Consider the following 63,434-nt stretch of genomic DNA (forward strand, 5'->3'; position numbering starts at 1 on the left):
CTGAGATATATTCTTGACTTTTAGCAAGGTAGGTTAACAATCCAGAGTTCTCCTTTAATTTCCCCAGGCTGGATACTCGGGATTGGAGTTTGAATCCCCAGCCCTTGACTTTCTCACACTGAGACATTCAGAGTTCAGCACTGCTCTGTGTGCACTATCCAACCTGTAATTGTTTGTGCTTCTCTCTTCAATTAATCGATTCCTCCATCTCTAAGGAATGACATGCCCACCCACACCAGCACTACTGTCAGGATTTCACTACTCCTCTGTAGTATCGTACAGGACATGAAAAATTCATTAGCCGCCTGGCAACCAAGCAAGGTGAGCCTACACTATGAGCTGTTACCAGGCAAGAGAAAAAGTGAGAGAAAGAGTGGGAGTAAGAGAGAAAAGGAGAAGATAGAGGAAATCTAGATGAGCGGAGATGGTTAAGCATACATAATTTCTTGGCTTAATTGCCTCATTATCTTTCCTGTCCCTTAGTATAATGTTGAAATGATACATGGAAATTGCAAGGGGTGGAGGCCGCTGATGATAGTCAGACACCAAAATTTAAAGGGACTACTTTCTCTGTTGCCATGAGAAAGATACATGGAGGTAATGAGAAACTGTATACAGCTAAAAGCTACCATACAGTGGCTGAAAATGTAGCAGCTCACTTAAAATGATATTTTCCCCCCAGTTTACTTAATTAAAAACAATAACAACTATTTTCCATCTTATTTTGGATAATGCTATTTTACATCTGCCACTCAACATAGTGTATGCTATCACTGCACTAGCTGATCTACTGAGGACAAGTGAATTATTTTGCTGTCAGTTTTCTCATCAGAAAAGTTTTTTACAGCAGGAGACAGAGCACTTAGGTGCCATCTTTGAAACACCCCGTGATAGGCAAGTAGACCAGACTTCTATTTCTATGAATGTGGAGTTGCCTAACATTCTGGCACATGTAATGAAGTGCTAAAATGTGTTACGGAAGATACTAGTGCCTCAGAAAAATGATATTCTCACTCATATCACTGAAGCTTGCACCTATGCTCTATCAAGCAGCAAGATTAACAAACTCTGCTTTGCAGTGCCTCTTGTTGTCACCATGTTACCTGTGCAGTCATGTCAGAAACATAACTGAGCAAGAAAGATTATTTTACACAAGCATAAATTAGATTTTTACCTGAATCAATTCCACAGCGTCAAGAAAGCGAAATTTCTTGGGACTGTCTGGGCTTGCAGTGTGGTTGTTCGTTAACCTGTATACTCGTACTTAATATCAAAGTTGTGGAGCTATTCAAAATATGAGATTCTCATTGGCTGATAGTGTGTTTATATTAACAATGTCCCCATCTTTAGCATTTCAGATTTCCCCACTGTAATCAGATGGAGTGTCCCGTCTCCTATTATAAAAAAAAAAAAAAAAATGTCTCTGGTTCCCATTACTACAAGGGTAAATTAACCAACAGTTTAATCTCCCCAAAACCTGGCGGATTCACGTAAGGTTTTAGCCTTCAGAATGAGAATCACATAAGGATATAGAGTATTTTTGATACATTGATTTCTCACCACATTCTGTTGAAAAAAAAAAAATCAATAACTGAAATATTCACCCTCTGGAGCTGACATATTAGCTGGTATAACAGATCACATCTGTCATAATGTTACTAATTAACACCTCTACACATTGAGTATTTTATCATGTTCCTTCACAGATGTACACACTATCATCATGTCCTTGAGAAAAAAAAAAAAAAAAAAAAAAGCCTTAGGTGTACCTCTGTTCCTCATTTTAAACAGAGGTGTGAAAACACACCAAACCTTACAAAGGGACTTTTAAGTTGTACTGGATGGGTGATGTTGCAGCCTATTTGCTGTGTTTTCACACATGATTTGTTTCAGTCTGTTACTCAATCTCAGAACACTTTACCCGAGTTCAGGGGCAATAATAAATAGATGAAAGGAATGGAATGAACCATAATTGAAAATTATTCAAACGTAACCCATGATGTACCTGTATATGAACTGTGTGGAAAATGGCACAAACACTATCAGGGCCCTCCATTCCCTCTCACGCCACCATATCAGAGAGTTACACCCTTACATTATCCTGTGGTGCTTTGGACAAAAGTGCTCACCAATTGATATTCAGTCTGCATTCCCGACGTTTCTGTAAGTATTGTTGCAAAGTAAATTGTGACAACCATCTCATATTCTTTAGTCTCTGTGAACTGCTTTCTGCCAGCTATCATCATTCTGTTATTTCCCTTTTCCACCACTTGATGCATAAATGACCGAGATAGAGGAGGCTTTTTTTTTTTTTTTTTTTGCATATTCTGTGGAAAACTGAGGCCGTAAGCTACCAAATGGAAATAAATCAAAGTGTGAAATGGATAATTCATCCACAGTAATAGTGGTGATGCTTTTTTTTTTTTAAGGCTTGATCCAAAAAGAAGAAGAAGAAAAAAGACAGAGCAAATTCTGTGCTCTTGCTGCTGTAAGACAAACAGTGAACAACAGCAGTTGATATTAATGTAATATTTCATTAATAGTATGGATTTTCAGAGACCTGAGAAAAAAGTCACAATTCTGACTTTAATCTCAGACTTCTGATATTTCCTCAGAAGTCAGAACTTTTTTATGGCCCTAATCCTCTTTGGATGTTTCCATTTTTTTTTTTTTAATTTAAATATTAAGTGAAATTAATTTAGCTCTGATGTCCAGTCCTCTTAAACCACTCCTTCACAGACCAAACTCTTTGAAGAAGATCTCCTGAATTTGGATACTGCGTGGGTATACACTGGCTGTGGCCCTGTAGCCATAGAATAAAAAGAATCATTTTGTATTCTGCTGTAGTTTGTTATAGATACAGCTCATACAATTAACTGTAACAGACACCTTTCAGCAAATGAGTGCTGATTATTTTTGAACATGTGGCATAATCATCGCTTAATCAGATATTTGCTGGCACCGCTATGTTTTAGCTTCTATTTGGATTAATTGTTTTGTTCTTTAAAATATTACATAATATGCAAAATATGCAGCATGTTATGTAATCACACTGGAGACAAACCAAATGGTACAGCGAGCAGCAGGATTAAAGTTTAATTACAAAAGTCCTTCTAAAGTTTCTACTTTGTTTTGACTGTGGAAAGTGAAGATAATGAGAATCAACATTGCGTGAGAAATCGGTGGTGGTGTCAGGCGTGGGCATCCGGGGCTCAAGCCTCACATGTTTTTAATGCCAACACCAAATGTTTCCTTCATCTGGAAAAAGTTGCCATTTTAATGTAGCAGAGTAGAACTTTACTCTGGCACTTTGGAGAAAGGGGGGGGGGGGGGGGGGGGGGGGGGGGGGGGGCGTCATCCACAAAACAGCAAAACAAACACTCTGGCATGCAAAGTGAAAGGAATTTTCACTGACTTACATTCATTCTCTACAGCTGTCCCCTAATGTTTGCCATAATCAACTTGTGCCTAACCTTTCTTTTTCTTTTTTTTTTCACATTTCTGCTTTATTTGACAGTGACAGTAGAGAGACAGGAAAGGCAGGTGAGAGAAAGAGGACGACAGGCAGCAAAGGGCCCGAGCTTGGATTTGAACCCCGGCCGCCGTGGTGAGGACTTGATAGGTGGTATGTGCTCTACTGGCCTGCCAGGGCACCCTTGCTTAACCCTAACCTTAACCCTAACCTTAACTGATAAGCCAAATTTTTTAAAAATCCATTCACTGGAAAAAAAAAAAAAAATCACTGCTTTCACAGACCACAGACTAGCTTCAGGAATTAAAAACTAGGAAGCATATCCTAAACAAACTTTCTGAAAAGAGCTGATTGTTCATCAAATCTCTTTCTCTGTACACAGTACATAGATATGTCCTTGTGTGTGTGTGTGTGTGTGTGTGTGTGTGTGTGTGTGTGTGTGTGTGTGGGTGTGGGTGTGTGTGTGTGTTTGTGTGAATGTCAGATTGTGAAGCAGGGCTTTGCTGAAAATGTGCATCAGTGCATCAGCGCGAGTCTACCCAGTGTACATAAAAGATGAAATTACCAATCAATGACTGACATGAATGATTAAACAAATTGTGCACAGTTTTAACCAAAAGAGAGGCAAAATTACAGAAATAGATTTTTTTTATCTTCATGTTATCTTCATATTTATAAACATGATACCCCATTTTAATTATAAAATTGTATTCCATCCACAGAGTAGTCAGCTGAGCCAGTGGATCAGGGACATAGTGTGGGTTGTGTGTGTGTGTGTTTGTGTGTGTGTGTGTGTGTGTGTGCGCCAATCCAAAGCCTTTTAGTAAATAATAGGCTACATATTCTGCTTCTGAAAGAGCCGTATGTTTCTATTTGCTGTGATACGCCTGGCATAGTAGAGCATTTCACACATCTTATTTAATTATAAAGGTTTGAATTTTCTCCATGATGTAGAATATTGTGAATAAAAATAGAATAATTAAATTTTTGAAAAGGAAATCCATATATAGACCCAGTTGTTGTTTTTTAGTAGAATGAACAATGTATAAGCCCAGTAAATGCTACTTAAATATTTGACTAACATTCTGTTTTTCATATATATACTACTCTCTCTCCTGCTGCACAGTGTCTGTTTCACTGATTCCTGGTGTGACATTAATAAATTGTGAGTTGTGATCAGCACCTCTCCTAATGAAGCGCCAAAGCCATACAAAGGCTGATTGGCAACTCCGCTCATTATGGGTTACTTCAGTAAACAGATCCACTGCTAGCTGTGGGAAGTAACTTGGAACACATAGTGCATTTCAAAGGGAAATCTTCTAGCTACCATGCAGAATAAGCTTGTGCATGCAGTTTAAACTACACCATTTGGACAAATTAGACCAACAACAGTCAATAGATATTACAGCAGGACGAGGTTGTTGGCAAGACCCAGTGATTCACTAAGCCCCTGATATCCTCAGATCCCCGCAATATGTCCCTGTGTTGGCTGCCCCCCAGAGAGACAGGAGCTCCACAGTGTGTGGCTGTGGTTACACTTGACATTTTGACATAATTCTTAACACCTGATTGTAATGATATGGTTTTATAGAACACATATCTGTACTGCATGTCAGCACTTGGTCTGAAAATAGCTGTGATGTGTCTCTGGTGGTTGCAAGATTTAGATGTGTCTTCATCGCTCTCCATCTCTTTGCGTCGCTTCTGTTCACATTGTGGCTGGACTGGGTCCAGACCATGTAGGCTGTGTGATCACAGTTGTGGGCCTGACCACTTCCATTTCTGGTTTTGAAGATTCCATAGCAAATTTACAAAATCCAATTTTAGCGCATCCAGGCTTGTCACTTAATGTGTCTTGGCGTGAGTGGATGAGAAGAGCTGCACTGAAATGAAAAGTGTAACACTAGCCGACGAATTAGATAGTCCTTTTAAAGGGCTTCTGTATGGTAAATAGCTGGCATGTTCATCAGTGTTCTCCACTGTGTAGCATCACATGAGCAATCTATTATGTGGTAGGTCGACTCCAGTGATTATCTGTACAATGACAGGAGCAATTATTGTGGGCTTGCAGCTGTGTGAGCCATAAGTGGGCCTGGCATGCTTGCAGTTCATCATCTTGAGGCAGGTCAGAACAAAAGGCCAAGTGAAGAGATTATTGAATTGTCTCATGTTTTCAATGCCATTTCTATAGGTTGCTTTATTCCTTCTTTTAATTCAGCTGTGACTGACTTAATGCAGTGCCACACACACACCTCTATGTGTGTGTGTGTGTGTGTGTACACTCAGTGGCCACTTTATCAAGTCCATATTGAGAGGTGTTTCTAATTTGTTGGCCTCCCTATTTATATACATGAGGGGGGCAGAATATTGGAAACACCTCTCAATAAAATGCAGTCCAGTCCAACAGCAGGAGCTCAATGCCAAACATAAAATTGAAAGAACACCTCTATTACTGTGACAAAAGGAAAACCTGAGCGTTATAGGCAGCAGAAAAGGGAAGTTTATGGCAGAACATTTGCATGGGATTGTATTAGACTGGGCGAGATTGATTGTGTGTGGAGGACATGTGTCGTGTGAGGAGACTGTGGAGGAGATGTCTGGGAGCCAAACAACTAATTTCTTATCAACAAAATGGTTTCATTTAGTTAGATAGTTAGATAGTTAGATAATGCGCATTCGCAAGATGTGGCGATCAATGGAATATTATTCAATATCATACTTACTGTACAATGTGGAGTCAAAATAAAGGAAAAACACGCGTGAAGCATGAAGCTATGACATTGTGGATAGTACCACTTAGGCAGTCCTCTTGCATACTTATGAACCTGGTGGAAACTGTCACAGTCCCATTCACTTTGCATCATATGTGATCGGTGGGCAAGCCAGGGCATATGCAAAATGCCCTTATCATACTGTTTGAATCATTGAGTGGCCACTTTTTCCCTTTTGCTTGATAGTGGCACTACAGTCCTGGATGATGCCACTTGTAGTAAGGGGGAAAAAACATCAATGCATAGTTACAGCACAAAAGTGGTTATTTTATTTCTTTTTCTTTTTTTCTTTTCTCACTGCTGTTATTGCTGGACAAAAACCATGTAAGAACATGGAACCTACAGCCACCAGAACTATAGAGGGACTTTCTGTGTGTGTTATTTTGTCTAAATAAGATAATTACCTTCACACAAATTTCAAAACAAGTGCAATTAAGTCCCATGGCACATTTTATGACAATATTATAGACCTTATTTTAATGTGTCTATATGTGTCTATAATATGTTAGTTCTCTGGCTATGACTGTAGTTCATCATCAATACTATAATTTTAGTAAGCATGACTTACAGCACATTACATGTATAAATAGTTGGTTTATTAAAAATACCAGAGTGTGTCTTTTCTTAAAATAATGAGGTAATCTAAATGATTTACCTATATCTTCCTGTAGGCATCATTATATCACTGATATCATTAAGGCCATGTCACTGAAACCAACTGGCATACGAGGAGAATTATGGTTGAATAAAGTCTCAATCAAAGCAGGAAGATTTAGTTAATGTTAAATTTCAAACATATCACATCATGATGAAGTTTTTTAGCGCCCTGCTACGGAGGAGTTGAGCTTCTATCATTTGCCTTGGCAGCTGAATTTTCCTCATGAAAATTATGGTACCATGGCAAAAAGAAAAAGTGTCAAAAGAGTCAATATGGGCCTTCAGACTGCTCTGTCAGGCAGTCAAGTCACTCAGTGGATGTTCACATTAATGCTGCATAAGCTACAGGCACGTGAACGCGGTCTCCAGAAATTTCACAAAATTACCATGATGCCGTAGAATGCAAATTCATTCTCAGTGCACTCCGTCTACCACGGTTCAAATTTGGACTCGTGCTAAAGAGTTTTCTGCTATGAATGTGCACTCACACACACAGTACTCTTACTTTTTGCCCTGTGGTTGTGCTCTTCACCAGAGGTTTTGTTTTTAGCATAACCAAAACATAAACCGAAACCAAACCTAAAACCAAAGCTAAATCATTTACCTAAACCTCACTGTTTTCAGTTTGAGCTCATCTCGTGAAATGCTATGAGGGAAAGTTGAGCACACTGACAGAGAGAGTGGGTAAGTCTTGGCACAGTGGGGCATGGAGGAAACAGGAACGATATACATGAGAAAGGAAACAGCTTGTGGAATGTAAATGGGTTCTGGTAGTCGACCGCCCAGAACCACTGAACTATCCTGTAGAGCAGGCTGTTCAATTACAAATTCAGTTGGGCCACATTTTAAAACCAGCAAATGTAGATGGCCCACACATTTCCAGCAGCCTATTTAAAACCTTTTTTTACCTTTTGGTACTGACAAATTTCAAATGAATGCAAATGAATGTTTTTTTTTTTTTTAAAATAGCAATAAAATAGCAGTGTGTATTGTTTCTAATTTGGTCACATTTGGTGTTTGGCGATGGCAGTAAAATAACCAAGTATTTGACAGTCCAGGCAGGGTTAGACCAATGGTTGTCAACTTTATGTTTCACATTGTACTGAAACATATTTTGTTTTGCACACTTGCCTACTGTCAATAACCAGATGTCCTGAAAAGCTACTAGCTGTGGTCAGAATTGTGTCATGTAAAAAAAGATTTGTGCGAAAATGTTGATTTGTGGTGGAATATGTTTCTCATGCTGGTTTTGCTTCCTGAATTCTTACAGATTTTAGACCATGGTCGCAGTGTTGTAACTATTTAGGCTACACAATAACAAATATCTTTTTACAAAATAATATTAAAATTAAAATTGCTTTTAAATTGCTGTTAAATTAGCCTATTTAATTCAAGCTTGCTGGGCCACTAGTGCGTAGGCTGTATGCCTAACATTGCATTGCAGTATTATTATTATACAAGGATAGGCTAACCTGGCCCAGTATAGGTAGCATTGTGCAGTTCTAATCACTATTGTCAGTGGATGTTAGTTTTCTGAGATGCAACATATCATTTCTTTGATTTATTACAATTTGGTAGGGCTTTTTTTCCCCTATTTGCCTCAAGTGAAGGTTTCTGCTTTACCTCTGATAAGTAGAAACACTAGCAATCTTATCAGCCCCCCATCCCGAAACAAGATGTGTTTCATGTTTGATGTATGCACTCGTGCAGCCGAGGGTTTTCTGGTGACGTAACTCACCATCTGGCAGCCATACTGGAAGTCCTCAGCTCTTTGGCATAAGCAGCAGAGAACCTCTGATTGTTTCTCTAAACATGCAGACTGGATGTCTCGGCAGACCTGAATGGACATGATTAATTTCTGCGCTGTTTCTGACAAGGAACCTGATCTTCCACCCACTGACTGTGTTTGGATAAGGTCAGCTCCGCAGCGAGCTATAGAGCAAATCATCAGCGAATCATTACTTCCTTGTTATGAACATCTAATTTGCACACTAGCCTAGGTTAACATAAAAAGAGCTTTGTTAACTTTTTGAAACCCGAGTGGATTTGCTTGATTTTTTCTTTCTTTGAAAAAAGGTGAGGAGCAAATGAGCAAAGGATTAACTGAAAATTATTAACAAAAAAGCTGTAAAATATTGCACAAAAATTACAGTGAAATTACTGTAAAAAACCCAATATTTTAACAAAAAAGCAATAAAAATGTTGCAAAATTACCAAACAGTTTTGTACATGAAAATTAAAATATACACAATTTAACCCCCCTCAAAAAAAAAAGTGAAACATTATAAGGCAATTACAAGAAAATTGCCCCGAAAATGAATACATAAATAAAGCAATACAATTCCCAAAAAAGTGCTGATTATTTCTGTCTTTTTAAAAAATAACATAACAAAGGAAACAAAAAATAGCAAAAAATGACAATAACATATACAAGATACACATACAAGAAACTTCCCAAAACTCACGTAATAAAATAAAAAAAAAAAAAAAAAAAAAAAAAGCGATAAAGTGAGTTTTGTTCCGAGGGTGAAATGAGACCTTTTGAAATAAAAGCTTGCCCATGGGCTCCATGGAGAGCTGGCTATTCAGCAAAAGCAAATGACAAGTTTATTTCTTGTACATGAACAAACACCTCATCAAACCATTCGCTCTCATTTAGAATATTACTGAATGGATCTACAGCCACATCACAGCAATCTTTTCATCTGTGAGATAGCTTTCTTTTTTCTCGCTCTCTTGTTATCTAGCCATTTTTTGAGCACAGTCAATTCTCCAGTGGACCTCTGTGAAGACACCAGACGTTGTTGCTTGGAGATTTTGATGCAACTGCAAAGCCTGCATTCTTAGTAAATGTGGCAATTTAGGCAATGTTTCTGGAGGAAAATTGGACAGCATCTGACCCTGCAGTGAAATACATTTTTGTAGAATTATGAATGCATCCATTTACTCTGTGATTTACGGATCTGTTCCCACGGAGATGTTTTTATGACACAGTTTAGTCCCAAATAAAAATGCTGAACTGTTATATCATGCCTCTGAACTGCTGTTGCTCAGGCAATAGTGTAGTTTACCAAGTCATATTTCTTAATTTATAACATTGATTACTCCTTTCTGTGGACGAGTAAGCGCAGCCCTGGCTGTATGTCGATCATCATTTATTTTTGCTAAAATTGTCCTTGAATTTTGTTGTATGACAGATGGGTGCTATTGTATTGGCAGCATGACCCAAATAACTCAATATTTTCCAGCAGATAAGTGAGTGAAGGAGAGCTGGAGAGAGAAAGAGGAGGGGAAAAACGAGTGAACATAGGAAATGAAAGGCAATGCTCTGAAATGTGAATTAATTGGGAAAAGTCTGGCAAATAACAGCCATGGCTTGAGATCAGAGAATTTTCAAATCAATAAAGCATGAGATAAATCCCCACTGTCATGTTATGCTATATATCCATACTGTATTTTATGTTATATTTTCCTTATATAAGATATATTCCAACTGTTTCTCAGGGCATGTGCACATGGGTTTGTGTGTGTGTGTGTGTGTGTGTGTGTGTGTGTGTGTGTGTGTGTGTGTGTGTGTGTGTGTGCGCGTGTGTGTGCGTGTGTGTTTGAGGGAGCATATGCACAGTCGACATGTCAGTAGAGCTAGTGGGTGAGTGCTCCTACTGGTAAGGCCGTGCTATTTTGTATGAAAATCACGTTCTCATACAACTGAACTGCATTCTCAATTACATTTCGAGGGGAATGTATTTTGTCGCAGATTGCGTTTGTTTGTATTGTATCATAAGAACATTTGTATTCCTTTAGTCTGAAGTCTGTACAAACAGACAAACGGAGTGGCTGATGGGTCCAGCTTCCACCCAGGTGACCTGCATTTTGCTATGTTACCTTAACCAAGTGGTTTTTATGCCTAAACCTTATCTTTCCCTAACCTTAACCAAGTAGTTCTGTTGTCTCAACGTAACCCTTACCTAACCTCAACCGAGTAATTTTGTTGTCTAAATGTAACCTTAACCCTAACCTTAACCAAGTGGTTTTTATGCTTAAACCTAACCCTTCCCCAACCCTAACCGAGTAGTTTTACAGCCTTAACCTAACCTTTCCCTAACCTTAACTGAGTAGTTTTGTTGTCTAAACCTACCCTAACCTAACCTACAAGACATTTTCCTTAGAAACACATTTGTGCTATATCAGAAACAACCATTATCTGCGATGACAAAAATACATGTCCTTCAAAACGTAGTTGAGGATGCAGTTTAGTTATATGGGAACGGAATTTGTAGGAGACAGGGTTGGAAGCAACATTCATGATTCATGTTTTACAGGTTAGGTGCTTTACTGACACTCTCATCCAGAGCAACAATTGTGTAGCCTACTATAAGTGCAGCCATTTGTGACTCCCATACAAAAGGTAGACAATGCAATGATTATAACCAAAGACAGAGTGATAACAAAGTGTAGTGGCAGTGATAACAAAGTGTAGTGTTACACTAAGCATAGATAATGAGGGGGAGAGGGTTGGGGTGTAGTTCATCCTGCAGAGGTGTGCATGCATTTTAAGCATTTCAAGTACAGGGTAGTTACAGGAAAGATCCAGCAACATTGACTCTGATGTAACTACCCCCTATATTCCTGGTGCAAGAGGATATCAGTATTCCCCCCTCACATCCTGTCCTCTTGCTAAACTCAAGAATAGACTCCTAACTTTAGATAAAACCCGTTAAACGTGATTCCCTTGCTAGAACAGAGTGTACCTATTCATCTGGCAAAGTCATCATGACAGTGAGTTTGGGCTTGGAATGAACTACAGAATAACTTTTCCTCTATTGCTCTGTACACATCAAAGTGCAATACCCATCTAATTAGATTCGTAACAATTAGGGTCCACTAATAGTCCTTAACATATCCGTGTCTTGGCAATTTTGGCCTGTCTCTTTTGCGTCATTTATTTTGCCTCAAGTTCCTGTCTCATCCACATGAGATACATATGAGTCAAATCTAATCAAAGATTAACCGCCACCTTACGTTCATTTGTTCCCTTATTACCCTCCTATCACCTCTCCCCAATTGTTTTACAGCACTCAAGACAATTATGGCAGGATATGAACATAGCTGTGACTAATTACTTTTATGGTCTGGCAGAAAAGTTGTTTCCTCTCTGAATCAGGGATGCAAAGAAAGTAGAAATTGCAAAAGGGACACAACTCACACCTCAGTATCTCTTAAGTTCTCCAAAATACCCAAACTGTGTTTTCATACCCGGAGAAATGGAGAAATGCAATATTGGAAATAAGATCTACACTCATATGTGCCACCAAGCCGTCACCCCTGACTGGATGAGATGTGATGCTCGTCCCAAGCGTGTCGTCCCTGACTAGAAGCCAGTCCATGCAGTGCATGCGTAAGGAGAGCAACATATTTTGCATTAATTCTCTGTCCTCTGGGTGTCTCCATGGGGTAGTTTGATCTGATTCCACTCCTTCATCAAGCCTCTCTTTTCAGCTGTCACTGTCTCACTAAAAGCAGAAATGGGGAGCCAAATTGGTCCAATCATGGCAGATAATGCGCTTAGATCAGCTTGTGGGTGTAAAGGCAGTCCACTTGGGTCTCAGCTCCTCACTTCAAAGCTTGCAAATTTTCCCTGACTCTCCTCATTAGCTCTGAAGTATACTACAAATTCTGCTTTCAGTCATTAATCAATCACATAATTAAAGTTTTAACACATTCCTATGCCCTTGGACAGCCTGATCAGTATTTAGTGTATGTGCTGCTACAAAGAGGATCAAGACTTTAATCTGTGTTAACATGTATTGATGCTACTCCAGTGGCAAAGACTAGGACACTGACTTTGAGGATTTATTAAATAAATCTGAACTTTTGCATCCCAAAATCTCACACTGTAGATGAAATCAGGATCATGTAAATTATCCCCTTGAAAGTTATTCTGGGCATTGTCACAGCCACCTAGTTCATATTTTCCCAGTCATGGTCTGTGGAGCTGCATATCACCGGGGCATCATATCACAGTTATTTATAACAGTTACTCTCTCTTGTGTCTGGCTATTAGAGCCGGCAGCGGATGTTCACTAATACAGACCAAACTGTCCTAGTGTAAAAGAATATAGTATTTCTTATGTGGAAGTCACTGATTTTCTTTATGTCTCTGATGCATTTGTGAGTATCCCAAATATTAAATAAAATAAAGGGGGTAGTGGTAGCCCAAGGGTTGCTTGCGGTGCTCTTGAGCATGGCACTTAACACTGAACTGCTCCAGTGGAGCTTTTCAGTCAGCAACAGAAGCAGATTGCAGTTGTACTGGGCAGCTCCCAGGAGTGAAAGCGTGCAACCGTGTGAATATAAATGTTATTTTCTGCAAAAAGAGCATTGTACTTGCTCGACCTGTCCTGAATAAATAAAGCTTAAAAACCTGTCCACTCCACCTGGGTGATAGTAAATTCAGTCCGAAAATTCTGAGTCATGTTTCCACGCATCTCATTTGCATTTTGCAGAATTTGTCAAGTGCAAAGTGTGTGAATGAATCATCGTTTTTGCCATTCTCTTACTTGGCATGGGTTTTACCTGGCTGTGAAAGATGTTACATCAGTAATAACGCTGAAGTCCCTAGACACAGATTATGGCAATTCAAGTGCAACTCTATTTCTTCACTTTTACTGAAGCTGTGTCAACATACCTCTTGGTTTCTGATACTGTCTTTGATAAAGGAGGCAGAAAAGTTAGTCTTGAGACAAGAAAATAATCCCAATGATTATCCCAACTGGAAACAAACAACAAGTGTGGCTGGCGAGTTCTATGAAACACAGAGTGGGTGAAAAACAAAGTCAGGTATCTTCAATGACAGGGCAAAGACAGCACTGAATGGACAGACACAGACGGGACGAGAGATTTGACTGTCCAGAGGCGGGCTGGAGATGAGATAATGGCGTATGTGAGTGTGACTGTGTGTGTGTGTGTGTGTGTGTTTGGAGGAGCGGTAGTATGATCGATGAAACATTCCGTTTATTAGAGGGAAAAGGCATTTATCACTCCTAGATTCCCAGAGGCCATAGCATAAGGAGGCAACTGAGGCGCCCCAAGCTTTGATCAGAGGTGTGTGTGAGTTCATGCGTGTAGGTGTTGCACTCTTGGGTGTATTTTCCATGCTGGACATTTGAAGCAGCTAGCGTGATTGTAAAAAAAAAAAATGTGTTGAATGACTTCTACTGGACCTCAAGGGCATACGGTGGCAGGCAGGGACAAAGTCAGAATCAGTTTAAGTGCAATGAATGTACAGAAATTGTGCTTTAGTGCAGGGACATACAGCTGATTATAGATTTAGTCATACAAGCAGCAGCTTACTCAGAGGCAGAGAAATGATCTCACTGGTTGAATTCATTGGGCAGAGCCAATGAGCCACAGTTTGTCTGGCTAAATTACATTTGAGACTGAAGCCTGGTGAAAAAGCCAAGGGCTAAGAGAAGTGGGAGCTAAGATTATGAAGCCTAGCACTTTTTGCAATGTTGCCACAGTATACTAAATTAGCTAATTAGTAATCTCTCACCACAGATGTGTGGTCCCTGCAATTCTCAAATGCTTCCAACTACCCGTCTGTAGTTTTGCATGTCCAATGCTGATACAGGAAGTGGAGGCAGATATCCGCTCATCTCTCCACGTCCGCACATCCGTTTTGCTGGCAGATAAAAAAAGTCGTAATGGAAACCACTTCTTGAGGCCTATCTAACATTGGTAAAGGTAGTTTGCCACAGACACAGTTTGTCTTCTGTGACCGGTTTTGCAACTCTCTGTCTTTTCCACTCCATTCAGGCCATTGGGAATAAATTAGCCATAAAGCACACATCGTCGCAATCCTGCCTTGGTTTTGTGTCATATTGACATGAACAGTGTGTTGTAAAAGCTTCCACTTTTGTCACATATTTTGACGAGCTGTGCAAGCTCTGAATGAACGTGGAGTTTTGACTTGTTCTTGCACATCAGTTTGCTAGGTAACCACCTCTGAACCAATTAAATCTGCATCCACAGCAGCTACATGACTAAAACTCCAATTTGCTGACGTACTGGGAACTTGCCAAATTTCATAGTGCGCACTTGTCAGTCAGGGACAACACAACTCCACAGAGCAAAGGGACGGTACACCAAATATATCGCCACCCATTAAATATGCTTCTCCAAAATGAACTCATTATTTCAAGTTTAACTTTCATTATCTTTAAAATACAGACTAAAGCATGCAAAAATGATCATATTTTGTCCAGCAATAACTAAAGTGACCCTTTTTCCTTCATAAAAGTAGTGACAGAAATGATTTTGTGAAATTAGACGTCAATTCACGTCAACACGACTTGATGTGACCGGGGCTGCAAGCAGAAAAGAGCAAGGTGAGGCTTCCTTTTTGTTCAAGAGAGAGCAATTATTGACTGGCTTTTCCATTTGCAACGAGAGAAACGCCACAGTGTAGCACAGTAGCCTAATTTGTTAACATTAAGGATAGTCATTTAAAATGTAAATTGAGATCACCGATTAGGTTGCACTCTTGTAGGGAATGAATTAAAGATGAGTTTGTGTGTTAAAGACAGCTCCTAAAGCTTGTGAGTAGTACAGGATACTGTGATATATTTATTAGTAATGCAGCTGTTTCCTTTGATATCTGTTGTTATCAGGGGTGTGCTATTATTACATCATTTCATGAATAGCAAAAAAGATTGAGCGTTGTGCCAATGGAGAAAATGTTTGGCCCAGAATCAAAATGTGCCATCTGCCTGAGAGCCTTGTGTCAGCGGTTTTGCCATATCACAGTGTCTACCAGATCTCTGTGATCAAGACGCGGCTGCAACTGAAACGGTTGCCCAAAACGAACAAGGCGAAGGGACGAAAAAACAGTGGGTGGAGACCGTGAGATGCAATCTCAGCTTTGTGGGGCGCTTTTGATGTGAACCAAGGTGTCTGTGTGTTACAGCAGCCTTGCCCTCTGTTGTTTGAGGTTGTTCTGTTCCTTGGGGCATTGCTCTGCCGTGACCAACCGCTGCAAAAAAAAAAAAAAAAAAAAAAAACCTTCTTTTATTCAGTGCTGAAGGTGAAAACCATGCAACAGACCGCTTCAGTGGGATGATGTCAGTTGGGAAAGTCATGTAGGTGTCCAAATGCTGACTGCATATTGCACCGCCTGCAACTGTCACTGTCATTGCATGCTGGCTGTGAGATGATGCTGTGGGCTATCTGCGATTTTCTGTGCCAATGTCATTGGTTTGACTGAGCGTGAGCATAAATTTGCATATGGACAGACAAATATCCATCCTCAGTTGCATGTATTACATAATGTTGTCTTATTTAAATCTATTTCAATTATTTTCTCACTTTTCCTGCCCCGTCATCATTCGCCAAAGACAGGGAGACATGAACTGTAGTAGCTTGACAGTTCAAAGAGGAAACCAAAGAGGAAACCTTGTTAGGGGCAGACTTCATATTTACCACCATCAATGACAGCAGAGCCCCTGGAAATATTCGTCCTAGGACCAAATAGTGTTAGTCGTCTGGAAAAACAACAGCAACACAGAGCTTGTTATTACATTTTTGTTCAGAGCCAACACACAATGCTGACAGAGACAGTGCCGTTTTCCCCTGAAGCACCGAATAGACTCGGCTGAACATAAATAACACTTCTGAATCAGTGAGCTACTGCTGTGTGTTCTCTAGCTTTTACCACCCCGACCAAGGCAATTACGGCACGTTCGCGGGGTGTAGGGTTTTTGTGTTGAACTCCTCAGGGAGAAAACCTTAAATCGTTGTGGTTAATCCTGTCAGAGGCATTTAGGATAAGCACGTTATATTTCATTTCAATATGTGAATGAGATGCCACACCGCCATCACGTCTTCATATCTTCCTCAGCTCATCTTCAATTCAGTTCATTTCAACTTTATTAATCCCCATGGAGGAAATTGATTTAAAGGCAAGAAAAGTGCTCCAGACAACAATAAGATAACAGACACCAACCCTGACAGGGAGAGAGGGAGATTGTTCCTCTGCTCTAAAGAGGCAAAGAGCAAGTGCATTTATCAACCTAAACCTCCATGTGAAGATCAGACTCATCATATGATATAAGGCTAAATGATTTCAACGAGTCCAATTTTTGATGAATGAATTTGTTCTCTCGAGATGTTTAGTCCTTTTTTCCTGACCTGCTGCTCATTCAGGTTGAGGGACTAAGATGTGATTTTTGTTTTTATCTACACTCCTCATACAGACACAAGATAAACCACTTAAATAACTCAGCTTTGGGGATGCTGGAAGTTGTATTTTCCTCACTTCAAAGGAGCTAGGCAAGTGGATTCCCCCTGCAGCCATGCACTGAGTTAACTCAGTTAACATGCAGTCTGTCGCTGTCTTTGTACCGGATGCATAGGGATAAAATCAGTATCGACTTTCTCGTCAGACTCTGGGTAAGATAAACAAAAAGCAAGATTTCCCCAAATGTAGCATGTTCCTTTAAGTCTTTGACATTTTACTGCCTGGTTCAAAATGCTGTTTTCATCCAAAATAGATATCATCATGGATTTAATCTCTTGTAAAGACAAAAGAAAGAAGGTTTCCACGCAGAATACCACTTAATGCATGCTCCTCTGGTCTCAATTGTTGTGACCGGGAAACCAACACAATTTCAACATCCAAATTAGCTGCTTTTCTATATAGGTCACTGAGCTCCTGGGAGCTCTGCTCATCCAGAGCTCCTAGCATTATGACGTTTGCTCCGCCACATGGGAGCTCGACATGGGTTTGAAAGTGGGTTTCATTTTAACTACGGTATTAGACTACGAGGTATCATTAGAATTTTCAACAAGGGCCATCGAGAAATCAGTGATTCATCACAGTTTATTTCAACTGTGCATAACTCATGACCCACGGGCTTCATTAGGTCCTTATGAACCTTTTATGCAGCTTGCATAGATGCCCCCCCCAAATAGTTCATCATGAAAGCATTGTGGGATTTCAAGTAGGTATCTGATGGTACGAATCTATTTCTTCTACAGGTGAGACAATATCATTCATTATTTTTAGAAACAAACATGTTCACATGGACGGAAGTTAGCCTGTCTGTGTTACCATTATTGTTAACCATAGCTGCACTGATTATTCAGAAACGGAGAGCAGGAAATGATCAGTTTATCATCTTTTAAATGAACATAGCACAACTATTAGACAGTGTCTCTTATATATAAACTGGCTAACATAAAAAAATCAAAAGCTGTGCATCCTGCAAATAAGTTTGCTTATATTTTTCTTTTCTTTTTTTTATATGAACCATAGGTGGACTGGTGTCAAGCCTGCTCCTCACGCCTTAATGTGACACCTCAGTGGGTGTGTGTGGCATTTAGTCAAGAAAATTAACACATCTTTTGGTAAATTAATTAATTGCTTGAACATGTTTCTACAGATCCCATAAACAAAACATATAGCCTGTTGCACAGGGCTAAATATATGACACGTAAGTGATTGTACATGGCATTTAATCGAGCTAAATAATGGATCTTGCTGATGTTTTTACAGATCCCATATAACTAACAAATAGCCTGCCTCAGATGCCTAAACATGACATAGCACTTTCTTCATGGTATTAGAGTATCAGCCTCTGGAGAGTTCCCAAATATCTGCTGCCTTTGGAAAGCTGGTATCTTCTCTTTAGCTCATCAGTCCCTGCAGTTAAAAGCTGAGCTGAGGCCACATTCAGAATGAAGAGAGGGAGTTTGTCTGCCAGGCTGGGCCTGTGGGATAATTTGTTGATCTTCATCACGGAGAACATTTGTTCACTCAGACAGGTAGCTCTGAACATGCTCAGCACAAGGCGTCCCGTGGCATTGCGTCTGGGATGAAATGGGCAAACCTGGCCTCGTGCCCTCAGTTGTGACTCATTCATTTCTATCTGTCAATATTATGCTGTTCTCTTCAAATGTCATCTTTCACTCCAAAATGCTATTTATCCATTTTGGGGAGGAAAAAAACACTTGATACCTGGTGTTCATATTTTTCAGAATTTTGAAAATGTAACTGTCATTAACATGTGACAAAAAGGAATTCAAAATTGAGTTGAATTGAATTGAATAGCTCATAATGAATTATTCAAGATCACCTGCTTGTGCTTGTGCAGTTTCACGCTCAGGGTATTACGATGATCTGTCTGGCCACTCTGAAAAGCCAAGACATATAACCCGCACATCAATAGCACATCATATTTTATAGCGACTTTCCCCTAGCAGGCCACAAAATGAGTGACTTCCTCATGCATCTATTAGAGGCTGCACAGTGCTTTTAGTCAGCTTTAGTCGGCATAATTGTGTGGCATTTTCAATTTCAGAAAGGTTTTTTGTGGCAAATGAGATATAGACTTTCCTTTTCACTCAATAAAAAAGCATCAGTCATTATAGAAATTACTTTTGGTCCGTACAGCAACTGGGACCTATTCTCCAGATCAAAATTCGGAATTCAGTCTGTAGGATTTGGGCTTTACACATGTGCCTTAATGTGCTAGCACACTGATGTTTTCAAGAACTATCATCTACATAGCCTAAGGTAATGACATTTGTTTTTTGGTTTTTTTTTTTAATTATTTATCTAAGGTTCATTTTGTGGTTCAGAACTTTTAATCATAATACTACTAGTATTAAATAAACCCACTGGATCGTGACATATAAAACTAAAAAGCACTCAGTGAATGTATGCATCTGCCAACACTATGCATTTGCCAAGATATGCCAGCTCCATGTTTGACATTCACCAAAGGTTAATCAGGGCCACTGCTACTGGTGTGAAAAGTGAATCATTTCTTCCTTGCCTTATGGCCAACCTTTCTGTGTGAACCTGTTTGGAAGTTACATGGGTTTTTATGTGAAGCCACACCCTCTGCCACGCCCCACTTTAGCCAACTGATGTGAAAAGTTAAGCAGCTCTTTCTTGCCTCATGACCAGCCAACCTCTACAAACTGTCATGCAAATAAGTTTATTCTTGTGTCTTAAACTGACAGCTAACCCTAGAACACCATATGACCCACAAAACATCTTGATCCAACGAATGTGGGTCATGCAGATCGTTTTTAGCCACCAAGGTCCATGAAAAAACCATGGAATCCACAGAGTCGGAATATTCGGCATTTATAACATGCTAAATGCCGGACGATTTCCAGGAAGTGTTTCTGAACAAACAGGCATTTTCTGGCAGAGCACATTGGCCCTCAGCTGGGCAGAGACGACTGAACTGTGTAGCACAAGGAATTATCTTATACTCACATGACTGGAATCTTACAAATGAATAACATTTTTCACCCACTTTAAAAAAAAACTTAATTTTTGCAGAGGCACAAATTAAACATGTTGTGAGGTTACTAAACTATAGGTTAACCATGCACTTTAAGAGACATTTGTTCATGTTCTCAAGTATTAACTGAAACATTAATCATACAAATGTTATGCCATAATAGGAACTTTTGGGTGGACTTCCAACAAAGCTACAATTTGCCCAGACTCTAAAACATGAATGCTTATGTACGAAACAATAGAGCTGGTTACCACTTCACTTCTCTGAGAAGTTTTTCCTTGCTCTTGCTGTTGTGCTGCAGAAGACTGTAGGCACTGTAATGGTAGGATGAGCAGTGAGAGGCTTATTCCTGCTGCTACTGCTGTGGCTGCTGCGGCTGCTGCTGCTGCTCTAGACGGGGCTTGTCAAACTTGGTTTGCAGACTTGGTGGTGAGGTCTTGCCTAAAGCCAATGAACTAGCTACAAAACGTTGATGAATATATAATTTACTTCCTGACTCCCACTGGCCTCGACCCATCTACCTGTGTGGATAAATGAGATGTTCTTTCATTGTTCAACAGTGTTATGTTTAATCGTCTTACTTGTCAAATGTTGTATTAAATGGACTGAATATAAATCAAGCATGCCACTGCCTGGTGTGTTCAGCTAATAAGGACTAAATCTGACCCAAAGGTCAGTTATGTCCCTGGGGAAGCCATCATCTTGCAATATGAAGTGTTTTCGTCATAGTGTAGTCAGGTTATTATTTTGCCTGAGACTGATTTTTTTTTTTTTTTTTTTACCATTTCACACACCTCTTGTGCTTCCTTAATGGCAGAATGAGTAGGATTTGTCAGGTGCAGTTTTGTAAAAACAACAGTCAAAGATTTTGTTTCCAAGGGTGATGGTGGATGAAATGACCACCCAAAATGTGAAACAATCCGTCACCATCCTTGGACCTTTTCAACAGAAAACAAGCCTGCATCCCTCCTCATCCTCATCCTCATCATCCTCTTTCAGCCCTCACCAGCGGGTGAAAGATGACCCCAGATTCACTCGTCGTGGAACGAGCTTTGTCTGCTTGGTGTTTCGCCTGGCCATACTTCCCTTTTATCTTGGTGCTGTGGCCGCCATTTTGGTAGCTTCCTATTGGATGTGGTGCTATCGATGTGGCACTGTGCGCTGTGAATGGCTGGGAGTTACACACCTGCTGCCCAAAGGCCGACGCCCAGCAGAGTCCTGAAATCAGCAGAACAAGAGAATCCAGGCAGAGGGCAGGGTCACTGCAGACACACACACCAACACACACCTCTAGCGGCTTACTCATTCTGCCTTTGAGGGTTTACCTGGTACATTAAACACACAACACTGATAGAAAAAAATGTGATTAAAATTGGGTAGCTTGGTAAAAATCCCAGCCAAATCGTGGCTTCCATTTTAGGCCTGATGTTGAAGGTGATGGACGTTTGTCTTCACGCAACCCTAAGAAGAGCCACTATGTCTGCTGCCTGGCCACTGTGAAATTGTGTCTTTCTTTTTACTGATTCAGTCACTTCCAAATACCAAATGCAATCTTGACCCCACCTGCCATTACACATGTGGTACCCTCAAACTAACAAGAGTGGATGTTGACATTTGTTCATGTTGTATGCTTTGGCCCTGATATGAAAAAAATAATTATGTCAAACCAGGAGGCTACCGTCTTTATGCAATTCATTCACTCCTTTTCCCCTTACAAGCAGAGCATGATAGCTGCGAGCGGCTCTCCTCAGAAGTAATTTTGTTTGAACTAATGAGCGGAGAGAGGGGAGCGGTTCCACGTTTGGTTTTAAACGCCTTTGATGAATGACTCCTGTCCCAGTGGCTTGTGCTGTCATTAGCTTGACACCAGATAGAAGTGAAGTCCTAAAAGAAAATGGAAAATTGATTTACCTCAATTTTCATCCGGAGCAAATAGTTCATCCCCGTAATCCCACGCGACGGTGCACAGAGCGATTAGAAAACTGCGAGCGTGTGCTTCCTGTCGCAGTCATGTGGAAAGACACCGTTTTAATCAGCAGTTATGCCAATGTTTCACCGCGCTGCACTAGTATTAATTTGATATGAAAGACATTCAGCAAAGCGCGAGTCTAATTTGGGCTACGTTTCAATGGGACTTTTTCTTGGAAGTCCAGTTCTATTGTATGTGTATTGTATTTAAGCCAGTGCCCTCAATCTGGATGAAATCTACTTTTGGGAGTCATGGGAAAGCCTGTATTTGACTTCCTGAGCCTTACATAAAGTGGCCTCTGATTATAGCACCATATTTTCCATTTATGTCAGGTTTATTGTGGAGGTACAGAGTATATTGCATTCTTAGTATGTGCATTTCTAAGATGATTTATCTTCCATTGGCCCTTTAAAGGCCTGGGAATATTGTTATCACTAACTCTATTTGAGAATTCCTTCCCTTTCAGTTATGCAGACATTTTTTGAGGGTGGAGCTGCTCTAGAGGGAGGAATAACATCATTAGTTGAATTATGCTCAACTGGGCGGAGCCAAATAACCAATCGAGGCTACAATATGCAGCTTACTGGCATTAAAGTAGCAATAAATACATTAGATAGATTGCATCTTATCTGTATAAGTAGATATAAACCCAACCACCGTTCCTAGAAGATGCAGGGGATAAGAATTGGTTCCAACATATTGTATGCAGAAGCATCATCGCTGCTCCTATTTAGCTTCTTGAAAGCTTTTTTTATGCCTATGGTTCTTTTCTGTCAGTGGAAGGTGCATAAGGCCTTTCTAAATGCATAGCCCCCCACCACCCGCTCCCACACACACCCCCACAGTTACCCACCACCCCCACAGAAACAAAACAGAGGCTGTCCTTGGCATAGCAGGAGAGAATTTTTTTTTTTTTTTAATTCTGGTCACTGTGTAACTTGACCTTCTACATTGTGGCAGCTGGTCTTATTTGGAGAAAATGGCCTTGGGTAATTGTGGTGTGACTGTCACATAATGTTGCACATGGCTCAGACTGATGCTAAAAAATATTATTTATTCACTCTGACTGCTGAGTTAGAACCACAGGGAAAAATTCTGCCCATTTAAAACCTGAACAATATTGACATCTAGTGGTTTTCATGCTGCCCATTCACTGCTGACTGAAAATGACAGATAATTGGAGGCAGCTCAATGGTCCCAAATCAAATACGCTGTGATGATTTTTTAGATTTATATAGCCAAATAGTAATGTCTATTGCACACAACCAGTTGGATTTGATAACTGCAACTGCAAATCAAAAGGGAAATTGTTTTTGGGGCCAGGCAAAGGCTTCATGTTTGCATTATGAAATGGACCTTGTCACTCTCTCCTCCAAGCACTCCTCACACTGGACATCATAAACAAAGCTCCTGTGGTGGGAGGTTTTCTGCTGACTTCATTAAGTCGCCTGCATCAAATGATACCATCTGCAATACTCTTGTACTTAATAAACACAGAAAAATCTCTATATAAGCTGTGAGATTTATCTTTTTTTTTTTTTTTTCCGACAGACCTTTTTCACATGAAAAAGCGGGTTAACGCCGGTGTTAATCACATCAGTTAGGGTTCTGTCCCATTCAGGTGTCACAGAGCTAGGGTCATGCTGCTGTTCGTACTGGCTCACCGGAAAAGCCCTGCTCCACTTAAATGGAATGGAATCTTAATTAATGTCATTAGTTATCAGTGTGTTTCTCCTCGTTATTCTGTGTCAAAATAACGCTGTGAGAAAGGTCTACCAGGTCAAAGGTCCAGCAGTGTGACACATAATTTTCATTTTTAACAAACTGATGCCGCTGAAAGTTGCAGTGGATATAGTGTTCCCCTGTTGTTGTTTTGTTCGACACAGACTGAGGAGATACTGGGAGGCGGCTAGTTTTCTGTGCTCGAAATGATGAGGTTTGCTTTGTTCTCTTTGGATAAAGCCCTCTTTACATAAAGTCCTCGCTGGTCAGATTTATCGTTGTGCTTCTGCAATTTTCCTGGCTATGATAGGCATGCAAGATCCAGAGCACCCACACTGTGTTCAAACCTAAAGCTTTAGCTCAAGCTTTGAGCCGAGTAAACTGGACAAAATATGTCAAATTCCACCTAGATAGAATATACTGGACTTTTATTTCAAATGAGATGTCAACTAGCTTTTATGAAATGATAGATAGTATGATATATCAAAAATGTGTCACCTTTTTAAAAATGAGCTATATTTTCATAGTACGCATTATGGGTTATCTTTACAGCTGGATAATTTAAGACTTTTGGCTATCAAACAGTTCCATTTTAAATGATATGTTTTATTGTAATATTCCTGGCCAATAAATAATCAGCTACAGTTTCGTTTTTGACTGATTTAAGTGGTGCTTTCTAATGAAACATTTCAGGTCCCCTCACTGGCTGAAAGCAAGTATGGCGGTGATTAAGAAGTGAAAAAGTAGAAATGGAGAAAGAAAGGGAGAGTGTTCTCGGAGTGTGCAATCACAGTGACACTATCATTTTGCTGACACCAAAATGATAGTTTCATGATAGTCTGTTTTTAAATGTCAAGAGCCCCTCTGAAAACTTCACTTGGCCAATACTGCGCCATGTCCTGCCTGTTCTGAAAGAATCTTGGACAACTTTTAGGAAATGGCTTTTGGTAACATATGAGGGGGAAGCAATCGGAAAAATTTGGCCAATAAATTTGCGGTTTATTAAACATCAGAGCTGAACTGATATGCGTGACCTTCAACAGTGCGGCCTCGGCTTTTAGCTCTGCTGCAAATCTGCATGTGAGGTTTATGTGCATTTCGATGCAAAATGATAATGTGTTATTTCGCAGCTTAATCAAAATAATTGTGCATATCGAGCCTTGGTGAGCCTGCGAGCAGGTATGAAAACGGATGGAGGGGTGGATAGACAGATACTGGCCTGTAAAGGTTGAAGAAAAAGGTTGAACTCTTTAAGAAGCTGCGCATGTACACCCATAAGTGGAGCACTCAAACAATTATTTAAGCAGGCATTTCAAATTCATCATGCTGCAAACTGAATGATAAGCTTTCATCAGATTAAAAAAAAGAGCTATCATATATTCATGCTCATGTTACTTTGTGCTTGCGTGCAAGGCGTGCAAGGTGTTTTCACATGATGGGGTTGAAAAACAAACAAAAAAACATAGAAAGGATATAACAGTTTTCTGGCAAACGGCACTCTACCCAGACCAAAAAAAAAAAAAGCTCAGTTAAATGAGAAAATCATTTGTTTGCATGGAAATTTTGGCTACACAATAACTTCACCACAAACCAAAATGTTTTATTAAGATATGTCTTTATTCAATTAGGCAAGCAGCAGTGATGCATTGTTTCCTTTATTTTTTTTTACAATCAAATTAGCACAGTTTAAGCAAAGCACTCACCGGTGTATTATTTCTGCCCTGTGATACAAACAACCAAGTGTTGATTTTCAGGTTTCAGATTTAAAGTACACAATAACATCCATTTCCTGTTTATACCTGATGTTGGTGCTATGGGCATCGCCTGAGGCATGTAATGAAATATTCAAGATACTGTTGTCAAAATCCCATTTTTCAAGGTGTTTGTCTCACCAGTGCTTAACAAGATAAGTTTCACAAGTGCAGTCGGCTATTGTTTTCATCAGGGCGAGCGTAAATTTTCACTGGAAAAGCAGTCGCCATGGCTTGTCAAGACATTCAAGGGGCTATTTGTTAGTCCTTGTCTGAGAGAGGGACTGACATTTCCCATTGGCAGTTGAAGCACATCCAACGGTGCCCTCTGCCCCTTTCATCTCCTGTGGTTTGCTCAGCCGAAATGGGACAAAGCTCACGGGGGCTTATAGAAATTCATTGGGGATGAACGACACAGCCACATCCAGGGGTTTTCTGACAGATGTACTACGGTATTGTGGGACCACGATCCCCTCTGGAGACTGCTGGATCACCTTATTACATACATTTACACAGAAAATGGAAGCATGAAGATAATAATACTTGCACCCGGCGGGCACGTTAAAACTTTTCCATGCTCCCAATCCGTGCATGGACAGAAGCTAAAGATGGGGAAAAAAATAGCAAAGAGCAGTTTCCTTTGAGGGAAAAATATGGACATCTGTGTGCTTTATCAATAGAAATAATTATGTGAATTTCAGTGATCAGTGGCAATTTTATGTTGATGCAAGACTACGTTCCATTTTCACATTCACACTGCTTTGCAGCACATTGCAGCCAAGGCTTGTTATTGTAAACCTGGCGTGCTTTACTACCTGGAGGGTGGCGTGGTCATGCTGAACAATTTTGAGACAAACTGACCGCTTCCAGTCAAAACTACAAAGACTTGAAATTGTATATTTTTCTCTCGCCTGTTTGGTTTGTAGTATGAACTCCCACAAAATGTCAGTCATTTGTTCTTTATGTTGGAGCTTGCTATCCATCTTTGGCTTTCACTTCAGTACCTTGTGCCAAATCCCTTATTCCTCAGCAGGTAACAGTCTTATGTTTACGTGCAGTTACATGGCAAATATTTCTTACACCCGACTGAAACCATTCTAATTAGAGATTACTGATAAAATGTGTTTACATGCCCCAAAGCATTTAATAACTTTTTTGACATGTGCAGAGTGGCTCTGCCTGCTGGGAAACATCTAATCTGTTGGAAATATAAATATAATATAGGCTAAGTCAGAGGTCTTCAACAGGGGGTCCGCGACCCCTAGGGGGTCCGCGGAGGTACTGCAGGGGGGTTGTGAAATTTTTTGCTGATTAGACAATTTTATTTATATATTTTTAAATTTTATTTTTTACCCAATTTTTCCCCCACAAATTTAAAAGTCTTTAATAGTTCAGTATTCTTTGCAGTGTTACAAATATGTTTATTCATGGCAGTGGCACTATTAGGCCATCACTTATTTTTGTTTCCTCTTTACCTTTTGCTGTCACTTTACCTTGCACGTTTAAAATAAAACCTGTAAATAAACCTGTGAATTATCTGAATAGCTTCGTATTGAATGCACAATAACAAGGTACATTTATACATTGAAGGGGGTCCCTGCTCCATCACTCGATCAGTTTGGGTGTCCTTGGCTTGAAAAACGTTGAAGACCTCTAAGTCATGTTTGTCAGTGTTTGCCCTCCCATCAGGCAAATCAAAAGACTGTAAAAATGAAACCTGGCTGGGTTGGAACCACTTTTGCCTTCAAGCTTTTCCAGCTGTTTTGGATTTGGTTGATGAATACGTGGATTCCGATTTTGTTTGTCTTTTCAAGCACTTCTTTGAGCCGCTTGTGGTTTCGAGCCTTTTCAACTACAGAGGTGTTCAACAAGCCTTTAGAGATTTAATCATTACAACAAAAAAAACTGTGTCAGCCACCAACCAGTTGTGTTTTACTACCACCATGTTTCTATCCCTGCCGAAAACTTGTCACGTCACCTAATGCTCCCCCATGATGGGCAAACATCCACAACCAGAGAATATATTTATTCCCAGAGAGAGACGATAAGATTAAACATTTCCATGGTTATTAGGCGCTAATACTTTGCTGTTGAACAGATAATGAAAGGCTTACACCACCCCTCTCTACCTGTTTGAAAATTCCTTCCAGTTGGGCCAGTTTCTTCTGATTGATGTGGGTATATGAGGCATTTTTATTCTGAATGAGCTGTTATTCTGATTATTAGTGGAATATTAACATCCATGTAAATGAAATCGTCTTGACAAAACTTAAAGATCTTCATTAACATTGACAAACAAAACCAGATTTTTTTGTCTTCGGGGTGTAACAATATGCAAATTTGCTGAGGGTCAACTGAAGTGTGGATTCATCTGTCAAAAAAAGATGGAATAAACATGTAATTTGATGGTTAAATCTGTACATAGTTCTCCTTGTAGGCTGGCTTACTGACAGATTACTTGCTTTTCCCATGATTTTTGTCACTTCATTTAATCCTTGGCTATTTTGCACAGCGTACCTTTGAATGACAAATGCAATCAGGTTCTTGTCAAACTCAGCGTGATGCCTGCTAGACCTGTTTTCTAAAGCATAAAAAAAAAAGAAATTTCGTGTACCAGTATTTTCCAGAGAGGAATGTTTCACCGACCGCTCTGCAGTTGCCTTGTCTGACAGACAACAGATGTAAGACAGAGACATACACCTCTGTGGTTGCATGGACTCTCTGCATCAGATTAGCATCATGTCAGGAGCCAGAAGTCAAGGCCAGCTCACACAGTGCTCCTGAAAAGCCACATTTTCTCCATAGTGTGCTTCAAGGGCCGTTGTCATTACCTTTTCCTCTTTTCACTCTGCCTTAAATACCCATGTAATTTCATCGGTGACACTGAAAGAAAAACCGGCAGCGAGATGACATAGGCCAGCATGCTTTTCCATTTTCTACTGACCCACGTTTGAAGCACTGTAGGTGCACCTTTAATTATGCATGTAATTCATTATTCATGTATGCATATTCATAGATGCGTCATCCACTGTTCTAAATTGTGTTCATTCACACAATTGCCACTTCTGGGGGAACATTTTACTTAATAACTCATGAGTGGTGGCTGTGGAAACCACAGCCACCGCCAATCACTCAGAAAGAGATTTGGTTTTCTCTTCTCTGGGCCTCGCCTGTCTGACCACAGTCTAACCACAAGCTTTGTTAATGGGATAGATAGCTCTGCGCTCTTATTACTTGGTCCTTTATCCTGTGAAGTGGTGTCCAAGGCATGGCACCAAGAACTCCCTCTTGATGAGTGGACTGGACTGCTTTCCACCGTCCTCAAGACCCACTAGGCAGGACCAAGAGTGTGGCTTCTTGCCTGTGAATCCAAATGTCAGATGAGTCCCATCTTGATTAGCACATTGAGCTGAACCTGTTGCCATCTGACTCGAATGTTGTGCCACGGCGTGGAAGTGTGGAACCGGAGACTTTGATCTCACAGATGGATGTAGGCAGCAACTAGTTGTAGCCGGCCAATTGCTAACCATGCTTAATGGCTTGAGGTTTGCCTCTCGTTTTGAGTGGAGCTGCTGAGTGTTAGCAGTGGGAAGGTCGCAATGCACTCTGAAAAATAATCATCTCTAACTTTGGACCGTCAACAAATAAAAACCAAACCTGGCTGAGGAAAACTAAGCTGTGTGGGTGTGTTGTACAGTATGAACCTTGCTAATATCGATACCTCTCCACAAAACACAGTTTGTTGTGGTTGTTGTTGATGTTGTCATGCACTTATGGGGAGAAGCAATTTTATATGGCTCCAGGTTGTCTTCTGGTATTAAATAGTGCAATTTAATGCTTTTAATGACCTTTATGAGACAAATTAAAAATAAATGAATGAATAAAGATAATAATTAAGGCTTAATTCTAAATAAATCATCCTATTCTTATTCAAGTAAGCACTCCAGGTGAGTACTGAGAAGTATTACACATTTGGTCCAGTGCACAAAGGCATTTTCCCAACTGAGTGCTTTATAACATTCGAAATGATGACTCTGATGTCGAAGAACTTGGATTATTTTGGTAAATAAATAAATAGATCAATAAATTAGATATTTACATTGAAATCTAGAGCTCTAAAATTCAAAAGCGAGACCATTTAAGTACTTTTAAGGCCTAATGTTAATATTAATAAAAAATTAAGACAGTTTGAGACTCTTTCAGGATGTGTAGACGCCCTGCTTACAAGGTGCAGTTTAGGAATGAAAAAAATGCTGAAACCTAAATTGTTCCCAACCCTAGATGTGACATTTCCATATTGTGTTCCAGACGTGTGCTGATAACTCAAACTGGCAGGTTGTATATATAGAACAACTTCCCTTATGCAAGGTAATCAGTGTAATACCAGGAAACAGGAGATGGATTACTGTGCATGCCTAAAAGAGAGACACTGTGCAACATTATGAACACTCTTTTGACCTTCAGGTATCTGGGTAAAACAAATACCTCAAACAGATTTCATGACAGCATGCATCCCATTCATTTGTGTTCAAGTACTGAGAGGTTTGAGGAAATCATTAGCTTATACATGGACTTGATTCTTACTGGATTGAATGTTGCAGTGAGCGTACACTCTAGTGAACAAAGATGGACTGCAATGGAATTAAACCAAATCAAAACCACACTGACATCCATCAGGCTTGATGCAAATCTCACCACAGGCCATTTATAGCCTTTGGCTGCATTTCAAGTGTTTTTCAAGTGAAAACTTCCAATTTTTTTAATACCATTTTTAAACTTCAATCCTCTGACAAGTCAGTGACTGCACAAGTTACCGAGAAGCCTGATAATTAGATTTTCAAAGTCATGGATTTGCCTCCACATGCCTGAAACACTTTTTTTTTTTTTTTAATAATCTAACACAGCATCCTGTGTAACACTAGTGTATTTGGCCCTTAGTGAGACCCAATAAGCACTTTCACACTTCATATCCTCTGCACCAAAACACAATAAGCCATTTTGAAAACCCATTTATTCACCTATTTGAGCAAAGTTCACATTTTCTTTTTCTCAAGTTGCCCCTGCGGCTATGGGTTCAAGGCCACGGACATGAAAGCATGCCCAAAAATTAAATGCACAAAAGAGAACACTTAAAACAAGAAGAATGAAACAGAAGTAGAAATAAAAAAACAGCATTCATGAGAAGACTTTACAGGAATTCATTTAATTCCAAGGATTTCTGGGTATAACTGCTGAGGGAAGAGCTCATACAAACACTGCACTGTACATACAGATTTACATTGTGTGTGGACATGATGTATGGCCACTTCTGGTAAGCCCACCTCTGGAACAAACAGTATTCTGTACAAAAGGAAAAAAAAAAAAAATCTGGGCTCTGCATCCCAATTCTAGACCCAACCTCATGTTTTGCATTCATGTGCTCCAACAGCTACAGGTCTTCCAGGCTGGCTACATAGCAGTTGGGATGGGATAAATCAAGCACTGGCAGAGTGCTGTGTCATCTACTGTTGAGCAGAACATACCAGTATGCTGCAATATTATTCATGTTACATAATGGATGTTACAAGATTTGGAATGGAGGCGGCGAAGTGGCGCATGAACGGAGCCAAGTTAAAGTTATATTTCAGTCATTTTCAATGGAAATCCGTACAGGTGTGCAAGTGAAAGCATTCGGAGGCTGTAGCATTGGGATGCAGACTGAATGGAGGATGTAAGAGGCAGGACTTACACAGCAGAAGTTTGCTTTTTTTTTTCCTTCCCAAATGTATCGACCATTGCTCAGATGGGGGGAAGTAGAGGGAGCGAGACCTCACCGCCCTAGTGGCTGAACTGTGTTGTGGCATGTCAGGGGCCCACACTGCCCAAGTCCCGATGTTTCCTGTCCCTTGCTTGTGATTCCGTAAAACCATACTTTGTTCTGATAATAAAACCAAAAGCATGAAAATAAAATGAAAAGTATATATAAATCTTTCAGGTCCATTTTCTTTCCAATTTGTGTAGCATTGGCATTTCCACTCATTCATTCTCATTCCTCTTCACTTTCATTCTCGTGCTCCATATCTTCTTCCCCGTTAGCTTTGGATTCTGTTCTGCTGTCTTGATCCTCCTCCTCTTCGTCTGCTTGCCCTTCCATGTCTTGTTCCATCGTTTCCTCCATCACCTCTTCCTCTTCCCAATTCTGAGAACAGAAAAAAACGCAGCACTGAGTGTTCAACTGTTATCAAATTATGTACAGACTTGAATGTCACTGACAAAGCAACAAAGACGAGCCTCCCTGACTGGTCAGTTTGTCCCAACTTACATCAGAGTTGTCGTCAGGAAGACCTTCATCGCCGGAGGCCTCATCTTCATCGGATGATTCTACAAATGGCAAAGAAAAAGAAATCAGTTGGTGGTGCCACAGAGACAGAAAATTAAGATGTTCACTATCTTATACAAATACCAGCACAAGCCCAATGCATTAGTATACTGATGTGATGGGAAGACACTGAAAAACAAATAGAAATGCTTCCTCTGTTGACAGTACTCTTGGTTTTATATTAAAATAATCCTCAATTGTCCATTCACATGGAAATTTGTCTCGCCTCACATGCTTCAACAATCATCAGAAAAACATAGTACAACATAAAAGAACTGTAAAAAGAGCACCGTCTTTGGCAAGGACTGCATACATAGTGAGATGCACAATTCATGTGTGACGTGAGGTACGATCACCTCCTTGGGCTCCCTCTGTTGATTGTGCAGTGTTGTTCTATTGTATTTATTCCATATTCTATGGGAAACCACAGCTATTTGCATTTCAATACCACAGCACGGCCATACTGGCTCCGTGGCCCAGGAGAGTATAGTGTCAATACGATTTGCAGATGGCATTCAGCCCGACAGGTCAGCCTAGAGGTATCTCCTGAAGGCATGATGAGCCTCGGGCTAGGATACATTTGCAGTTCTCCAATTTCGAAATATTACTCATCTATATCATTTGTAAATATGCTCACAGAGTACAGGAGAATGAGGGTAAAAGGCACAGGTAATTATAAGCAATATTTAAACAGCAGAGGTAACATAATAAAACTGGTCACAGAATTGACACAAGGCAACAAATACTGTTTTTCCAATGGCACCTTTGGCTGCGCAGTCGTACTGTGTGCCGCCGATCTGCATCGTTCCATTACTAGTTTATGTGTGCTGAGTTGTACTGAGCCGCGCCTCAGATGCACCATGTCCAGAGTAGGGTCAAAGCACACTGGACCTGCCCTCAAGCAGCCTGCGGCAACATAGGAGGGCTTTGTTGTCGTGGCCGGAGAGAAACTGAACAGTTCCGAAAAAGAGCTGCATACAACCAAAAGTCCCTTATAGCGACAATTTGTACTGTAGTTGATAATCTGACCATGTTAAAAAAATATATTTTTCAGAACCAGGCCAGCACACGTGTGTGCAGAAATGGCAGTAGTTGTTCAGTGGTCAACACTGTCGCCTCAGTAAGAAGGTTGTGGGTTCCAGTCTCAGCTCTGGTCCCTTCTGTGTGAAGTCTGCATGGGTTTCTTTCCACAGTACAAAGACATGCAGGTCAGGTGAATTAATGCCTTTAACTTGGCCTTTAACTAGAAAGCGTGTATTAATGCTGTGCTGAACAGCCTGTCCAGTTCGTTGCCCTGTTTTGTTGCTTTCTGCCCAATGCATGCTGGGATAGACTCCAGCCCCTAATGATCCTGATTAGGAATAAGTGGGTATGGAAAATGGATGGAGAATTTACATGAAGTGACTGAATTCATTAAAAGTCATTTTTATAACATGTTCCATGCACAATGCACACTAGTCAACGGGTCACGCTTGTGTATTTCCACTGAAAAGAGTATGTGCTATGAATGTAAAGTAGAGGACCAAGTGGGTCAACTTGAATGATCATTACCATTACTTGTAATGTGTGTCAATCAACTCCATAATTTAAAATCACAGGGAGTTACAGGTAGGTTATTTAAATGGTGCTGCTGTGTGTGGGAAAATGAGCCTTCTCATAAAAATGACTACATGTCTAAAACTGAAGTGGCAGCATTATAATGTGTATTATTTCTGAGTTATTACTTGCATCTCAAAAGGCCAAATTGTAACCATACCACTCAAACCTGTAAAGACCGACTTACGGCTTTGAGTCAAAATGCTGCTGTAGCTGCAGCCAAGTGGACCACTAGTGACTGTAACTATGTGGTTTGCTTGGTCACCCTATGCCCCCCCCATCCCCCTCTGCTTTCCAGTCAACCTGTTCTCACAGAAGACAACAAGGATTTGCTAAATGAGGGATGAGCTGGGGAGGTCATGGCAAGAGGCATCACAAAACATTATTCTGGAGTTGGACACCACCACATGTCCTAACAGTGAACTACGGCTGTGAGGATAACCGCATTACCACAATACTGCAGCCATGTGATACCTACTGCAGGGGTGTGAGCTCATTACCATCATCGCCGTATTTTATTCCAAAATAAATTCTTTCTAAAGTCGACTTGAGATCTGTTTAAGTTTTCCAAGAGTTAAAAACTGACATTTCAGGAAGGGAAGGACATAGACACGAAGGACGTAGACTAGTGTGTTCAGAAACCTCCAAAACACGCAGGCAGACCGTGGCTCTAGGTGGTTCAGTTCGCAGATATGGGTCACATGAAGACGCATCAATACAGAGCTGTAAACACTTGCATTGGCATAAATTTGGCACCAAACCACAAACCATCTTTATGCTTAAACCAGTGCCAACAGGTGAACGATGCCTGATAATGACCAATGAGATTAGAGAGTACACTGACTATATGTAACTGAAAAACAAATTAGTCACACCCAACCAAAGCGTTCAAGTGTTAAAACAGTAACTGAACCATCTATGGTCCACTGACTCTGAGAGAACATGCCTGCTGTTTAAAAAGGAAGTCTACAGCTTCCTGTCAGCTTCCATGTTGGATTCCTGACGGTCCTATAACAAGCCCACCTCACAGCAGCATCCAAACAGGAGTGTAACAACCCCCTGTCCGTGTGCTGCTTTTTCGTCAACTTTGACAAAAAAAAAAAAAAAAAAGGACCTTCACATTCCCGACTATTCGGAGGGGTATTGGAACGCAAAGCTCAGCTTAATTGTTTCATGAAAGCCAATTTTGTCTGTGGTTCAATAATGCATTTTATACAGTACGGTAATGAGAAATGAGAGCGAACAGAACAGGGCCTTGTTGTTCTGCTCAAAGGGGAGGATCTGAACGCTGCTGGTCAGGTTGCCAGGCAACAGGAGTCTTGTTTGCGTGCGGTGCATCGTCAAGAGTGGCTGCATGGCAGACAAAATTGCCTTCATAAATCTTTACCAATTCAGTGTACTCTTTCTGAACATGCGTCACCCAATGATTTAGCGTGCACTGACATTGATGATGAACGTCAGTCAAAATAAGGAGTAAAAATTACTCTGGCAAGGTAGCAATTCCAACACAGTGTCAATATGACCTGTTGCATTCTAGTAGACATGAGTCTAGTCACTCATACATCTGAAATCATGCACTCTGTGTAAACAAGGCTGCCAACTGAGGAGCCAAATTTGGCCCAACCGCTTATTGCTGTCAATTACCACAGAGGAAGCAGTACACCCCCAGCTCACCTGGCTGGTACTGCTATTGGTGGAGGCGCTGATGCTTCACTGTTTTGATAGGTGTACTTTTTTTTTTTTTTTAGATTACAAATTGTGACAGCATCAAAGTGCCGACGCTCAAGAGGCGGTCTGGTAGAGCATGGCCACCCACAACACCTCCACAAGAAAGAGGGGGACCACTTACCCTCTTCATACACCAGCTTGGCTGTGTGGTCCACATCTGTGACTGTGTTGCTGCTGTCGCTTGTTGCCACCTGGTGGTCAAAGGGGAAACAGGCATTAAAAAGCCGAACAGAGAGGTTTTGCAAGCCTGCGTTCCATTCTGATGCATTAAGATGTCATTTAGTTTAATAAACAAGGGTATATGCTTTGTTTTCCAGGTACAATGGAAAGACATATTTAGTTTGGGAGAGAATACATCACTGAAATATCACACAATAATGGTTGATTTGTTTCCTTAGAAAATGTAACCAATGTCTTACTGTGTAATTACAAATAAAAATTCAAAGTGCGATCTGCCACATGCTGCCCTGACACTTAAAAACAGACACTATACTGGTTGCAAATATTTATTATTGTCGTTTGTTAAAATTACAGTGCACAAACTGGAGTAGAACGACAGTATGTTCAATGTGGATAAATCAAATTCAGGTTGACTTTGAAGTACTTATCACACTGAAAACTATCACCAATGCCAAAAGTACCCAGGACCTCTCACTGCACTTATTTTTTTAATCGTCCAATTCACAATAAGAGCAACATTTTTGTCCATCCAATTAAAACGCTTTGGCCAGGGGGCAAGAGTCAGTGTGTAGTTCCATGCACGACAAGACGTACCTGTGTCATGAGGAGATACAGTTTTCCATGCAGTTTCGTCAGCTTGTGAAACATCCTCACTCGACTTTCAATCATGTGATAGAGCACTCCCAGTTGGGTGACCAGGTCAGGCAGCTGTTGGTTATGCACCGAGATTAATTCAGAGAGGCAAAACTGACTATGACTACAAAAACTATGACTCAAACATTGTATTTTTAAATAAGAGGGAACAGGTGGAAACTCTGCTCAGAACATGCACTTGGATGTTAACAATAAATAGATAAGCAAAAATTGCTGGAAGCTGACTAAACCAATACAAGAGCAGCTGAAAAAGGGAGGATTTTTTGGAGGTGAAAAAAAAAAAGATAAACTACATCTCAAAATCTTCTTCATTAAGAGCTGGGTCTCTAGCACCTACAGTATGTACTCTGTATATAGTATGTAATATACAGTCAAATGTACATTTCATCTGGATTATGATACTATGCAGTACAGATTTATCAAATTTTCAGTAAATTAGCATGCTGTTGATAGAGTGGACTCACCGAGGATAAGTATGAGGTGTGGTGCATAAGCACAGCTTTGAGCCATCGTACCATCAACACTGCCCTGTAGGGAGGACAAAGGATATATGGTAAATTTTCACACTGTCATAAATCTGAATCTGGATTATCAGGATTATCACATATCCCACAATTACTCAAAAACCACTTAGTTTAGGCTGTGCTTTGTTAGTGATTCTGTAAGTACTGGGGAAAAGTCAACAGCTTTATTGTATTTCCATACCAAATTCAAATGAAATACATTACAGTTTACATAGCTGGTACAAAGGGGTAGCACAAACACTACAGCGTCTGTAGCAGTGACAGTCTAATGTGTGAACACAGATACTGCATGAACTTTCATGTCAAGATAAGCCAATTAAGTTCTTAAGGGTTGAACTGTGAAGCTTTGACTTACGTAAAAGGGTGCCCTTGCAGCCTCTTCGTGATCTACAGAGGAGGAGATAAAGGCTGGGATTAAAAAGTGGAATAAACCCATTTGGTTGACTTCACAAACTCCACTTCCTGAGCATGTTATGAAACAACTGGACAGGTTAGCAGGTCCTAAAATAATTTGGTTGTAAAAACAAGTGTGTTCATCTTTCCTCACACACCAAAATACAATCTGGCACGTACCTCTTCCACCAATGGCAAGACAGCAGGGAGGGGTAACCGAGAAACGGTCTTCTTTATCACAGCGTCCTTTCGGGTCTGGAAAACTTTCTGCATTAAGAGAAAACAAAATGTTTTAGCAGTATGCTCACATTTGGAGTATCTCAAGTTGAGGTTTATGTTTACACCTTGACCAGCAGGACTCAAGTCACGATGGGCACATTTGGGATCCTCATTAAATTATTTACACTGGCCTCGGATTAAATTTCTGTGAAACAATTCTTAGTCGCTTCAGGTCAGCTTTAAGTTGGAGTTTACAAAAATTTTAAACCTGAGAGTCAAACGGCTCAAATTTTCAGGGTAGGAAAGGTTTTACTTTTCAATACAACAGCTTACTTCTCTTTGTGCATAGAAAAAAATGCTATATTTCTGAGACCAAAGACTGAAAAGAGTACTTACATTGAGGATGCCGGCATCACTGCTCTCCAAGCCTTGTACCAGCAGCACTGCAAAGTTGTCTGTCTGTAGAGAGGGAGTTCCCTTAGGAGCCCCCTTCACAGAGCTCACTGTAGACAGATCGATTTCGCCTAGTCGCTCCTCTATTGACATCTACAGGGGAAAGGGGAAAGGTTGTCACAGACAGAAAAGTTACTATCAGCTGCGACAAGCCAACATTTACTGGGGATTTTGGGGATCATAGTTTATCAACAGTTCATTTCAGGTGAACAGAGCTTGATATTACAGATATGCTGCTCAGATATTTCGAGTGCATTTGGAAAATAATTGAAGTGTGATTGAGGCAAATAATTCATCCAGTTGTCTATCCAACACTTTAAACCAAACAATGTTGTAACTGCCCAAGAGTGCACAAAAAGCATAAAAAAGTAAATTCTCTATATTATACTGTGTTTAATGGATTGTTCTTTGGCTGCATGACATTTTTAGCCTAATCATGTTAAAATAAATAACTATAAAACTATATAACTATATAACTATAATAACTACAAAAAAAATAACCTTTTTATCCAAATAAATGGCATATAAAATGTTTTTCACTAGGGCAGCACAAGTTATGCCTTCTTTCCAATCAATTTATTGTATCAAAGGAGGTGAAGTCAAAAATAAAAGGTCTGAGTCTCTCACCACATAGTTCTCTGGGAAACTCTAAAGGCTAAAGAAAACAGCAGCAAGGCTATTAAAGAATGGATAATGCTTTCTGTTGTTAAAAAAAAAAAAATCATGAGAGCTTGATTCAATTCAATTCAATTTCAATTTTATTTATTTATATAGCCCAGAATCACAAATTACAAATTTGTCTCAAAGGGCTTTACATGAAATACAACATGCTCTGTCCTTGGACCCTCATATCAAATGAGGAACAACTCCCTAAAAAACACCTTTAACAGGGAGAAAAATAGGAAGAAACCTCAGGGGAGCAACAGAGGAGGGATCCCTCCCCAGGACGGACAGACGTGCAATGGATGTTGTAAACACAGTGTTAACGGGCACATGAGCTGTAGGTCTATGACACAATCAGGAACTTGAAACTGTTTTGCCAAACTTATATCATTTGATTATGATGACGGTTTGCGCAACCTGTGCACCCCAGATTGGTTAGTCTTCATAACTGAAACCGTTGTTTGTTAATGTACTTGCTTGGGCTTTTGGGAAAGTAAGCCAACCTGACCAAGTCAGCAGCAGGAAACTCAGACAGTGTCTGGTGTATCTTAAGCAAAAGTCGCGCTGTCCTCTTACAGATAACATACCTCTTTGGTGTCTGTGCCTTTTTTCCTCTTTTCTGATCCTTGTGAAGTTCCTTTGATTGGGGCTTGGTGTCCAGGAAGCCCTGGGACCAACACTCTGCTCTTGGCATTGACAATTGGGGTTTTCACCTGAGAAGGAAGACAAGTCTTTTGTTTTCTTCTGTCAAATCACAATGACAGTTTGCCTCATGTTTCTTGTAAAAATGGACTGGTGAATAAAACAGTCAATTACAGTGACAGTGAAATAAGCTCTATGCTTCCCTCATGAGCTTTGAAGGCTAGAGTGTTACCTTGGAGACAGCGGTTTCCATGGAGAGGGACAGGGTAGTCTGGACGTCTCGGGTCAAGCAGATGTGTCTCTCTGCTGTGTTTATCTCCTATACAGAGAGGAGTGGGAATTAGTGGGTGTAGTGAAGCCATCTATCCAGCAGGGCTTTTGAAGACTTATAATGGTACCAATTTATTTTAATAAACTGAAGCTGCCAAAGCTGTTTAATCTGGCCAATATCATCACAAAAATGTCAAAGACTGGCTAATATGTGATATTTGATAAAATGCCAATATTGGATCAATAAACTAATCCACTCCCTTTATGTGAAAAACACATGTACGTGTATACATGAGAGTGGCCTTCATCCGTGCTCAACAGCTCCACGTCACTCACCACTCTCTCCATTACAGGCTGTAGGTGGTTGCCATAGGCCAGCAGCACAGTCCCAGTGTCTGTCCCGAGGGCTGCGGCCAGCAAGGGGACAGGCACAGGGGAGTCCTGTGTGCCGGCCATCTGCACCGAACAAGAGGGTGACAGGGGCTTCTTACAGGGCCTGTGGGAGAGGACATTTAGAAGAACCATGAGCAAGCTTCTTTGGCCAAACATCAACATGGCACGATTAAAAAAGTTCAGATAAATCAGAAGCGCATCAGAGAAGAGCATCCCACTAACTGAGACGCCAAAGATGGCCAAGTGATATTCTGGTTTCATGAATCGACACTTGTCCACCCACAAGAACTGACGAATTAGAACTTCAGAGTTTAATAAAAACTCTTGAGCGAGCATCCGGTGTCCAGGGAAATCTGGACTTGGCAACATCAGATCTTTTGCTTTCCTTTTGGTATTAAGTCATTATATTTACAGGGGTCTTACCCATTTAAAAAGTGCTCAAAGAGATGCAGCTGCCCATCCTTACACACCACCGCCAGCCTCACCGCCTGCACAAAAGAGATAATACCATTTCACAAGATTAGACAACATGTTGAAATTCATTATGGCACTCATGAGACAACCAGGGCCACTGCAATGAGTATAAATTAAAGTGTTTGTGCTTCCTGACCTCTTCCTTGCTGGTGGAGGTTGAGAGGTCGATGTGCTGGGGCTCGTCTGTCAGTGTGAAGGACACCACTGAGTTCTTGTCATTGCCGTCTTCGCGCACTTGCCTACAGCAAGACAACTTCGTATCAGAGCCGCAAAAACACAAGCACAACACAAAGCCTGCAAAACATTTTACAAGACGAATGACAGACACATTGCCGCCATGGTTAACAGAGTCAAACTGTAGCACTCACCATACACTGAGGAGTCGATCGTGCTCTGCCCCGGACAGGAAGTAGAGACCGTTGCTGTCTGGAGGTCGCGTGGTGGCAAAGCGCAGGGTCCTCACAGCTGTGGAGTGGCCTGTGAATTTCTGAGGAGAGAAAACAAGCTCAAGGATAACATGTACGGGCCGTGTTCCAGTTGTGTGGAAGCTTCATTGCTTCACTATGGTTTTACTCAACTACCTAACGTGATGCCTCTATGTCTAAACACTACTATAGGCACATGAAACACAATCAGGGATACAGTGCAGACTGACAGCTGAACTTTATCTCAGACATGAGTGGATGTGAATGTGGATCAGCTGATGAAACAACAGTGAGACTCACCCTGTATATCTCCTTGGTCTCCAAGTCCCACATCTTGATTATATGCCCTGCTGAGAGCAGCAGCTTGCCATCAGGGCTCACACACAAACTGGTCACTGCCGCCCGGTCTGCCTTCCACTTGCTGGGTGAACAGTAACAAAGACACTAATTCATCCAACACATTCTGGGAAAATGTGACAGTTGCTGGGGCACATGTTGATCTGTTTGAATAAAGGTTCATCTGTGAATTGGGACTAAAAAGGTAAACAAACAAGCTGATCATTTTACTATCATGTAAGCTACAAACTCAGGAGCTCAGTGTTTCCCATATATTAATTCTGCAGCAGTTATGAAAGCCGCTGCTAAAATTTCACACAATCATTAATATCAATGGGCCACTCATGATTTTCCCTTGCACGATAAACATACGTTCCATTATCATGGAATTGTTTTGAATCATTGATCAGTGCATCAAATCCCAGAATCCTCCCTCCCCTCATTTTTCAAAGGACATCTCAGTGGAAGGTAGTGCCATAAAAGCAGAGTAGCTCTTTTAAGGAATCGAGCAGTGTGTAACACTGACAATGTACGAGCAGTAAGTTGTCATTGTGTCAGTCAATGTACAGAGTCCAGGCTACATTATGTCACTTAATAAATGCTGCAGCTTCTCAAGACCAAGAAAAGTCTCGTCTGTTTCTTCCCCAACTGCTGGAAAAATGAAGGGGGATGGCCCTAGCAAACATCTCCCCTAATTGTTATTTACCAGGATAAACCCCCGTCATGGCCACCCGCCACCCCAAAGCAGTCAACTTAGGGGAATGACATTCAATAGTTGTGCAGGCTTTCCCCATAGGTCTTCCCGGTTTTAGGAGGGTGTGTGAAGCCGAGTTATTTACAGGAGATTTAGCAAGTGTGAAGTGAGGATTCATAGTGACACTAATATTCATGATTGATACCTGTGGCATCAAGTGCAAGCAACAAAAAACACCTGAGGACTGGTCCACATGATGAAATACAGTGACAGTAAAGCATGGCGGTATATCCTACAATGTAACATCTCACTTGCTAGTGAATTTAAGCTGGCATGTTGTTTTGGCTGTTTTAGGCTCTAAGTCCAAATAAGGCTTGCTCGTGAAGGCTTCAGGCCCTGCCATCCGGGCCTACTTTGAAGCATTAGGACGCGCTCACATTATCCCTCCTTTTTCAAAGAGCCAGTGCCTTTATCACAGGAAATCACCTGTGCAGCACCAGAAATGTGAACAGAAAACACCTGCGTTGGCAAGGCATAGCACCTAGCTTACTTCAATACAGCGGAGGACCTTTTAGACAGAAGTTTTTATGTCTGGCCCCCATGATATGGACCAGTTTTGTGAGCAGACTACAACAACAACCTCGAGGTGGGGTTTCTCAGTATATGGGCTGCTGAAGGTTTACAACAATTATGACGAAAATGGCCATAGTGCTGGTATAAAAGTGCGTAGTGGTTCTTACGTTGTGAAGACTCATTCTGGCTGGTCTGATGAAGGTTCTGCTGAGTTTTGACAATTTGACCTACATTTCAGCTTGAAAGTTTGCAAAACCTACAGTGGGTGGTAATTATCTCAGAGGCCCTATGAGACAGCGAAGTCATCCAAAAAATCTGAGGAATTCAGCAATTTAGAGCAGAGCAACATCCAAACAACTACTATGAGTCAGGAGAACAACTTTTCTCAACGTCTTACCAACATATGATTGACTGGACCCGTAGGAGTATGTGCGATGACCACCTACAATCAAAACCTCCATCAAAAACCAACACATGCAATGTGCTAGAAAGAAGAACTCATCACTTCAACAAACTAAGTTGTGCAACCGCATCGGCAGTTTTATAACTATTGAGGCAACTTCTTTAAAAAAAAAAAAAAAAAGTGTTTTGTTACAAATGTTATTATAATCATTAAATTGTGGGCATTTTTTATTGAATTCTTGAAATCTTATTCATCCACCACAGGATTAGACACCCTGATAACAAAATGTGCTTAAATTGTAAAACACAGATTTTTTAAAAAATTAAATGGAACTCAGAATTTGGGGGAAAGAAATTAATTTGGAGAAAATCTAAATGGATTTCACAGGGCCCTACAATACAGAAGAAATGCCATATACTTTAAAGGAATCTGTAAATTTAAGAAAGTAATCTGTCACTGAAAACTTCTGGGACCTCCATTTGACGACTCGGAGTAACTTTGCCTGTATTAATTAGTCGGCCTCCGGCATCTTTCTTGGGGGATTTTCATCCTCAGACAGATCAATCACGTTTAAGCTGCTGCCACACCAGCTCTACTGGACTGAGGGCAGGACTATGACTTAATAAATCCCAAACATTAAACTGAGCCATTCTTTGGTAATTTTGCACAATCACTCCCAACCACTGTGCTTGACTGCAGGGTTTATTTCGGTGGTGGATAGTTTTAGGTTATCACCAAACGTGGCTGTTTTGAATGTGACCAAATATGGCCATTTTATTCTAAGCAGAGAACAGACTTGAAGATTTTGTCAGGTTTGTCCAGGCGGTCCCTGGTTGCCTTCACAAATGTGAGAACGATAGCTTTGTTCTTTTCAATACAATACAGACTTATCCCTCACTATTCTTCCACGTAAATACAATACATTTTCATTTCACTTGTATACAGCGCTCTTCTTGTTGATCGACACAGCAGTGGAGGCTCATACAGTGCATCTACGGATGCTGTTCTTGGGTTGCTTGTTAGAAGTTTGTGTATTTTCCTTGTGGCTTTTGGCAGTATTTTTTAAGAATGTCCACTTCTAGACAGAGTCGCTGTCATGTTCAATTCTCTTTATTTGTACATTACTCGTCTCATAGTGTACTGCTAGACAAGCCAAAATCTCTATGACCTTATATCCATCCCCAGACTGATGCACCTCACTGCTCACTTCCTGTGGTCATCTGAGGACTGCTTAGATCACAGTATTTTGTTTGGTTTCACCTTCCCTGGTTTCCCACCTGCATCTATGTGATTACCAAAAAAACCCTCTTCTCTATATATCTGCTGTTTGATTGGTTAACTCCATAACAAATTATTTAACCTACTTATTCTACTTTCCTGCTTGATTTAACCACTGCAAGAAGCTGTTCACTTATTTTGGCACCTGTACAAATACAAATATTTTTATGTTGCAACATGCACAATTTCACATAAAATCACAATATATTGGTAAATCTTAACTGCTAAATCTCAATTAACAAATGGATAATTTGTATTACATAAGTATTTCTTGTAAAAACAAAATTTCTACAGTTGCACAACGGATTTACAAACTTTAAGTCATGGCGACTTTTACAGAGATGAAGTGTGTATTGCACCACAAAACAAAATCTTTGCATGGAAATAGAATAGTGTGAGCGCACCCTTTATGTTCACTTGCCATGTTGTCAACATAAGTCCAACAAAATCAATGTGATTTGGTCTGCTTGGCTCTCATTGTCACCAGAAAACTCTCCTACTTTCTTTTCCGTTTGTTTCAAATGACACTATCTCAGTTAAAGCAGCAGATACTGACCAGCGCGTCTTGCCCGTCTGCAAGTCCCACTCTATGATGTGTGTGTCAGCTGAGCCGCTGTACAATAGACTGTCTTCAGGGTGCCACTGGACAGAATTCACCCCTCCACTGTGGCCTCCATCCTGACAAAGAGCAAGCGTCATTTAATCAGAGTGACAAACTGTTAAATTAATCCAGTCACAGTACAATGAGGAGGACTTGGAGCACAAGAGAGAAACCTGCACAATATTCACAATATCTCACCACAACCTTTTGGGACAGAAAGCTAATGCTGAGAATTTTCTCACTCTGAATAACCCATGCAACTTAAATAATAAGTAAGCATTTATTAGTAAGTAAGCTTGGGAGAAATAATCACAGCAACAATGCATCGTCATGTTTTCATGGACAACTGATGCATGACACTCAATCAGTTTTTTAAAGAAGAGTGGTTTGTACCAACATGCTTCACAAGGTGTTTTGTGTATGTTAACAGAAATACTTTACTTTGCTCAAAGACCAAGAGCACTTTACTGAAAGCTGCTGCACATTTACTTTTGTTAGGTATTTAGCTTTGATAAGCCTTATTTTATTGTTTCACATTTATTCTGGAATACTTCATTGTTTTGGCATATGTGCATAATGATTGCGCTGGTTGGAAATCAAAAGATGGAAATATACACACAAAATTGTTCATGGATGGAAAATAATTGCGATGCTGAGTGAGAATCAAGGTATACCAATAACTGTTGATAATCACTGGCCTCAAAAATGTAACATTTCTAGCAGTATAGAGATTTCATGCTAGCTTGTAGCTCAGAGGTTTAGCAGAGCTCAGAAAGCTGTGTGATGCTATTCCCAGTTAGATAAGGAGCGCTGATCTTTGGGGACAGCACTCATTGGGGGAAAAGTTTGTATCCGATGCACATTCTGCATACAAAATCTAGACGTTTCAACTCACCAGGGTGCAGTGGAGCGCCCCTTTCGCTGTGCTGTAGATGAGCACACTGCCCGCTGCTGTGCCCATCGCCAACAGGTCTGCCCTCTCCTCTGGCTGCCCTGCCTCCGATTTCCTCTTCTTCCTCTGAGGCCCCTCCTGAAAAAAAAAAAGTGAACAATCACACTGTTATCCATTTGCACAGTAATTATAAAGCTGATTCTAGAGCACAATAACCTTCAGAGCTTGCAACACTGGGATGCACAAATGCAATGAAAGGTATGTCAGAGTCTTTGTCCTTATATTTATATTAAAATCTCCCCTCTAGAAAAATAACCTGCTAATTTACTATCACAACACAAGAGTAGCACCTGAAAATGAATGCTGCCTTTCACTGATCTGCTATATCCCCGGTACTCCCAAAAAATAGCAAGCTGAGTGAGTTCAATCACTACTGATGTGGTGTGCAGAGCTAAACCCAAGGAAAAATAGCACTGATAAAAGTATTTGGTTTATTTAGACTTCAATCATAGATTTATTTAGATTGAGAAGAAGGCAGGGCTTATTTTTTTTCGCGTAAATTAAAGACACTGTACGCTAACAGACTTACTAATGCCTGTACTATCTGCACACTGAGGCAAAACTTTTCTCAATCTCACCTGCCACCTGCTAAGTGTCATGGTGGCGCACACGCTTCCAAAGCTCTTAAAATATTGAGCTTATTTGTTGAGTTACGCGAACTGTCGCAAAATGACGGCAGGGATACCGGTATTGTATCGGCTGCAAGTACACGTTTGAGTAGCATGATTCTGAGATAACAACCTTAAGAGGCTGAACACTTTTCCAAACTACCATGTGGGACTAACATGTGCGTCCTGCGCAGCTGTTGCGAGCTAGCTAACAAACTAGCAGCTAACGTGGCTAATTGCCTGTCGTTATCATTGTGGCAGATTTCTGACTGAGCCGGTATGAACACACACTCCAAGCAGCCCTACGCCTTTCATCAAGTCTCTTCTAATAATAATAATGACATTTTTACTGTTTGTCCATGTCCGCTGCTTTGACTGCTGTCACCCTAGCCCGTCTGCCCAGGCCTAGCTAGCTAGCTGGCAATCCCCAAGCAGCCGCACGTACCTTGACTGTCCGGCATGGTCCCCAAGCTATGCAGGTACAAGTGGCACTCAAATGGGCAGAAGGCACGTATTCTTGGTGAAGTGTTTTACTGTCCGTGTTCCAAATGCGAAGCCTGCCATCTTGGGCACACAAAGCTAGGTACTGGCGTGATTTGGGAGAAAAAACGCAAGGTAGCCCCAGCGAAGAGCTGCCACCATCGGCCGCCATTTCTGAAGCGCTACTTGCGTCTGCGTGGTTTACACAAACCACGTGTGGTCCGCTGCGGGCATGCGCGTTAGCGCGTCAGTGACGCGGCTTCCCATTGGCTGGTGACGCACGGCGACGTTATCACATGCTGCATTCACTTGTCCCGGTAAAGTGCTCCCCCTCCCGCGTCCGCATTTTTAGATACAGCCAGCCGGCTATTTTCCCCTCTGTCTATCTAAAATAACTTACCAACGGTAGAGGTAGTTGACATAGCTCCGGTCAGAGTGTCATCCAAAATTTCCTTCACCATTTATGCCACTTTGTTGGGTCATGTACTTTTTTACAATCCGACAGTTTTGAGAGCACGTGAAGGCATCAGCAATCCAACGATGCAGACCATCAACAAGGTGAAAATATGAATAGACAGTATGGCTATATGGTGGACCAGGACACTACACAGCAATTTTTAGATAGATAGATAGATTGATACTTTATTCATCCCGAAGGAAATTCACATTTTCCAGCAGTATCCACAGATTAAAAAATGACATCAGAGGACTAAATATACAATGTGCAAAAAACATTGTGCATAGCATAGTATGTATACAATGTGCATACAAGTATACAATGTGCATAGAGCTGCAGTATCCACAGCTTTAAAAAAAATTAATAATAATAACATCAGAAGACATCAGAAGAAGATGACACTTTAATAGGCTTGCAATAAGTACTGCTTAATAAATAAGTGGTTAATCAAATAATGTTCTTAATGTGCATGGTGTGCAGTGTGTGGTAAGAGTTATTTCCTCCGGGTGGAGTTAAAAAGCCGAGTTATTTCCTCCGGGTGGAGTTAAAATTCCGTTCATTATAGCCGTTTATTTATTATATTTAAATTTTTAGGTGAAAAAGTTTTTTTTTTTTTTTTAAATAACAAAATAGAATGAGGTACTGATATCACACATTATGACATTTCCTCCACAAACCCAGAGTCAGACCATCGATGCTCACATAAACAATTTTGAAATATCTACAGCCACGTGAAACAAGATGCTTTTAATTAGACCAGGGCAAAATCAGCAGTGACTGTGAGGCTGATGTTATGAAGCTGCCCCCTGCTGGTAGCTTTTAATTACGACACCTGTCGCTCAGTTATGACGTGAATCACGTGTGTTTTTCCAGCATGGCGATCACCATACAGTGCACCAAGGCAGGGTTACAACAAATGCTCACTTCTTCCACAGCTATTACACTGCAACTTGCAATGAATGGAATGACTGAAAGCTAAAGGATGTAGTGCTACTGTTTCATTCTCCATTGAAGAGGGACAGTTCTGCATAGATTTAACTGTTATAACCTGCTCTCATGGCTGTACAGATGCCTTTAGGAGGGGCTTTACTTATGCACAGACTGGTGCGAATTTGCACATCCAGACAAGGACATCAAAGATACAGGGAGTTACATCCTCTCCTAAAAATAGCCACACGGACATGGGAGGTAAGAACATTTTCAGCTGGGCCCAAGAATGGCAGTGAGAATGAGGATGAGGCAGGCAGCTCTGCCTCTTCATCCCCAGTGCCCAGCCTGACTCCCAGGCAAGGCTTGCTGTCCAGGAGGCGACCCCTGTCCCCACTGGAGAGGATCAGTCGCCTGCTGCCCCAGGACTCCCTGAGCCCCGAGGTGCTGCAGCTAAGGCAGGAGAACCAGGAGGAACCTGAAGTGGACACAAGGGGAGGAGAGGATCCAGCATTGAAGCAGGATGTTTCAGATTCAGTCGTGCAGCCAAAGGGTTCAGACACTCAGCAAAACGGAAGTAGCTGCTTGTCAGCCACTCTCCCAGGGGAGAGCTTGCTGGTGTTCGGGGAGCTTCTGGTTGCTGAGTACCGCAAGAAAGGGTGGGTGGAGTTTAGGAAGATGTTCAAGCTTCAGGAGGGGATGCGCCTGCATAGCAGCTGGGGGACTATTGGGCATGATGAGATAGCCGGGCAGCCCTCGGGCAGGTTCCTGAGGACCCACTTGGGGATGGCCATCCTTGTACGCCGTGCCAGCCTGGAGGACTATGTGCTTTATATGAAGAGGGGGCCAGCCATTGCCTACCCAAAGGTACTGCCTTACAGGCCTCCAATGTACTACATTACCACAAGTGACATGAATAATAAGTAATATCTGGCTAGCCACTACTTAGAGGACAGGCTGCTGTAATCATCTGGTTTGCTTAAATTCATCCCAGGATAGCAACTGGTTTGTATTTTTAGTCTTCTTTTGGACAACCCTCTCTCCCCAGGATGCAAGTAGTATGCTGATGATGATGGACATCACAGAGGGAGACATTGTGTTGGAGTCGGGCTCTGGATCAGGGGCTATGTCTCTCTTTGTGTCCCGAGCAGGTCTGTATACACCCCATCCCACCCCACTGTGACCTTTCTCATTCAAGATCCAATGTGTTCAAAGCTTCAACAGCATATTTTGTATCTTAATGGAAGCCCTTCAGAATAAAAGTCAAATTAATTAAATGATTAACCTTGGTTAGAACTGCCATTTGAAATAGAGGGCCAACAAAATCTGTAGAGCACATACTATACATATTAAATGAAAAAATGTACAGTGCAGAAACAGGCCAAGGACGTGAGGGAAAGTATGGTATTGTTGCAGCTGAGCAGCTTCTTTTTGGTTGCTTTTAGCTGCAGTCTAAAGGGACTGACTCAAACTCTCACCACAAGGGCTCACTAGGAAGGTTTATGATATTCTGGGCTTTGCATAATAACTTTCTAAATCATCACTGAGGTTGGTCTACTGGATGCTAATCTTTTTTTTTTAATCTCACCTTTCATTGGACAGTTAAATTACATTATAGCAGACATGCAAGAGACACGTCACTATTCACTTTAAAAATACACATGCACACTTAAAAAAAAGCCTCTGCAATTTGCTGCAAAAGTCCTTCTACAATTAACCATTTGCACAACAGCTGACTTTAAGTGTTAAAGCAACAAGTATCTTTCTGGCTGTACAGTGAAGGAAAGTGAGGTGAAAAATCAGAATCTATCACAAAAAGTGCTCCAGAAAACCCTAATATATTTTTGCACATAATAGAGTACAGGTGCTGTATTACTGCATGCTTTGTTCACAGCCTCTGTCTGAAGTTAACATACATGACACTCTGTGCTGTACTCTGTGTGTTTTTTTTTCCTAGTGGGCTCCAAGGGCAAGGTCCTGAGTGTGGAGGTCAGGGAGGATCATCACAAGACAGCGGTGTGTAACTACAACCGCTGGCGTGCGTCATGGAGGCTGCAGCGAGGGGAGGAGTGGCCCGATAACGTCTGCTTCCACAACGCCGACCTGCGCACGGCCTCCCCGCTCCTAGCCGGCTGGGGATTTCACTCGGTCAGTCAGTCACCTCAGTTTCAGGCGGAGCACATTTCATTAGATAAACTGTGCTTTGTGGAGCATTGTAAAACATTAATGTGTCATTGTTAAATTAATTGAAATACCTTGGAATAATGGTCGAGGTGATTGGTGTCTTCTGAATATAAACATATTGGAGGTGTTTTTTCCCATTGGCTTTATAAGCCCTCCATTGTTCACCAGTGTGAGAAAAAAATGTTTATAGTAGTTATAGTGTTGTCCCAAAGTTAATATGGTAATGATTTATTAATGTTTAAATACTACACATCGCACTTTTTAATGTGCTGCATATCTCTGTTGCATTGCATTTTGCCCCAAAACTCACTAGAGATAATTATAATAAGAACCAGGTACACAAATGGAGACTTAGGCATCAAGTCAATAAGAACATTTTTTACAATACCAATACTAAAACATACTGCCATGCTACAATGACAAGGGATTTTTTAGTATAGGTAGTATTGATGCAAAGTGGCACCTCACTGAAAATCAGTGCCCTTGATCTAAAGTAGCCTTAGCCTGTAGGTTTAAATACTGAGACAGGGTTGCAGTGATGAGTACAGACTGTGAGTCAAAATGCGAGCACACAGTCATGATATGTATGTAATGCTACATTTCACTCAGTTCCTCTAATGTGAAACTAGTATTTTCTTGGCCTGCTTTGCTTTCTGCTCGAGAGCTACAAGCAAAAGTTGCACTTGTGACTCAGTTAGAGCTAGACTGATATAGAGGCAAATAAAAAAAAAATCAGATTGTGGCTTGTCTGTTTCTTGCTTGCTTGCATAGTAGTCTTCAAATTTCACGATACTGAGTGCACAAAGTACTGGATGTTGGCAGCTGTGGTTAAAAAATCTATATTTCCTCATCAGTGTCAGTCCTAAGAAGCCTTGTCAGTCAAACCCTGCACTCAGTGTTCTTATTATGTTCCCGATCGGTTTAAATACTCACATACGTTTTTGTTTACTTGTTGAAGCAGAGTTTTGAATAAACGAGTGCATCTTAAATGACATTTCTATTTTCCCATGGTATCAAATCAGGTACTGAGAGGTGGAATTTCACTTGTGTTGGAATCAACTACCAGAATTCAAGTATTGCTGCATCCAAGGTCACTGGCTCTTAATATTTTATTGAGTAACTCTGCTGATTTTATCTGTTGCAGGTTGCTCTTGACCTGATCAACCCCCACTTGGTGTTACCCACTGTGATTCCACATCTCCATCCTGGGGCTGTGTGTGCCGTCTACCTTGCAAAGTGTGTGTCATACCTGGCTCAGTCAGATAAAGTGCTGGTTAGAGTGGTAAATAATCAATGTGCATCAGGTTGTTTCAGTGCAAAAACTACCATTCAGTGTATTATCCCTGTGCAGCACAGGGCTTTATAAAAAACAATGATCCATAGTAAGATACTTTGAATAAATTCAAATTAGGCCAAATAAATGACAGCGTATCAGGGTGCAGGGGGAAAAAAATCATGGAGCCAGGGGAGGGGGGGTAATATTCCGAGAAAAAAACATGGATATTCTCCCAGATTAAAGTTGTAAATTTCCGAGAAAAAAGCTTCAAAATTTGAGAAAAACTCAAAAATTCAAAAAACAAAAAACTCACAAAAAAAAAAAATATTTTTTTTTTTGCCAAGAAAGCACATGTTGTCTTTGTGAGGTTGGATCAGCCTCACTCTGCAGACGCTGCTGCTCGCCGTGCATCAGGCCTGCAGCTGATGACCTCATCAAATTCTACTTTGCGGTGGGATTTAGTAACAAGGACACCCTGCTGATTTTAGCCCAGAATCACAATATTGTTTTCTTCTGAACCGGCCCAAGTCACAGCAATGTTTCTCCAGAGTCCAGATGCTGATGATAATATTGTGATTCTGGCCTATAATCACCACGATTTCCTTTATTTGTGAGCTTTTTCTCATACATTTATGATTTTACTCTAGAAATTAGATTTTTTTCTCATAAATTTGTGCGTATTTTCTCATAAATTTACCACTTCAATCACAGATAATATTTGAGTTTTTTTCTTCTAAATTTAAAAATTTATTCTCAGAATATTATTACACTAATGGCACTAATATGCCATCGTACAAATAATCATGACTCAAACAGAACAAAACAAAAAAGATCAGAGTCAAAAGATTGTGCTTGCTAGTGTCCCGGGACACTACAGGGGGTGCAATTGGACTGACAGCCATCAGTGCACTAGAGCACAGGAAATTACATAATTACATAAAACAAGACACCAAGTCAGGTGGAACAGCTCAGAGTGGTTCCACCTGATTGTTTATGCTTTGTGTTTCCATCACTGGAGGTTTGGCATGCTGTCTATGTTGTGTTGTGTTGGTTTCAAATTGTATCGTATTGCAGAATCAGATCAGGGAACTGAACAGCTCTGTTTCTCTAACCCAGTATCACACAGGTCATTGACCTGCTAGAGGGGCTCCGATGTTTGGCACTCCCCCTGCTGTGCGAGCGCATCATCGAGGTTCCAGTCCGCGATTGGTTGGTGGCTCCGGCGCGCCAGAAGAACGGGCGGTTCTGCACCAGGAAAGATCCTATAGTAGATCAACACCAGAGAGTAGAAAATGCACCGTCGGATGATGATCAAGGTGATTTGAAATTAGCCCACTGCTAATAGGGGTGCAGGTGTTTTTGGAGCACAGCCTTAACTTCAATTTTTAATGGTGTGTTTCAGAGATGACTGTCAGTGACCACCCACCTTTCGGAAGTGTCCCCTACATTGCCAGACCTCACCCTGAACAAGTGTCTCACACGGGTTAGATACATTCCCACGTCTTAATACAATATAATTTGCTGTACATATGGTGTGGTTGTGTGTGCTCATTGTTTTTTCTCCTTTTCAGCATTCCTGGTAAAACTGAGGAAGTACACCCAGTAGCTGCTGTGACTGTGAAGACCACCGGGCAGAAATAATTATTTTGTATTTTGACTAATAAATACGCCAAGTAATTTACCTCCTCATTTCACTTCATTTGGTGACATAAAATTACTGATACCAAAGCGTCAGTCCATTTTGGACTATGGTGCATTTGTACATGTGAGAAACTGGATGATATTACTGTGAAACCAAAGTCAGAAATTCTCAACAAACAATTCTTAATCAAGAAATGTAATGGACCTAAAACTGATGAGAGAATTAGGGAACAGAGTCACACACTGCACAGTCAAGACTTGGATTAAATTTGAGTTAAGTACACCAAGCAGGGCAGACTCAAGAGGCTCAAGAAAACAAAGTAAGATCAAGCCTTTATTCAAAATCCAGAAAAGGCAGCAATATCAAACACACCCAGCTGAAGTCTAGTATTTCACATACTATGTTGAACATAAATAACCTATCAATGGTTAAGTAATGCAGTATTTTTGCGTCTACATGTAACTGAACATAATAAATAATATCATATTGTCAAGTGTTTCAGGGAATAAATATTCTTTGAACTGAAAGTGTAAGTCAAACTTTTTTTTATAATAAATATAATAAATTAGAAAATTCTATATGTATATATTTTGCACTGTAGCTGTGCCTTAAATAAATCATTAGACATCAATCTTAGGACATTTTTCCATCAGAGTATAACATACGGCATGACATTAGGTCCATGTTGTTACCTACAGGACAAACTTCTGAGTAGCCCTTGTTGGATTAATTAAGAGAGAAGTCTTGTATTTGAACGAGGAGGCAATACCGTTAACAAACTAAGTGCAAACTGTTGAGCTGAACACGTTTACTTAAGATTATTAGTGGCACCAGAGTCACATTCTGTTCTAATGAGAAGTGATGGAATGATGCTTCACAGGAGGAAAATGAGAGCAGAATCTCAATATCAGGATAAAGACAGTGGTGGTAAAACTGTTGATGAAGTATAATATCTACTGCATGTTGATCCAGTCCATGGATGGGTCATACATGGATCCACACTCCTTCCCTTAGAAATGAAAAAGAAATACAGGCAAGTTGTTAGCTACAAAGCAGTACAAAAGTGAGCTATACTAATCCTGTCAGCGAGTAGTTCTTAAATTAAGAATAAAAGCCAGTCTGTCTATTGTAGTTGTTGGTAATTGGATATATTTATTTTCAGGTGAGGAAGTGATTCTTTCCCGCCACCTTTCAAATTATACTGTCCCTGATGAGGGGAAACCTTGGTTTGGTATCCAGGTGTAAATGTGGCCAACGTGCACTAAGAATCAAGTCACTTAAACTACCTCTGAAGGTGGCTAAAGTTTCTTCATCTGTACACACTTACAAAGTCGGGCATGGCGATGTGGACAAAACAGATCTTTTATGGAATACCTCAATATTGATACTGAGATCATATTAGAGGTTTACATGCAATCAGTCATGTTTTATCAGGGCAATCTTTGATGGCCAGTAGGGTGCATCAAATTAACATGGTGAAATTTTAATTCCAAAATATCAATTTGGCTGGCATTGCATTTTGTTCCTATTCATGTACAAATGACTTTTGCAAAGTTTTGTGGAAATCCATTGAGATTTAGGGGTACCAGCTAACACGCGAACCTCTGTGAAATGTCAATTTTTTAGTCTATTTGCCAAATGGTTGACTCAGAAAGGTTAAATAAGGTGAACTTTTATACAGAAACATGTTCTATAGGGTAACTCAAGCAAAATTAGTTTGTTTGCCCTTTGGATAACTTTGGGAATTTCTTAGAATTCACCTTTCAAGATTCTTCATTTACGAGAGCTTATAGACAAATGAATGGAGGGCAATAGGACAACTTCTCGTGGCCTGTGGACCTGCCTTGTGGGTTGGATCCACACCAACATTTTAGGGTTTCTAGGTTGGCCAATGCTTCACACCTGTATCAAGTTTGTTCAAAATCTGTTTTATAGGTTGTGTAATTCTGGTCCAAACAATGACTGGAGATCAAGGACCGACATGTCAGATCCAAGCCAAAATTTTATGGGTGCTAAGTTGGATGATGCTTCACCTTTTTCTTTATGTTTGTGCAGCAGAGATGGACGTCAGACACAAATATAAAGTTTAACTGACTTTACTGTTACACACAAGGGGCAATAGTGAGACACTAGAACAAACCCTAGTGGAAACTCACACAACCTATTGATAAGAACTGACAAAACGTAAATGCTCAGTCTGTGCCAGAGTCCGCCCCACTGAGCAACATCACCAGGGAGAGAGAGGGAATGGAAATGGAACCTTGAACCTAGCTGGTGCATCCCACCCGAAATGTCTCCAGCTAGTCTGGCTGGGACCAGTTGGTTAGGGTTGCCAACCGTCCCTTGAAATACGGAATCGTCCCATATTTGGCAACCAAAACACACGTCCCGTATTGAACCAATAAGGGACGTACTTTGTCCCTTATTTTTGAGAGTCTGCCCCCCTCCCGCTGTTTGACCAATGAGCGGAGCTCATTCACACACGTCAGTGAGTGTGCACTCCGTTCATTGGTGAAAGCGCTGTCACTCAGTGTTGCTAAGCTACAAAGTGCCTGCCCATAGCAACAGCAGCAGGTACCCGGGAGCCAGGAGACAAAGGCGCACCAGTCTGCGCCGGGCTGAGCGCAGCGCGAGGCTAGTGCCGGCGCCCAAATTGAAAATATTTTAACTTGGGCGCAGCATCCAGTGACAACACCTCGGTGCATCCAATAGGAGGGAATAATAATTAATAGCGTGCGGCCCAAACCGCGTGCTGTGTGAAAGCCCCTTAAACGAATAATGAATAATTACAGTGTTACAGTCAGTGCATTATCACTGTTAACATTTTGTGATTGAAGCCTGTTTATTTTGTAATTTTCCAAAGAAGTGTGATATGGCCTCATTTCAGTATTAACCTCTGAGCAAACTAGGACAGACTTTTTTTTTTTCTTTTCTGCGTGAAAGTTGGCAACCCTACAGTTGGTGAGGACAGCATCTTAGCTGGATCCTGGGGTTTGTTGTGTTGTACAGTGCCTGAGAATGAAAAGGATACAAGGACAAGGATAGGGTTTACAATCTTAGCATACCTAATATCACTCAATTATGATGTACCATGCATGCATAAGCCTCAAATCTAAGCTCTACATCGTCTAACTTCATCATTACAATGAGAACTTAAAGTAACATCGCTACCAGAGTGACTAGCTGCACTCAAATAAACCTTTATTTAAAATGTTAATTGAACAGCTACAATGCTACACTCAATAAAGATGAGACATCAATACTCTGAATATGATATTGCCTACTCTAAAATACTGTTGATGATAAGCTTGATAGCTTAGCTAACATAGCTAGCTAACTGTGGCTAGCAAGTTAACCTTAGATGTAATGAGCACCAAATACCTCTAAATATGACTACATTTCACTCAAAGTATTTCAATATACAAAGAAACAACTGCAGATATGGTAATTACATGTAATAAGTGTATACATACCCAACACAAAAATATAAATATCTCCTCAGTTTTCTTGAGGTGCAGTCTTTTTTTTTTTTTTTTTTACATCAGAGCTCTATGGTGACCGGTTAGCACTGTTGCCCCTTTATCCACAGAAACACATGTGAGCTGGCACCCCTAAACCTTCATGTATTGGAAAAATATTTTGCATGTGTTGTTAAAACATATATTGGAACACTTTTAGCACCCAGCCATATCAAAATTCAAAAATTTTATTTTTTGATGCACCCTAATGGCCAGGTGTAAATATAATCCAGCTAAATCTTACCTACACACAGTACAGATGCAAAATGTTTGTCAATATCTACTAAAAAAAAATGAAACCCAGATTAGTACATCTTTGCTGTTCAGATCAGGCACTTTGATCTACTTGCAAGTGTGCAAGTAGATCAAAGTGCTGACAGAGTTATGTCGATTTCAAATGGATAGGCAAGTTATGGCTGGAGGAAAAAAAAGGCCTGTATCAGTGATACCTACTGGGGATATCCTCAGCACAGCAGCGGGAGGAAGGCTGAGCCTGCGCCTTGTGTTTGGTCTTCCTAACCTTCCTGCGAGAGGCCTTGGCCCTGGGCGGGGTGGTCTCAGAGAGGGCGAGGGCAAACGGAAGCGGAGAGGTGGAGGTCTGCACAGAAAAGCCACTGGATGAAGAAGAGAGCCTCTCGCCTCGAGCCAATCTGGGGCCACTGTCACAGAGGGCACAAGGGGCAGGACACGCCGAGGGCCCATGGGGCATACGGGTGTGCGCTCGCTCACCATAGTGCCGCTGGGCACCGCTGTGGTGCTCTGCCCTCTCTCGCTGCCACACAAAGTGAGAGGGCATTATGGCCATTACCTGGAGGACAGAGACAGGGAGAGACAGGCAGGTGTAGAGACAGGCAGGAGAGACGTAATCAAGAACACAAATGGCCGAGAAAAAGCAGGATAAAGGCAATTTCCAAAAGTAAAATAATGGTGCTTTTATGTGCTACAAAAAACACCTGGGGGGAGGGGAATTTACATCTCTGCATTAAAAAAAATGCACAACATAGATGGTGGATGTGGCATTGAGAGAAACCAAGCCGCTCTGCATCAGAGGCAGGTAAGAAGTGAGACAGTTCACTCAGTGGCTACTTTTGTCATCATTTCTGGAAAAAATAAGGACGCCCCAGTGCCAAAACTTAATTGGGATGAAAATATTTTTTATATGTATATATACAGTAAAAGCACACAAGGTTTATTTGTCTGAGGAACACATGTCGCACTATCGACTATCAAGTGACACCCACGTCATCTTTGCACGAGGTCTGCTGTAGGCAGTGAATTTAATGAGGACATCAGCCCTCATTCATTTTGATCTGAGTTACACCTCTTCCTTCCCAGAATCCTTTCTTGGCAGGTCACTGGGCCACATTAGCTTCCCGTTTTGTCAGTTTTACATGTCGACATTAAACTAAACCAATAAACCATGCTGTTTTGCCAGAACAAAATTAACAGCCTTTGGGAAAATACCCTTAGCAAGAGTTATTATTAGTCTCCGCAGGCATTTCTTATGTGTACCTCGTCACAGCTGCGCCTGCTGACAGCAGCCCTGTAGTCGATGCGAGCCCACAGCTGGTCTCGCTGCTTGAGGAAGTGGGGAAAGTGCTTCCTCCAGCTCTTGCCCAGTGCCCAAGGGAATATCTCATACTTGTTCTCCTCCTCATCCTCCTCCATGGTGTTGGCAAGGTATCTGTAGATAAAGTACATCGATATTCAGGTTTACATTTTTACCTACAAATTTTTATGTAATAGAAATTAAACATTGTTCAAAAACTAATTATTAACAGAAGGAGACGTAAATCAGGCAAAAAATAAGGAAATAAAAATCCATAGTAAATCACACACCTGTAAGGTTCATTTGTGTGTGATCAACTACATGAAGACAGAACATTTGTGGCCTGGTAAAGTGAATTTTGAATTCTTTCCTCTAAACTTACAGTGCAATAAAAAAATTCATCCTGTTGTGCTCTCTGATGCTGAAGCGGGCCCTTCTGAAGTAGACAAAAGTCATGGCTAGGAGGTACTGATGTGAAAGAGAAGCAGAGAGGGAAAAGTTAGTATCAGCATGCAGTTTCATAATGTTTGTCGCTTTCACCTAAATATTGAGCTTTACCTTGTCTGTGATTTTACAGCAACAGTCCATCCACAGAAAATCTTGGATCATATCGTCATCTGTAATCAAACAGTTTATTTTTAAGTAATGCATGCCTACCAAACGATCAACAACCTTTAATCTCCATCTTCAACACATTATATTTTAACATTATTTCAAAATTTTTGTCTACATGCAACACAACTACTATCATTATCATCATCCACGGGGCTATTCACCAAATAGTCTGAGGAAGGCAATCATCTCTTCACGCTTGATGACAAGAGTTGGACCCAAGGTCAGTCTGTGATTATACAACTCATCTGGGTGCTGGCTTGCATGGCTCTTGCCTGGTGGGCCCTGGGCATCTTGGACGTTGGGTCTTTTGAGCCTGAGGCCTCTCCTGACTCGCAGAGAGGCTGCAGTGCTGGGTTTGATCCGCACAGTTATTAAGGGGGGAGTCTGGCACTGCCTAAGTGTGTGTTTCATCATGCTGCTTCAGCTTGGATCATCTGTGGTAAAAAGGTTCCTGAGATGTTTTTAAAAGAAAAAAAAAATGAAAAAGGCAGATTTAACCCCAGCAATTTAAATCCCCAGAAAATGATTTTAATAAAGTGTTACATAAGTGTATCTGTCAGGCTCTATATGTGTTGTTGATTACCTAAATAGCCCTTTAAATAAGACATAACCTTCCCCACTCACCTCCTTTATAAATCAAAGTTCTTGTGGGAATCATGTTTTATCCTCCCAGATGTTATATGAACTGGACTGATTCACACTGTTAAAGGTATGGTTACGTTAGATGGGGGCCATAACACAGAGGGAAGTTTTTTTTTAAGGTTTTTACAGGTTTTATACAGCTTAAAAAAAAAAAAAAAAAGCCTGGAGTTAAGTTGACCCCAAAGAAACAATGAGTTGACAATGTGTACAGGACAATGAAAACATTTCATTATGTTAATTTTATGTTTAGTCGGTTGCCCCCAATAAAGTAGGAAAGGTCATGAAATAGGCAAAAAAAATGATGTTAATCATGTATTTAAAGACGTCAAAGAGAAGACAACAGAAGGGTTAACTCATCTCACTGAAAGAGTTGGCGGCACACACTATATTCTCATATTAGGGACAGCTAAGGATTCAGACATGTTCAAAAGAAGTCAAAGTGGGCATTTAGTCAGAAGTAAAGTTAGGTAAAGTTAACAACAAACGCCCAAACATCACCAGGCCAGTTTGCCCCACCGCCCGCTAACGCATCCTCACCTCGACGAGCTGTCAGACAGCTAACGAGCTAGCAAAACAAATGTCAGCGTTCCCTTGTTTCTCATAGCCGGCAAGCTAACTTCTTTATTCGCATCTATTTTACATCGGAAGAGGGCAAAGTTAGCGTTTCAGGTATTTGGACAAGCTGACGGTGAGGTTGGTCGTAACCTACTGTGTTAGTGACGTGAAGTTAGTGAGGTCCTCGACCAGGTCGTCACCACGGCGTTGCAGCTCCTCCTTCGGCCGCGGTGTTCAAACTTGGCATTGACAGGGAGCTAAAGACACATCCAACACCTGACAGTGACCGACAGCACGTAAAAACTCCAGCTAAAGGTTAGCAGAGGTACTGTCCCAAAGCAAAGACCGAGGTAAAATGGCAAATGAGGTAACCCTCGGCTGTTACCGTTTGACTGGGAACGGCGCGCGCCCCTTGGTTTGGAGCAAACACGCGCCACACCATGTCGCGCGGCCTCGCTTTAAAGCCTGCATCTCTCTCTCTCTCTCTCTCTCTCTCTCTCTCTCTCTCTCTCTCTCTCTCTCTCTCTCTCTCTCTCTCTGTCTCGCTCCCTCCATGGTGGGCTTATTTTCAACTCCTATGATTATCATTCAGTAATATGAGGTATGGTTTTATGGCTTTTGCAACCAAAAATAGTCCACCGTATCCCAGGCAGGCCTCCTGTGTATCCTCAATAAGTTTTAAGGGCTCTGTTGCAAAGACTAAAACCTCCAGCTTGTTGCTGTGTTTTCATTGCCATGCTACCTAGTTTTCATGTCACAAAATATCTACCGCCAATTAGTAAGTGTAAAGCTCCAAATGTGCCAAAGTGATCTGCAACATAAGAGACTATATATGAAGCAGTAAGAAGAAAAAAATAAAAAAAAAGAGAAAGAAATAATATAAACAATCAATGGGCATTCATCAATCACCTCAGCAATCACTTTTTAAATTTGTCTTCATTCAACCTAACTAGAACTTGTGAGTCACAAGTTGTTGACTGTCCTGTGTGTTCACCTCAGCTTTACAACTGATCCAGGAAAAATATTGTTTAATAATAAATCACTGGCATTTTCAACAAATAGGTGTCTCTGAGTCTTTCTCATAAAGCGGGCTGGCTTCACAACGATGCATAATTTCGTTAAGAAAAGTGGGGAAGTACTTCTCATCAGAGTGCCATACAATATAAGTGTAGAATAAATAACTCAAAACCCTCCTAACTTAAAATACTGAATCACTGCACATCCACAGCCATGTTGTACATCTTAGTCACAGATCATGAATACAATAAATTAGCTACTAGGTTGGATGTAATTTATATATTGGTTGACTATAGAGAAAATGACACTACATGATTACATGGAGGAAAAAAACAGGCAGGGCAGAGAATGGAAACAATTTGATCTGCATACCATTGAATGTTTTTTGACACTGAGCAGGTGAGGGTGTGGTGGAGAGACCAGCTGCCTCTACGTATAAAAGACCCAGCCTTGGACTGGCAGGTTCACCATTTCCTTTTGGCTCGCTTTGTTGCGGAATCGCTCTCAGCTCTGCGTAATGTTACCCTGGGGGAATCGGTGCATTCTGATTGTGACTCTTCTTTGGGACTTGGTGTCATGCTGTGATTACACTGAGTCCACATGTGGGGCAAGACGTCCAGGGGACATTATGATTGGTGTGTTAAGCTCCTGCCATACTAAAGTGGACGCCTTACATGAGCGAATCCAGCCAGAGAAATTCAACTGCACAGAGTAAGTTCATACAAGCTCAAAGAGCCAAATATTCATACCAGATGTATTTTATGAAGGAGATCAGGAATAGGCCTTCATCTAGAATAAATAAACTACATGATTTAAATTATGATCATAAACATAGGAATTTGGTTATTTTTTTGCTGTGGACTTCCAACAGATTTCATAATTTAGATAATTTATAGGCTATGAGATACACAACAGAAGCTTGGAGTAAACTTCAGTTACATTTATTGGCCTCTGTCTGTATACGTTTAACAGTGATGTATCTTTTGTTTATTTGAAGATCAGTCTTTACAGATTGAAATTAATATCACCCAGTATTGTTAAATCCTGTCTACAAGACTGTAAATGTTAATTTAATATCAGACTAACTCAAGGATTTATCCAAATCACTAGGGAGACTTTTCAAAGGAATGCTTGTCATGAGTATTTTTTCTCATCCAGGTTTGATATACGCACATTTGTGAAGATCTTGGCTATCATCCACACTATTGATACAATCAATGACTCTGGTTTCCTGCCTGGCATTCACCTTGGCTATGTTATCTGTGATACATGCGCAGATGCCAGTAAAGCCATTCAAAGTGCTCTGCATATGTTATCCATCAACAATACCATGGCAAGCCAATGTGACCTTGCAGAGCACCCATTAAAGGCCATAATTGGGGCACGTTACTCTGAAGTATCCATTGCTATGGCCAGGTTACTGGCCCTCAGTATGGTCCCCCAGGTGAGCACAAGAGGTTGCAATTATGTATTAATGTCAAACATGTTAGAGACACGACATGAAATTTGACTCCTCTCATATTCTTCTCCCTTGTAGATAAGCACCACATCATCCGCAGCAACTCTGGATGATAAATTGCGTTTCCCGTCATTCTTGCGCACGATACCTAGTGATATACACCAGACCCGTGCCTTGGCCCACCTTATGGCACACTTTGACTGGAACTGGGTGGGTGTGGTGTCAGGGGATGATGACTACGGAACGGTGGCTCTCCAGAATTTCCTAAAAGAAGCTCAAGATCGACAGGTGTGCACTGCTTTTCAGGAGGTCCTTCCTCATTACCTGGGCCACGATGACATTGACCGGCGCATCAGAGAGGTGGCAGAACAAATACAGTCCTCTAAAGCCGAGGTGGTCTTGCTCATTCTGAAGGGACAGCTGGTTGAAAAGCTGTTTAAGGTGATGATCAGGAAGAGAATTTCTAGGACGTGGATCGCCAGTGATTCTTGGTCCATGTCTCGAACTTTAGCTAGAATGAGTGGGATAAATAAGATTGGAGACATATTTGGATTTCACTTCATTTCAGGTCAAAACCCTGGGTTCGAGAACTTCCTAAAAAATCTCACAATTGGAACAGGTGCTGTCAATAGGTTCATCGAGGAGTACAAAGATCTGAGGTTTGGGTGCTCTCCGGAAGTACAAAAGCACCAGGCATGCCTCAATAGCACGCATACTGTCCAGTGTCCTTTGCCGGACTCCCTGAGATTGAAATCTGAGTTGGCCTGCAAGGTACCTGACCCTCAAAAAGCAAATGATGATTTTCTAACACATGCAGTGGATCTGAATGTAGTATACTCTGAGAAAGTGGCTACATGGTCAATTGCTCATGCCCTACGAGCTCTTCTCAAATGCAATCACACTATTTGTTCAGGCGAGAGAAACCTTCCACCTTGGAAAGTAAGAGAAATTTGCAAATTATTTCTTATAATTTCCATGTCCATTTCAAGTATGGACAAACACAATTCAGTGGTGTTTGAAATGCTGCTTATGCTTTTA

At 40.9% G+C, this 63,434-nt stretch overlaps 4 protein-coding genes across 6 annotated transcripts in view; 2 read left to right on the top strand and 2 right to left on the bottom strand.

The window, feature by feature from the left end:
- Positions 1–30,840: 30,840 nt before the first annotated feature.
- wdr43 (WD repeat domain 43) lies at positions 30,841–46,727 on the bottom strand. Its single transcript, XM_030044322.1, has 18 exons — positions 46,521–46,727; positions 45,411–45,545; positions 44,471–44,592; positions 40,931–41,051; positions 40,574–40,692; positions 40,342–40,444; positions 40,155–40,219; positions 39,675–39,834; positions 39,301–39,387; positions 39,014–39,139; positions 37,707–37,856; positions 37,272–37,358; positions 37,054–37,085; positions 36,639–36,702; positions 36,115–36,228; positions 35,462–35,531; positions 31,960–32,018; positions 30,841–31,836 (listed from the first exon to the last, which is right to left on the bottom strand). The coding sequence occupies exons 1-18, from the start codon at positions 46,725–46,727 to the stop codon at positions 31,684–31,686; spliced, it is 1,974 nt and encodes a 657-aa protein (XP_029900182.1). The 3' UTR covers positions 30,841–31,683.
- A 1,148-nt stretch (positions 46,728–47,875) lies between these two features.
- trmt61b (tRNA methyltransferase 61B) lies at positions 47,876–53,132 on the top strand. Its single transcript, XM_030044323.1, has 7 exons — positions 47,876–48,806; positions 48,988–49,090; positions 49,897–50,087; positions 51,268–51,359; positions 52,516–52,715; positions 52,802–52,882; positions 52,971–53,132. The coding sequence occupies exons 1-7, from the start codon at positions 48,069–48,071 to the stop codon at positions 53,003–53,005; spliced, it is 1,440 nt and encodes a 479-aa protein (XP_029900183.1). The 5' UTR covers positions 47,876–48,068; the 3' UTR covers positions 53,006–53,132.
- A 215-nt stretch (positions 53,133–53,347) lies between these two features.
- On the bottom strand, positions 53,348–60,363 carry spdya (speedy/RINGO cell cycle regulator family member A). Of its 3 annotated transcripts, XM_030044325.1 has the most exons (8): positions 60,075–60,363; positions 59,348–59,423; positions 58,885–59,174; positions 58,667–58,725; positions 58,491–58,576; positions 58,072–58,243; positions 57,013–57,367; positions 53,348–54,050 (listed from the first exon to the last, which is right to left on the bottom strand). In XM_030044325.1, exons 3-8 carry the CDS (start codon positions 59,135–59,137, stop codon positions 53,995–53,997), a joined length of 981 nt encoding a protein of 326 aa, XP_029900185.1. In that variant the 5' UTR covers positions 59,138–59,174; positions 59,348–59,423; positions 60,075–60,363; the 3' UTR covers positions 53,348–53,994. The 3 variants fall into 3 exon arrangements, with proteins under 3 accessions (XP_029900185.1, XP_029900184.1, XP_029900186.1); XM_030044324.1 differs by lacking the exon at positions 59,348–59,423; XM_030044326.1 differs by lacking the exon at positions 59,348–59,423 and having other exon boundaries at positions 57,009–57,367.
- A 1,005-nt stretch (positions 60,364–61,368) lies between these two features.
- The window catches only part of LOC115380758 (G-protein coupled receptor family C group 6 member A-like), an 11,963-nt gene continuing 9,897 nt past the window's right edge, over positions 61,369–63,434 (top strand). Inside the window, exons 1-4 of the mRNA XM_030081966.1 lie at positions 61,369–61,648; positions 62,096–62,381; positions 62,475–63,074; positions 63,168–63,335. Coding sequence (XP_029937826.1) covers positions 61,455–61,648; positions 62,096–62,381; positions 62,475–63,074; positions 63,168–63,335 — 1,248 coding nt within the window. The 5' untranslated portion in view covers positions 61,369–61,454. The remainder of the gene's footprint in view (positions 61,649–62,095; positions 62,382–62,474; positions 63,075–63,167; positions 63,336–63,434) is intronic.

The sequence above is a fragment of the Myripristis murdjan genome, chromosome 22, assembly GCF_902150065.1.
Source record: "Myripristis murdjan chromosome 22, fMyrMur1.1, whole genome shotgun sequence".
Classification (NCBI taxonomy): domain Eukaryota; kingdom Metazoa; phylum Chordata; class Actinopteri; order Holocentriformes; family Holocentridae; genus Myripristis; species Myripristis murdjan.

What these genes read in the sequence shown, in the direction of transcription:
- wdr43 (XM_030044322.1), bottom strand. Translation starts at nt 46,727, where the DNA reads ATGGCGGCCGATGGTGGCAGCTCTTCGCTGGGGCTACCTTGCGTTTTT. An exon ending in CAGACGGGCAAGACGCGCTG is followed by an intron (nt 41,052 to 44,470) that starts GTCAGTATCTGC and finishes CTGTTCACCCAG; the next exon opens with CAAGTGGAAGGCAGACCGGG. An exon ending in TTTGAGCACTTTTTAAATGG is followed by an intron (nt 39,835 to 40,154) that starts GTAAGACCCCTG and finishes CCTCTCCCACAG; the next exon opens with GCCCTGTAAGAAGCCCCTGT.
- trmt61b (XM_030044323.1), top strand. Translation starts at nt 48,069, where the DNA reads ATGGCTGTACAGATGCCTTTAGGAGGGGCTTTACTTATGCACAGACTG. An exon ending in TGTGCCGTCTACCTTGCAAA is followed by an intron (nt 51,360 to 52,515) that starts GTGTGTGTCATA and finishes TCTCTAACCCAG; the next exon opens with TATCACACAGGTCATTGACC. An exon ending in ACCGTCGGATGATGATCAAG is followed by an intron (nt 52,716 to 52,801) that starts GTGATTTGAAAT and finishes GGTGTGTTTCAG; the next exon opens with AGATGACTGTCAGTGACCAC.
- spdya (XM_030044324.1), bottom strand. Translation starts at nt 59,137, where the DNA reads ATGATGAAACACACACTTAGGCAGTGCCAGACTCCCCCCTTAATAACT. An exon ending in TGCCTTCCTCAGACTATTTG is followed by an intron (nt 58,726 to 58,884) that starts GTGAATAGCCCC and finishes GTTTGATTACAG; the next exon opens with ATGACGATATGATCCAAGAT. An exon ending in GCAGGCGCAGCTGTGACGAG is followed by an intron (nt 57,368 to 58,071) that starts GTACACATAAGA and finishes TCTGTCCTCCAG; the next exon opens with GTAATGGCCATAATGCCCTC.